Source organism: Nelusetta ayraudi, unplaced genomic scaffold, assembly GCF_046127955.1.
Source record: "Nelusetta ayraudi isolate G7.1 ecotype Tasmania unplaced genomic scaffold, CSIRO-AGI_Nayr_v1 ptg000217l, whole genome shotgun sequence".
Classification (NCBI taxonomy): Eukaryota; Metazoa; Chordata; class Actinopteri; order Tetraodontiformes; family Monacanthidae; genus Nelusetta; species Nelusetta ayraudi.
In genome coordinates this window covers 146,998-219,086 of record NW_027466266.1, presented here as the reverse complement: position 1 = coordinate 219,086, position 72,089 = coordinate 146,998, and the positions used below count along the sequence as shown (strand labels likewise).

The following is a 72,089-nucleotide window of genomic DNA, read 5'->3' as shown; positions in this document are numbered from 1 at the left end:
GATTGAGACACCCAGATAATGCGATTGGAATTCGAATTTCTCTGCCATGTATACACCTTAATCGGACTATTAACTGGACAATGCGAGTGCGCATGCGCCACGCCTCGCTCTCGCGACTCATGACCGCACAACTACGTCGTCTAACAAAACAGACGGCGCGAAACAACCTGGCAAACGCGAATAAGAATGTTGACATTTGGAGAGAGGATGAGACCGGGGCGATGCTTTCTCTTCTAAAAGAGATGGACATATTAAAATAACACACAACAGAGACCTTTTTTAAAAGGGTAGCGTAGCAAATGCAGGGCTCCGGCTTTGCGCAGCCCTGAACAAATACGTATTCCTTCGTATTTATATTTCTACCTTTTCGTTCACATTTTTTATAAGTTAGAAGAATTTTAACTTTGTAAATAAAAGCACAGCAAAGAGATGTTTTCCTGATTTGTTTTTATTTTGGTAATTTCGCTGTTATTCTGCTGGAAACGGCGTGCAGCGGCACCAGCTTCCTCCACGGTCCGCACTTTAATGAGCGTGTGTATAACTGAAGACACCGTTCCTTTGCAAAACCTGTACACAAACTCTCCCACCAGTCTGCTCCGAACCCGAATCCAACAAGAACGAGAGTTTGGGGTCCGTAGCAACGGCACAAAGCGTAGCATCGAAGTGTTGTTGTAGCCCTCCAACAGCAAACAACCTTCTTGTCTGCCTTTTAAAATAACCAGGAGCACAAGAAATAAGGTACACCTTATCTGCAAAGCAAGTAACACGTACATTATGAACTATCGTTCCATATCATAATAGATTTAATATGTCAACCGAAAGCAGCTGACCGGCTGAAAAGACTCACTCCACCCCCTAGTGTTGGGAGGAGGACATGTTCCCGTCAATAATTCAAATTTCTCATCTGCATGGATACGGGGACCAAGGTGAGAACTCCGATTGGACGAGAAAACAGAATTATTGCTTAGTCCGATTAAGCTCTGCATGTAAACGCACTGATTGATTAACATGGGCGCTGAATGGAAGCGCTCGGCGCTTCGCGGCGCTTCCACGTCCAGTGTGAACCGGGCGTAACTTTTCAACATTTTGACGTGGCAGACGCGGGACGATCGTTTTCTATCAGGAGTGTGCACTGTAGATAACTGGAAGCCTTTCTGGGGCAAGCCTGGTCTTGTTAGGAGGGATGGCATTCATCCCACCCGGGAAGGTGCAGCTCTCTTATCTAGCAATATAGTTAAAATTTTAGCTTCCACTCACTGACGCTCCAGGGTGGAGACCAGGCAACAGAGTTGTAGTCCTATACGCTACTCTGGGCTTCTCTCACTGCCGTCCCCTGCCGTTAGTAAGTCCCCGAAGCCCTGCCAGTCTTTTCCAATAGAAGTTGTGTCGGTCCCTCGCACCTCCAAACCTCTTATACTGTGCAAATCTCCAATAGATCATAGTAACCTAGTTCGAATAGATTGTAGAAATAAGGGGGCCCGGTCGGAGGTGGCTCCAGGGTCTCCCACAAACAAAATGGTGAAATGTGGCCTTCTTAACATTAGGTCTCTAAATTCCAAGGCAGTTTTAGTTAATAATTTGATTAGTGAACATAGTGTTGATATTTTCGGCCTCACAGAGACATGGCTACGTCAAGATGAATATTTTAGTCTTAATGAAGCCACTCCTCCTAGTGATATTAATACTCATAAGGCTCGTGATAGTGGTCGAGGAGGTGGCGTTGCAGCTATTTATAATTCCAATTTGTTAGTCAATCTCAAGGCTCAATCTATTTATAGTTCATTTGAGAGTTTAACGATGTCTATTTCGTTGTCACCTGATAGGCAGGCGGATTCCGTTGAATTCATTGTTGTCTACCGTCCCCCCGGTCCATATTCTTCTTTCTTAGATGAATTTTCAGAGTTTTTGTCTACTTTAGCATTGACTAAAGACAAGATCATAGTGATTGGAGATTTTAATATTCATGTCGACATTGTGAGTTCTCATTTCAAATCTATCCTCGACTCCTTAGGCTTCCTTCAAGTTGTGAATGTACCCACTCATAAGCATAGTCATACTTTGGATCTTGTGCTCACTTTTGGACTTGGTGTAGAGCAGCTGACAATCTTTCCCCGAAACGACATTTTGTCTGACCACTTTCTGATCACTTTCGGCTTTATTGTAGCGGATCACATTCCCCAAGCAAGGTCTATAATGAGTAGAAACATTTCGGACTCTGTTGTTGCTGAATTTAAGGAGAGGCTTCCTGATCTGCTTGATGCCCTTGTACCTCTTGACATGCTTCCGGCCTCTCCCCCCACCCACTTGACTGATCTTGATCTAGACTCCTTGACAGATTGCTTTTCTTGTATTCTGAAATCAACATTGGATGATCTTGCCCCTTATAAGGTAAGTATGAAAAGGCAGGATCGATCAGCCCCTTGGTTTACTTCCTCTACTCGCAAATTAAAACAAAATTTGCGAAGGCTTGAGAGAACTTGGCGTTCGTCAAAAACAGCTTCAGCTTCATCCTTCAAGACTTGGCAGGATTGCTTTAGGTCCTATAAAAAGGCCCTGCGTATCAGTAGAACTTCCTACTTTTCTGCTCTTATTGACTCTAACAAGAACAACCCAAAGTTTTTATTTAGTACAGTTGCTAAGCTGACGAGGAGCCATCATTGTGTTGAGCCATGCGTCCCTACTGGCCTGTCAAGCAATGATTTCCTGAACTTCTTCCAGCAAAAAGTAGAAGGTATCAGAACTGAGATTGGGAATTCCTCGTCTTCTTTGTCTTCTTTGTCTTCCACAGGTCACATGGCAGATCTTTCTCAACATGGCAACCCCAGTGTGTATTTCGGGAGTTTTCAGCAAGTTGGACTCTCGGAACTTGATTCTCTTGTCTCCTCTGCTAAGTCGACCACCAGTCTTCTGGACCCAATTCCAACCAGGCTTCTCAAGGAGGTTTCCCCATTGCTTCATTGTGTCATTCTTAGAATTATTAATCATTCTCTATCAACAGGTTTTGTCCCTCATGCTTTCAAGGTGGCTGTAATTAAGCCTCTGATCAAAAAACCCAATTTGGACTTGAGTGTGCTTTCAAATTATAGGCCAATCTCAAACCTTCCGTTTCTCTCCAAGATCTTAGAAAAAGTTGTTGCTAGGCAGCTTGTGGACTTCTTGAACGACAACAATCTACTTGAGGCTTTTCAGTCTGGCTTCAGAGTTGGTCACAGCACTGAAACTGCATTGCTTAAGGTAAGTAATGACCTCTTGTGTGCATCTGACAAAGGTCTTCTCTCTGTTCTGGTCCTCCTAGATCTCAGTGCAGCATTTGATACAGTTGACCACAGCATTCTTCTTAGGAGATTAGAAGATACTATCGGCATCAAGGATCGCGCCTTGGACTGGTTTGGATCTTACTTGTCTGACCGTTTTCAGTTTGTTCATGTTCATAATCATTCGTCAGAACGTAGGAGGGTTAGTCATGGTGTCCCGCAAGGATCTGTACTTGGGCCACTCCTCTTCAACATCTACATGTCACCTCTTGGTGACATCATCAGAAAGCATAGCATCAGTTTCCATTCTTACGCAGATGACACACAGTTGTACTTTTCTTTTAAGGCAAACAAGGCTCATCAGTTGGCCAAATTGGAATCTTGTCTTCGTGATGTCAGAACTTGGATGACACAGAATTTCCTGTTGCTTAATACCGACAAAACTGAGGTCATTATATTTGGATCGCGAGAGAGTAGGGACAGAGTCTTTGATGGACAAAGTGGTCTATTTGGTACGACACCCAGTTCTACTGTGCGGAACCTAGGAGTCACTTTTGATCAGGACCTGACCTTTAATTCTCATATACAGAATGTAGGGAGGTCAGCTTTCTTCCACTTAAGAAACATTGCCAAAATTCAAAGTTTTTTGTCCTTCAAAGATGCGGAAAAAATAATCCATGCTTTTGTTACGTTGTAGTATCTGAAACTGCTGCTGCCTTCCTATGCATATGACACCATTTGATATATGGCAGAATGTGAACTCAATCTGAACCCGCTGCTGCCTTCCTCCCAAAAAGGGGAATTATTGTCCATGTATGGTTTTGTTATTACCACTGTTATTTGATTGAAACCAGATGGTCATTAGGGGGTAACTATGAATGCATACATCCCCCCCATATCCTGGATCTTCCTCCTCTTCTTGTTGGGAGGCATAAAAGGTGATGCGAACAAAGCATCATTGGAGTTGCTCACATCTGGCCCAGAGACCTCCACAGGCTTTCCATGGTGCCTGTCTGACTCTTGACTTCTTTGAAATAAACCAGTTTTCATCCAACTAAGTCTGTGTCAGTGAAGACTCCTTCAACATCTACATCACCTGAATCCACCAGAAGAATTCACCACAAATTTGGCGTCACGAACAGGATCTGCTGTGGCTGCTGACGCTGTCGCCATCTGCTTCCTTGGCCTGGCTGCTTCTCCTTGTCGACAAAAGGTAATAATGCGCAATGTTCCTTTTATCTTAGGAGTGTTAGGCCTAACTGGTTCAGTTAGGCCTTTGGCTGGCTGTCGTCTGGTCACACTGTATAAAGATCATTTGGGTTGGTGTGGATTTGGGTGTTGATGTTGTAGGACCCTTTGTCAAAATTCTTTTTTTATTATTTTAAATGTTTTAGGATACCTTGGGAAGTTCGCTGATATGCGAAGATTTTTGTTTTAGTTCCCCTGGAAAGTCGCCGGCGTGCGAAGTGTAGGTTGGTTTGGTGGAGTTCCCCTGGAAAGTCGCTTTTCAGTGACGTGTAGGTTGGATTGGTGGCCAGGATGTTCGCTTTTTAGTGAAGTTTGTTGTTTTAAGTCTCCTCCAGGACGTTCGCTCTTTAGTGAAGTTTGTTATTTTACGGCTCCCCCAAGAAGTTCACTGTTTAGTGAAGTGTTTTATTTGTGCACGTGTTTTGAGCGTCTGGGACGTTCGCTCAAGCTGCCGCGGGATTTGACCTAAGCCCTCTGGGAGGCCGTCTAGCATACGTGGCCGTGAAATCCTGGATGTCCGTTAGGGATATTCTGGTCAGCAGCTTTCGGGCAGCTGGAACTGTGGGTTAAATATCAGGTTGTAAATGACCTCTCTGGCATATGCTGACGAGTGATGTTTGATGCCGTTTGATCTGATATCCACACTTCAAGGTAGCACAAATTTAGTTTGCATAATTTTTATGCTGTAGTCTTTTTCTTTGCGGCCGTAGTTGATATGCCGGTTAGGAGTGTGTGATTGTGTTATTTCTGTCGGGTACCGTTGTCTGTGTTTTTCTTTTGAGGGGATGTGCGTGTGTGTGTGTGTGTATGAGAGGAGGAGTGACTGGGATTTTTGTTCTCTGTGTGTCTGTCTTGATGTTCTTTGTGTGTGGAGAAGTTGGAAGTTTGAAGTTTTACATCACCTGTGTTAGAGCTGATATTAGAAATATAGTGGTGTATGTGGAGAGGTTGAGCTGATTCCCTCATTGTTAAGTTTATGAGCCTCCTGGGGACTTTTGCATAGACTGAAAATAAGGTGTTTAGAGGGACATATGTCTTTCAACACCTAGTTAACTTATGAGCCCCAGCTAGAACGTTTTATTGTTTATTAGAATATTTTGAAGTTAATTTCTATGAGCCCAAATGAGGACTTTTTAGAATATCTTGAAGTTAATTTCTATGAGCCCAAATGAGGACTTTTTGCTTAGGTAACATTTTTGGAGGTCTCTGTTGAGGTGGTGAAGAGAGGAGCCTCATCAGTGACTTTCTGTTGCACCAACACACATATGCGTTGAATGTGCTGGCTGTGAGTGCGTGCAAGGGGGGCTAGATAAAGAAACGTGTGGAAATAAAGAATTTTCTTTTTGTTTGTTTCAGGATTGGGTGATTTTGTGGGTTTTTTTCTTTTCTCATAAGGATTGTGTGCATTTTCTTTTAGTTCATTTTGGGTTATTTTGGCCTTGGAGGTTTTTTGGACTAGGGCGTGGTCTTTCTTTGTGTGGTCAGTCAGGGGTTGGTGTGCCTGGCTCCCAAGGAGCTGAGTGGGGTGTTTCACCTTCGGTGGTCAAGTGTGGACTGGAAGTTCTTCCCTGCCTCGAGGGGCGGGGCTTGTTCGCTCCTCCTACAAGTGGGGGTTATTCTTTTTCCTCACCCCCTCCTCACAGTTTTTCAGATAAAAAAAAAAAAAAAAAAAGGGGGGAGTAGGTCTGATATGATAGAGCGGTTTGGCTATAATAGAGCGGTTTATTAACTTTTGTTGATGGCTGTTTATAATTTGATAATAATTGTTTATAACTCTATAAACTAAAATAATGATTACTCAGTAATTAATAATAAAAAGTAAATAAGCTTTGTGTTTTCTTTAGAGAATTTCACCAGTTTATTTATTATCTAATTTTTTCTCTTTTCCTTTTCTGTATTTGTGATTCATCTGAACCTGGATCCTTTGGAGGCAGACAGGAGGACGAGTTGCCCTGTTGGTGACGGCATAGAGGTCTTGCATTTAAGACGAGTGAAATTTATATATACATGTATTTTTTATGGTTTGGAATTTACGCTTGTTCTCTTGTGGCCTTCTTTTGAACAGGTTCGGAAGGACATAAAATACGTTTATACACATTCCGAACTATTCTTGCATACACTGATTTTTTACAGGTCATTTTTGAATCTTTTGTCTTTTTCTAGCTCGGTGCATATCATCTTGCTTTACCTTTGTTATCTCTGTTTTTGAAAATTAAGGGTCAATTTTTTAGAATTCATAACTGAGTTTATTTTTTTAGATTGAGAGCCCATATCGGAAACCTTTCAGTTCCTTTTTTTTACAGTAGATAAACCCCGCGAAAGACGAAAATGACGGAGGTCGTTGCTAAACCCATAACACCACTTGAGGTGATGCAGAAAAATAATCCTCTTGTTAAAGGTTTACCAGAAGCCTCTAAGAAGTGGAACAAGCGTTGGCCAGATATTGAGAGACCCTGGCCAGTTGAAGGTACTTTCAATTCGGATGTGATCAAAACAATGAGCGTGCTCATTACCGCATACAAAGCTAAAGAGAAGAAAGGTAAAAAAGGTAGATCACGTGCTGAGAAGAGACAAATTGAACTCGCAATGTTGCAGCTTTTTGAGGATGAGGGACAAAAGTTGAGAGCTGCGGCTGAAGGGAAAGATAAAGTGGCTATGGAAGTAATCGCCAAAGCCACAGAGTCAACAGCGACACTACTGGAAAAAATCAATACTCCTTTCTCGCATACTGCTCCTGTGAAAAATCCGCCATCTTATCAGGAAGCGGAGTACGCTGACATTTATCCACAGCTTCCAGTAATCAAGCAAAAAGGTAATTACAGTATTAAAGATGACCGGGACGAAATACTCGAGACGGGGAAAGCAAAAACAACGGTGAAAATGTATCCTTCCACGAAAACTAAAAATACAGCAGTGGGGAAGCTAGAGGGTAAAATGAGAAAGTTGGAGCTGGATAATAGTGACAGTGACTCGGGAGAGGCCATTGGTGGCTACGATCCTGCCATTAAAAAGATGCTGGCCAGAGCGGAAAAACTAGGATCTAAACTCTGGAAAGCGAAGAAAATAAATCGAGATCCCTCTGATGAGAGTTCAGAATCTGACAGTGAAGATGATCCCGACTTTGATCACACACTCAGGACACTTGAAAAGAAAATAGTGCAATGTCGTTCAGACATCTGTGAGGCCAAAACTCCAGAGGTCTGTAGAAAACTGGAAAGGCAATTGAGAGACTTAGAGTCAATAGAAAAATCTTTCCATAGGGAACAATCAGGCTATGCCTTGCGTTCAAGAAAAATAGAAGCATCTGCTAAAATGTGCCCAGTGGTCGTTCGCGGACAAAACTTTGAATATAAACCTTGGCAAAATTCGGACATGTCAGACATATTGGAGAAGCTACCGATTCTCCAGGATGGGGCACATCCTTGGATTTCAAAATTAGAGGAGCTCATGGTAGGCACACAGTCTGCAGTGGGTGACATCAAGCTATCTAGCTAGTCTCATTGGTGTCCCTGCTATGGAGGAACTTTTGCAGAAGGCTAGGATGCTTCGCTTCATAGGTACAGTGGTAAATGATGCTGAATTATTTGCTGCATATAGAGGTCAATTTTGGAGTGCGTTGCGTGATGCATTCCCAACAAACGTACACCCTGATAACATTCTAATAGAGCCGTTGGGAGATCATGAGAATCCCAGAGCTTATGTGCCAAGAGCTCTCCAATCTTGGAGAAACGTTACCGGCAATGACCCCGACGCTAATCAAATGGAACAATCTATTGTGCGGACTAAAATCCAACAGGGACTGCCACTGGCAGTACGCAGTAAATTAGCAGAGGTGGTTGGTCTCGGCGGCATGGTCAAAAGTGTGTACATTGATCACATTGCCCATCAAGTTGAACTTTTTCGTAAGAAGGAGTCTGACCTGAAAACTCAAGAGCAGGAGACTCTCAGAAAACTCAATCAGTTGCTGCTAGGCGATAATAAACGCAAAGAGAAAACACAAGCAGTGGTCATGACAGGTCAACCTGGTCAGGTGTCATCGATGCAATCCAATCAAACCAATGTTCAACTTTACAGACCACAACTTCACTAATTACTACTCAGCAGACTATGACGCTGTTGACTACATCTTTAAGTACTCATGTCACGTTACAAGCTGTTACTATTCCGACGATGACAACGCGACGGGCGGAGACGACTCTGTCTCCAAAAGATGACAGTGTGGTTCAACCTACGACTGTGACAACTACAGTTGTTACGACCGAATCTATTCCGAAGCAAATTGACCTGGGAGTAGCCTTACGGGATTCAGAAGGGCGACACAAAACTTCGCGTGCCAAGGCGGGACGTGATCACAAACACAAAACTTCGCGTGCCAAGGCGAGACGTAATCACAGATGGACAGCGTTTGGATTCGATTCATCTGTCTTGGAGATTTCGGATCTATTCGCGGCGAAAAATTTGTGGTTTCAACAGCTGACTCATGCAGTAAGATCACAAGCATCCGTGAAAGGGCCCATGCATCGTAAGAGTGCCTTCACCAAGCACTTGGCCTTCCATTCTAGAGGCAATAGCAGAGCCGTTGCCTTACGAGTGTCAATTTTCTTTGTTGACCTGGCTTTTCCATCTCCAAAGGGGTATGGACCTGAGATCGAGAAATGTGTCGATGGATGAGAACACCGGTATTTGCGATCCTTACAGAGGGCTGCCATACATTAATCTATTGGATCAACAGGATGATCTTTTAGCAGCGGTACCTGATTCTATTGGGGTGAAAACTGGGAGAGTTCCTACATGTTTTTGTGCCAACGATACTTATGACTTTGTGTTTCTATTCTCTTCCTTGTGGGCGAGTGCCCAAGGGGGGAAATAGTATGTGTACTCATGTTTGATGTTTGATGTATCTCTTGTAATGGAAGTACATTTGTGATGTTCTGTATACAAAAGATACTGGCAGATATTTTCTCTGTTTCAGGACAATAGTTGGGGAGCCTACGTGGGGGTGTCAACTATGTTCAGAATGGACTCAGAAACTCAAATAAGCTGATGAACACTGGAGGACCCTGAATGAGGATGCAGAACATGTGAAGATCCTGCATCAGGGGACTGTGAACAACAGAACTCGACGAAACCACTGTGTATTAACCACTGTGTTTATTTGTATTAACCGAATTAATCTGAATTGCAACACAACATTTATTTTTTTGAGAATAAAGTTATTTGGGGGATTTTATCAGTAGGCAGATGCTTATGGGAACTCAATCTCTTTTTCTTTGTTTTGGTGAACAGGGACAGGGGTGTTAGGCAGGGAAAGGTCCACGGTGTAGGTCCGATGGGATGACCAGCCAAGCCCTGGATGTTTTTGATTTTGTTTTTGAGTTTCTCATGTGTGTGTTTGCCAAACTTTTCCCTGAATGCGGTTTTCTCTACAGAATTGATTTGGAGGGCCGTAAGGTGGTCGCCTAGGACAGAGGGGCCGTGAGAGAATTTTCCTATCTAGAAGGTTTTGATGGCTTTGATTGAAAGATAGCTGTCCGATAGGTTTTTCGCTCTCACACTCTACAAATTTACAGTGTTGCTCATAATCATTATGATATATGAGGTGACAATTACCTCATCAAGTTTGTACTTTGTATTTGTACTTACATCCTTTGCTATACATATATCATGTGTGGGTATCTTCTGTTTGTTTCCAGACTTTATGAAGTCTCGAAGGGGGGAAATATGTAGTATCTGAAACTGCTGCTGCCTTCCTATGCATATGACACCATTTGATATATGGCAGAATGTGAACTCAATCTGAACCCGCTGCTGCCTTCCTCCCAAAAAGGGGAATTATTGTCCATGTATGGTTTTTGTTATTACCACTGTTATTTGATTGAAACCAGATGGTCATTAGGGGTGTAACTATGAATGCATACATCCCCCCCATATCCTGGATCTTCCTCCTCTTCTTGTTGGGAGGCATAAAAGGTGATGCGAACAAAGCATCATTGGAGTTGCTCACATCTGGCCCAGAGACCTCCACAGGCTTTCCATGGTGCCTGTCTGACTCTTGACTTCTTTGAAATAAACCAGTTTTTATCCAACTAAGTCTGTGTCAGTGAAGACTCCTTCAACATCTACATCACCTGAATCCACCAGAAGAATTCACCACAACGTCTAGGCTAGATTACTGTAACTCGGTACTAGCAGGATGCCCAAATTCATCCCTTAGGACATTACAGTTAATCCAAAACTCTGCGGCACGATTGTTAACCGGAACTAGAAGGAGGCAGCATATTACTCCAATTTTAGCTTCCTTGCATTGGCTGCCTGTCAAATTTAGAATTGAATTTAAGATTCTAGTTTTAACTTACAAAGCTCTTCATTCTCAGGCTCCTTCTTATATTAGGGAACTCATTGAACTTTATCATCCTCCAAGAGCCCTTCGCTCTGAGGATTCAGGTCTTTTAGTTATCCCAAAAATTTCTAGAGTTAGATCAGGAGGTAGGTGTTTCAGTTTCCTGGCACCTCTATTTTGGAACCATCTTCCAGCCTCGGTGAGGGGGGCAGACACAGTTAGTTTATTTAGGAGTAGACTTAAGACTTTCCTTTTTCTTAAAGCTTATAGTTAGACTCCATCCACTGTCAGTTAAGCTGCTGTAGGCTTACGCCATGGAGGGAGATCTTTCGCTCCCGTTACAGGGATCGTTGCTCTGTGCAGGCGGAGCCTTTATCACTCTCCTCACCCAATCAATCTTATACTCTATCCACTCTGTCCAAGCTCTCATTATACTTTGTACAGTATGCTCGATATGCATGATACTGCCGCAGTCTCTGTGTCCCCGGCAGGTGATGACCACTGCGCCAGGAGCTGGATTGTGCTGTCCTGGGGGTCTTGCTGTCATCGCTTCATCCCACCACCACGCTTAAGACCTGGACTTGTCCTATCAGCAGATTGTCCATCGAGCTAGGCTCTTGCCTTCCAAAGCATGGACACTTACACTTCACATGGACAGCAGCCTTGAATTATTTCCTATTCTTTGTGTTTATATCCGTTTTGCCTGGTTGGTGTATCTGTTTTTCACTCTGTCCTGTCTGCCACCCTGGCTCACTCTGCTCCTTTCTCTCTTTCTCTGTCTCTCCTCTATCTTTCTACTTCACCCCAACTACTCATAGGCAGATGATGGCCCTCTGGAGTCTGGTTCTGCCCTAGGTTTCTTCCCACAGGGGAGTTTTTCCCAGCCACTGTCGCATCTTGCTTGCTCCGGGGGCCCGGTTGGTTCTCTCTGATTGTATAAAGAGCTTTGAGACGCCTATGGTTGTGATTTAGCGCTGTACAAATAAAAGTTTATTATTATTATTATAAGCAGAAAGCGAGTGTCTGCTCGCTCGAACGCTTTTGCCGAACTGTTGGCTGGCTTGACCGCAGTGCCAGATGGCAGTCTTGAGAGGACAAAAGTGATATGCATTTACTGTAACGAGCGCTTCCATTCGGCTACCATGTTAATCAATGTAGTTCAAACCAGGCGCGAACAGGCGTGTGGCTTCCCTCGCGGATCGTGCCATGCATTTAACGTCAGTTCACTGGACGTGGAAGCGAAGTGCCGAGGGCTTCCATTCAGCGCCCACGTTAATCAATGTGGTGGTTCACACTAGACGCGAACAGGCGTGCGGCTCGCGCCATGCAGTTGTCGTTTCGGCGCCTGCTCTATTTTGTGCGCGAGCCGCGAGCGATCCTCGTCAATTGTGGAGGAAGTCGCTCAAAAAAACAAAAAACAAACAAGAAAATCCGGTGAATTTTCAAAATAAACTAATTTCATATTTGTATGTTATATTTGTCAGTACATTGTATCAGAGTGCGAGAGAGATTAAACAAATACACACACACACACACACACAACTGAATGACACAAACCTGTGCATCTTTTGTTTTGTTAGTAGTACTTGTCATTGCTCCAACACGAATAAACATGCTGCATTTGCAGAAAGCAAGTATTTGCCTACTCCCATGTTGATATGATTATTTAAAAAAAAATGGGAAAAGAATTGCGATTAATCGTGAGTTAACTATGGAAAACCATGCGATTAATCGGATAAATTTTTTTTTAATCGACTGACAGCTCTAATATATATATATATATATATATATATATATATATATGTATATATATATATATATATACATATACGTATATATATATATATATATATATATATATATATATATATATATATATGTATATATATATATATATATATATATATATATATATATATATATATATATATATATACATATATATATATATATACATATATATATATACCAACAACTCTTCTTTCCTCTTTTGGCACCCCAACTTGTGTTTTTTGGGCAGCATGATGTCTCGCACTCAAGTAGTCATTCAATCTGGGCTCACTGATGCTGTCGACGGTCCCAGAATGTCCAAAATGGTTGGAGGACTGTTCATTCTCTCAGTTGATGTTATCAATACATTTGAAATAATTTATAACACCAATTAATTGAAGGGCCCAATTCATTTGAAACAAAAACCTCACACACACACACACAAAAAGAAATTCTGGATTTTCATGGGCCCCTCTCCCTGCTGGGGCCCTGGGTACTCAGGTCCATTTTCCCCCCCACTACCACGCCCATGAGTACAATGTTATCCAACGTTGATTAAAATTATTAGACTAAGACAGCAAGCCCTATCACTTATTATTAAGCTAATAAAGTATACATATATACACAAACACACGCGCACACACACTGAGTTTATTGAGTCAAGCATCAGTAAATGAGTTTTCAATCAGGGCAATTCATGTCTTTATTGTTGTTTGCCAGAAAAGTGTTTATTCAGAATGAATCATTTGGGCATGCGCGGAGTTGCTCATTTTCTGGAAAGAGTAGTGGAAGAAGAAGAAGCTGTACTTCTGCCTGTGTTGTAAACAAACGCTGCGTTGTCTGCACGTCCTCGGCTCGTTCACAAGCCTTCAAAGCATTTTTTTTATTTGTTCTATCGTTTCGTATTTATTTCGCGAAAAAAATGACCGGCTGCCGCTAAGGAAAAAACAAACAAACAAACAAAAAAAAACAATGCTGAAAGAGGCGTAGCGTACAGATTAAAATCACCCACAGAGCTGCAGATCTCACTCTGGGTTGCAGCATCTGCCAGCAAAGAGAATGCTCCTGGAGGGGTTGTGTTGAATGAACAACAGGAAGGGGTGGTCTGCAGTGAACTTTTTTGGAGGTATGTACATCTGTTGTTTGATGATCACACCAGTTGCAGCAGCAGCTTCTGTTCCCTTCTCATTGACCTCGACAATTGCCTTGTGGACCACATTTGAAATAAACAGGCCGTGGACTGGAGACATGCCTGTCAGAGAGGAGGCAAAAAGGGAGATATATTTGACAAATGTGTTGCATTATAATCTAAACCAGTGAGTCTCAACCACTGTGCTGCGACACACAACGATCCAAATTCACTTAAATGGTCTGACCAAAAAAACAACCATGTCATTATGGAGTGACTGTGCTTTGAGATAAAGTTAGTAGTAGGACTCCTGGTATTATTTGTTAAACGTTGTGTGGCATTATAGGGCCGGCAGGGGTGCTGCTTTGCGAGGCTGAAATCGCTCTGAAACCTCGCATACGGTCCAACTACATGGAAGGCTTTGTGGTGGACGCTGGGATCGGTGTGACTGTGCTGCCCCCTCCGCTTCCTCCTGCTGTGGCACGCTCGGGCGCTGCAGCCGCTGTCCACGTTGGGTCGTTTGGGCATAGCTACCTCTCAGAGGCACCCGTGTTAGCCAGGTTTAGTTTCTCTTTTATTCTGAACTGTGGGATTGAGGGATTTATTTTATTTCATTTTTTTTTTTTTTTTGCTTATGGTTGTCATGTTTATTGTTGCTGTTGTTATTGTCAAATTGATGTGATTGTCTGTTAATTGGTTTTATGTTGAATATTCTTCCCTTGTTCCCCTATGGTATATTTTATCGTGAAATGATTTGAGTGCTGTAATAAAGATTTTTTTTGTTGTTGCATGGAACCACGTCTCTAAGCTTCGTTGGTAAAAAAAAAAATAAACTTGTGTGCCTCCCTTTGTTTTGTAATTAATCTAGCAGAGGTCAACTTAATTCTCCAGGTGCAATTCCTGGGGTGGCCTTGTCGGACCTAGTTTTCTGGTTGCCACAGGTGCTTATTTTTTCATACAAGTTGTGGGTTCTTATTTCTCCTCACTTGGCCTTTTCCTCTTTATATATCTACAGTATATGTGTAGATACACACACATCTCTCTCTCTCTCTCTCGCACTCTCTCTCTCTCTCTCTACATGTGTATATATATATACATATATATATATATATATATATATATATATAGACATATATATATATATATACATATCGTATAAGTCATCAAATAAAAGCTGTATTTCATCTGTTTTTCAGTGTTTTCAGAGTCATTTCAATAAAGAGCTAAATACCGTGGGGCTTCAAAGACACTGATTTTGTTGTAACTTTGTTCTGGTTAATTTTCAATTGACATTGAAAATGTCAATTGAAATTGTCTCATTATTTATTTTTTTTTTAAATGTGTGTCGAAGCTTCTGTCCCACCTTTTATGTTTTCTACATATCTCATGATATATTTGAGGTGGGTCACCAAAACACTCCATCCATCTGCTCCTGCTCCAGCCCCCCTGTCACACCCATTGTGGGCCCACCAGTCAAACACCACTGATATAGAACAAAAATAAAAATCACATTCATACAAGTAAGAATAAGATTTGTTTCAAGTTTGGAACAAGTCAAGTGTCCTACCAGTGAAGTCGCTCAGTGAGGCACTGAAGGCATCGACCATCCCCATGCTGACCAGGACTTCTTTCAGTCCGTACTCCTCCTCCATCTTGAACCTTGGCATCTTCACCTGGACCTCGACAACGTCCATCCTGGTCGGTTGAGTCCACTCCACGAAGTTCTCATAGGTCAGCTCCTTCTCCAGCTGGTGGTTGATTTGAATATTTGAATGACTTTATCACTTTTCTGAATGTCTCATTATTTTTTTTGTTTTTTTCAAATGTATGTCGAAGCTTCTGTCCCACCTTCTCTAGGCCTGTAGTACCGTCCGCTACTTCTTGAGGTAAAAAGATGAACATGCTAAGATCTTTTCCTTTGTAAGGCAACTCCAGGATCTGTTCAAGGGAGCATTTCAAGCATGATTGTTGTAATTCCTTTTTTTTCTGATCAGAAATCGATATTTCTGGCGGCTCGTAAATAGCAAGAAATTGTTAGGACCTGGCAGTTGACTTGAGGAATGAAGGTGAAGGGAAATTTATCCTCCTGGAACATCATCTTCACCAGCTTCTTGTCATTCTCCAAGGAGGAAATACAAAAATATGTTAACATGAAGGAACTATGTGAAATCACCTTTTGCAGTGATGTTTATCGCAGGGTTTAAACTGCAGCGTTTGAAGGGTATCGGTTGGGATCTGCAGTTGTTTTTCCTATTTCCCCTCCACCCTTCATGTTGTCTTCTGTCTCCCCTGTCTGGCAGCTGGCCTGGGAGGGACTACCCCTGCTCCCTTGACACACCTGTCACTGGTCCATCTGATTGCCTTTAGCTCATCTGGGCCGATCACCTATCCGCTGCCAGTTCATCAAGAAATGAAAAAAAAGAACTATTTCTCTCTTCTCTCTCTTTCTACACACACACACACACACACACACATATATATATATATATATATATACATATTGTGAGCCGGGTTATGACAATATATCTACATATATACATATATATATATATATATATATATATATATATATATATATATATATATATATATATACATATATATATATATACATATATCTTTAAAGAAACATCTCATGGATGCACTGGGACCGTATCATCAGTGATGTGATTCCTGGGCTCATCGGGTATTTCGGGTCTTTGAACATCAGATACCCTCCCACCAGGCGACCCAGCCTGGGTGATCAAGTCCCGACTTGCGTCCCAGTAGCAACCCACGGATCTGCCCTTTTCAGCCACAACCACCTTGTGGCTTTCTCTGCAGCTTCACTTGCGGACTGGATGGCTCTCTTCTTGGCCGCCCCTGAAACACCCAAACGGCTGAGTGCTTTGCAGAGATAGCGTCCTGCAAAGCCTCTGCAGCCAACCTCTATGGGCTCATAGAATGTCCTCCAGCCCCTGCCCCGGCACTCCTCCACTAGTTCCTGGTACTTAGATTGTTTCCTATCGTTGGCTTCTTCGATCCTTTCTTCCCAGGGAACTGTAAGCTCCAGCATGATCAGGCGTTTCGAAGCCTCAGAGGTGATGATCATGTCTGGCCGGAGCGATGTTGCAGCTATGTGCTTGGGGAACCTCAGCTGTTTTCCCAGGTCGACGAGCAGGTGCCAATCAGAAGCTGTGTGGAGGAGGCCTGTTGTTTTCGGTGGACCTGCCCAGGGTCTCTCTCCTGCTTTGATGAAGGGGATTGCCTTCTTCGGAGCGCGATGTTGTTGCAGCTGCTGATGGCTGAGGCTATAGTCTCAGCCACTGCCTTGAGCACCTGATCATGACGCCAACGGTAGCGACCATCGGCCAGGGCCTTTGGGCAGCTGCTGAGGAGATGTTCTAAGGAGCCTCTTCCAGAGCAAAGGGGGCATGAAGGTGTCTCACTCTTTCCCCACACATGGAGGTTTGCTGGGCTAGGGAGGGCATCGTACACTGCCTGCACCAGGAACCGGACGCAGTGGAAGTCTGCGTGCATGATGTTAGACCAGGTGACTTTACGCTGCAACGTGCCCTCCCACCTAGTCCATTCTCCCTGCTGCCGGAGTCCCACTGCTCTGCCCACTCGCTCTTCTTCCAGGCCTGCTCGGACCTCTTCCTTGAGTAGCTGGTGTCTGTCTCTGCCCAGGGCCTGGCTGACTTGGGTCTTTGGAAAGTATCCCAAGCCTGCTCTTCCGATCGCCACGACCCCCACCAGTGCCTTTTGCCTTAGGCAGGACTCCACCTCCACTGCCTTGGCTGCCTTCTACTTCCTTCCTGTCCTCACTTCGATCCCAGCTGATGAGACCTTGCAGTCTTTGGAATCCCTGTACTGTAGGGCTTCTCTTGTAAGTGCCACCTTAAATTCTTCAGTAAGCCCACTGAATGGTAGCTGCAAGGTGTTGCTTGACCCATACAGGGCAGCGCTGTTGAGGCTGCGAGGGAGACCCAGCCATCTCCGCAGAAAGCTGCTGATCTTCCTTTCAAGCGATTCCACCGTTGTTATTGGGACTGGATACACAAGGAGAGGCCACAAGACTCTGGGCAAGATGGAATGCTGGTAGATCCAAGCTTTGAATCTGCCAGGCAGGCCGGACTTGTCCACCTTTGTGAGCCACCCTCCTAGCTCTTCGGTAGACTTCTGGATGGCAGCAGAGTCTTTCAAGGTAGCGTCAAAGAGCTTCCCCAAGCTCTTGACAGGTTGCTCCGTGATGGATGGGATAGCCATTCCTGAGATTGAAAACTGGAATTTGTCCACCACCTTTCCCTACATATATATATGCAGATGTCACTTCACTGATCGGTGTTACCTTGTTGATTCTGAACTTGGCCTCGCAAGTGTTGCTCTCCTTAAATATCTTCTCCCAGGTGCCTTTGAAGTAAATGGCATTAACCAGCACCAGCTTGGTCGTGCTATCCAACACACCATTAGCCAGCAAATCCTTTATTTTTCCTGAAAGATAGCATGGACATGGATGAGTTGTGATGTTTCACAAATTAAGGAAAACATTTGATACATTTCTAGAAAAAAAACACCTTGAGTTTGTTCCTCCACCCAGTTGTTGATGTTCAGTCTTGCTGCTTCAAATTCGCTCTTGAAATTCACAGACTCCAGCTCACCGTAGTACTTGCTGATGCTTTCCAGGTACTCCTGAAAAACCAATAAGTTACTTTCAAGGAGTGGATATTCCTGACTGACTTACTTAGGATGGGTGATTTAACCGTTAATTCAATGCAATCACCTTTGACTTGACATGTATATTCATATGTATATAAATATAAATGTATATATAATGTTTATTTATATACGTATATATGTGTTTGTGCATGTATATATACAGTATACATACTTTAATGTGTGTGTGTGTATGTGTGTATATATGTATATATATATATATATATATATATACATATACATATATATATATATATATATATATATATATATATACATTAGGGCTGGGCAACGATTAAAAATTTTAATCGTAATTAATTGCATGATTTCCCTGATTAATAATGATTAATCGCACTGTATACGCAAAATCCAATAATGAAGTTAAAAGAAGTGTATAGTGCACTTTTATTTTAACGAAGTCATTCCTTTTCTGGTTCTGCAGCAGCCAGCAACACACTTTTACAAAATAAAAGCACGTATTGCGGCTAACTGGCGATCAATAAATAAATAAGCCGCGGTGGGTTAACGAAGGATTAATTGTTGACGCGCATGCTAAAATAATTCCAGTCTTGCTTCGAGGTTCTTTTTTATTTTTTTTATTTATTTTATTCTTTATCACAATGACCTCCGACGCTCACCCCACCACACCAAGGCATCCGAGGCCCACAGGTGAATGTCATTAAATAGTGTTGTGGCTACAACCCACAGTGACACACACACCCTTCCCAGGTGTTAAAGAAGTGCACTCACAAATATGAACAGTAGAAGCTCACGGCTAGGGATGGGCGATATATAGCCCATCCCTACTGACAGCTCCTACAGCACGTGAGCAACATGCGTTAATGCGGGTTAAAGTAATTGTCCGCGTTTATAAATAAATGAGTTAAGATAATAACGCGTTAACTTGCCCAGCCCTAATGTAAATATATATTATACATGTATATATATATATACACACACACACACACACATATGTACATATATATGTATACATATGTATGAATATCTGAGTGTATGTATATATATATATATATATATATATATACATATATATATGTATATATACATATATATACATATACATATATATATATATATGTATATATATATATACATATATATATATATATATATATATATATACATATATACATGTATATATATACATACACTCAGATATACATACATATGTATACATATATATGTACATATGTGTGTGTGTGTGTGTGTATATACACACACACACACATATATATATATATATATATACATATATATATATATATGTATATATATATATATATATATATTCACACACTTGTATGCGTGCTTATACCACACACACCTTCAGGAAATGGAAAGACTGCTCCCCGTACAGTCGGTTGGCAACACTGAGAGCATACGGAGCCCCTGGCTTGTTCAGCTCACTCAGTAGTTTCTTAAAGCCAGCGCTAACATCATCTGGACTATCTTTAGCTTTTAACCCCTGTGAAGAGAGAAGGCAACTGTTACAGAAATGCATTAAAACTGTCAATTGACTGATCAAACTTTAGCTAGGTTGCTGTCTAAGCATGAGGACCTCGTTTCTCCATGAATTTTCCTTGAAAATTGTTGGTTTACAAGCAAGCTGTCATGCAACGTTCAAGACTTGCACACAAATTGCTATCATGTTACACCTGTGTCGACCCAAGCTCCAAGTAGCACTTGGCAGGATCAGTGTTTCCTGTACCAGCACATTGAACTGAGAACTGGCCAGGTGCACTTAACCTTTAGTTAACAGGACGTGAGAGTGTTGCATTTTTGTTTTATTCCATATTCAAATGAAACGCCAAGCCTCCTCCTCCATGGTCATGGTCCAGTTTATCGGAATAGCTTCCATCTTAAGTTCATCGCTTGTGCCCCAGGTTGGTTTTGTGTTACCTCTGGAAGTTTGGCATGGAGTTTGCAAAAATCTTAAATCAAGTCTTGCAAACCAAGACTTGAAAACTTGTGTTACCTCTGTACGAAGTTAGTGGAGGAAAAGTCCAGAAACAACACAGAATCAATGCATTTCAATGACATTGCTGATGCTTCCTACTTTTGCCACAACGTTGTCAAGGGAAACCCCTGAGTGCTCGATATACAGCAGATATACAGTGCATACACTATATATCAATCTATCTATCTCACCTTTTTTGGTGTGTGGTGCATAAAAACGGGTGATGTGCCGCATGGAGATTGTGCAGGCCAGTATATTGCTGAGGGCACATGTCCTTAACCAACTCACCAAGTCACTAACTTCACCCAAAGACAACTTGTCTTGAGCCCAAGTGTGTGCGACTGGGTTACCTCTGACATCTGTTGAGCCGTGTTGCCTCGGGCCCCCAGCAGCGCCATCGTCAGGGCCGACGAGATGCTGAAGGGGGAGAAGAAGACATTCTTGGTCTTGTCCTCGTCACTCAGCTTTGTCAACAAGTCCAGAGCGAAGGCTGTGTTGGCCTTGGAAAGAGGGGACAGTGTTGCCATTGTGTCTCTGAATAAAGAAATAAGGGCAGAGGATTGAAATGCACTCCACGGACAAAAGTAGAATAGAATAGAATAGAATAGAATAGAGCGCCTTTATTAATCCTACATCGGGGAAATTTGCATCATTACAGCAACAAAAAATAGTGCAAAGAGAAGTAAAAATATTGAATGAAAAGAAGTGCAAATAAAGATGGAATAAAACAGAGAAACAAGATATTAACATGTTATGAAAAAATGCCGATGATAAATAAGTGTTTTATAGCACATTTATGAAATGTAACCTGGTCAACAACATGATGAATTTGCACAACATATATGCTCACAACAAAAATAAAACAACTCTGTAAACCAAAAAAGGAAGTAGGTTGCCAGTAGCCGAGACTTATTTTTGCCCAATCTGTAGAGTCCATAATATTACCCAGAATATTAGTAATACAGAGACAACAAGAAAAAGACACAAAACAAAACAAAATATGCTTTGTATTATTCCTCTTCAATTATTCCCAAGTCAATTGCTTATCCTTATAATCATGAAATATTTTGACCTTTAATATTAAAAAAAAAAAAAAAAAATTCGACATTTTCAAATCATCACTGAGCCCATTCCAAAATGTAACTCCCATAAAAGAAACACATCTATGTTTAACATTGGTCATAGGCAGATGACGGCCCTCTGGAGTCTGGATCTGCTCTAAGTTTCTTCCCACAGGGGAGTTTTTCCTGGCCTCTGTCGCACTTTGCTTGCTCTGGGGGCCCAGTTGGTTCCCTTTTCTCTGATTGTACAAAGCACTTTGAGACGTCTTTGGATGTGATTTAGCGTTGAACAAGTACAAGTTGATTGGTTCTCACATGACACAATTCAAGACACTCAACCCTCTTAACATATATTTATTTTCTCTCAGTTTCTATGCAGCTGTTTAGACTGGCTTGTGTATTTGATCCCTGGGATATGGGGGCCTTTCTGCGTGAGGTTTGTGCAGTCTCCCCCTGGCTCTGTGGGCTCTTCACAACTACGAAAGACGTGCACGTGAGATGAATTTGTTCCTCAAAGTTGACTATATTTGTCAGTGTGAGTACCAATGGCTTGCTTGGTCCATCCACCATGGCTCATTGACAGCTGGGAATGGTTGCAATCACCTCAGTCAGACTGGATTGTCCTCACCGGGCTGCCTCACAAACATGGTGGTGCAAGATGAGGGAAGGGTGAGGGCAGGACCCTTGCTAAATGTATGTATGTATAAAAGAAGCGTTCTCTGGGTAGTTAAACCAAACTTTTATTTGACAGTGTGTTTTTCAGCCTTTTTTGAGCCATGGCACATTTTTTACATTGAACAAAAAAATCCTCTGGCACCACTAACCAAAAATATGATAAAATGACACTTTTTAGCCTGATAATGACAATATCAGGTAATACAGGCTCACGTTCATTTCAAAGCGCAGTCACTGAAAAATACAACGTTATTATTGCTTGTTTAGACCAATTAAGTGAAATTTGACATTACCTCGTGCTACACTAGTCTTTGAGAACCACTGCTATAACCTACACGTTTCTGAGGTCACACTCAAACACTCAAGTAGTGTCAAAGTATAGTTTTTATGTAATCTAATTCCTTTCTGATCGAGAAAGATAAATAATGCATGTGCCATGAATCATCTTCTGTGAGTTCTCGCGAAGAGAGGGTGACTGAGTGGGCGTTTACATTGAAAGGCAGGCTGCAGGAGAAGCGGTGATTGCCGCCACATGTGGCTCTTCTGCACCTCTGTAGTAGCTCCCCTTAGGGTGGGGGTGGGGGGCAACTAATAATGTGGAAATACATTTTAGAAATTTTATGGCCCCGTTTACAAGTTGAGGACTTAAAAAATAAACAAAATCCGAGCGTGTTAAGAAAAGCATTTGAAAAAAAAGAGAGATTACACAAAGCCATCTTCAAAAATATGTGCATTTACTCAGAAACGTAAACAAAAGGTTGCCGACCCCTGCTCTAGATTGTATTATTACAACCTTAGAATAAACTACAGAAATAAGTTATTAGAATAATAAATCAATCATGAAACCACAAATAAATTATGTATAGAGTTTAATATCTTAAAATCCATAGACATAGCATACTTAAAAACGTCAGAAATGTGTCACATGCAGATGAACGCAACACTTTTTAAAAAAGTAAGATAATAAACTAATGGAATGAAACTTACTTTCTCTCCGTCTTGCAGCCTTGCAATCTTGGAAAAGGTTGTGAGATTTCTGCGCACAACTTCCAAGTAAAGACACCCGCTTTTATTCTTTCAAAGTGACACACCCAAACTAACAGATATCTGTAAACAGAGCTTACTCAACTGGCACTACCAAAAGTATAAATCAAGAATTAATGAAACTTTACTTTGACTGACTGGTTTATCAGCCGCAGCCTGCATTTTCTAGGTGTGTGGGGTGATGACTTGTCCTAGACACGCTGGTTGACTGATTTGAGGGCATGATAGTCAGTTTCATTTGGCAGACTTTGGTTTTAAAAGTGTAACTTGAAACCATGAGAAAACAAAAGCCAAACAGAAGAGTGGAGATGCAGGTTGGAACACGATTTGTGTTTTGTCCACTTATTGAGAAGAGAGTTTGCGTTTTACTGAATGAATGAAACGCTCCCAAATGCCACCTTGATGTGAGGCTGTTGGTGTATTAAAACTCCATTTAATCCCATCTTGAATTAAAACACCTTGGATTTTTTCATTATTCAACTCCACAAGATTTTGTTTCAACTCTTTTTTGGCTCCAGCGAAATTGGTGCCATTATCGGACCTCAAAGTTGACACAGGAAATCTTCTGCAAATAAATCTGCGGATGGCATTAATGCAATGCAAGAGTTTGTATACAGAGTTTTGCCGTGTCTCAATTCAGGGTCTGCGCCCTCGAAGTGCGCATTTTGGAAGGAAGTTGCGTCATAGCACTGCGCCAAGGCTTGTCCCAATTCCCGAGGGTGCTTAGGACGCTGAAAATGCACCCTCGGAAATACGCACTAGTTTTGGCCGATTCCAAGGATACACCGCTACTATCCTTCGCGCACTTGGGTATCCCATGATGCTTTGCGTGCTGCTGCAAAGCATCGTGGGATCCTGGGAAGTCAGCTGAAATTAGCGGCATGTACTGGCAAAGACACGACATATAAATCTAAATATTGAAGTTTCACATAAAGTATCCAGTTTTTAACCTAGGATTTTATTTATTTGATCATCCAACGGCATCGTTAGATGGCGAACCAATGGTTAGCTTGATGCTATAAAAACGTCACTTCCGGGGTTGGCCAGCCGGAGGGAACGGCGGTGACGAAACAAGGAAATACGCCGAAGGCTAGACCGTCCCGTGTGGTTACCGAGGAGGCGGGGTTTGGTCCGTCCTTCTAGGCTGGGAAGTCTAAGAACGCTTCCTTCAGACGGAGGACACTCGGCCTCAAGGGTGCAGAACCTGAATTGAGACACAGCCTACGTGCCACCAGGTGCACAGCACGACTGGTCAGGCAGGTGAAAATCACTCCATACCTTTTGTGAAGGCTTCTTCCTCTTTTGACCTCCAGGGGGCCGAAATAATCCACTCCAACATCTGTAAAAGGAGCCTTGTCTGGCAACATCCTTTCCTCAGGGAGGTCTGCCATCTTCTGCTGTCCAAGTTTTCCTCTGTAACGTCTGCAGACTGTGAATTCTGTAACTGTCGTTCTTGCAGCAGTGGAGTTGGCATCAATTATCCAATATTTCTGTCGAAGCCTGTGCAACATGTGGTTTCTACCTGCGTGTCTTAGTTGTCGATGAACATGGTGTAAAATGAGCTGGGACACATGCACCTCTTTTGCCAGGATAACAGGCTGCTTGCTTTCTGATGGTAACGCTGACCGATGTAAACGACCTCCAACTCCAAGAAGGCCACCATCTAGTACAGGATCCAACTCCTAGAGTGCACTGTCCTTGGCAATGTTGTTTGAGCCACGTGTCAGTGAGGCAATTTAATTTTTAAATCTGTGTTTCTGAACGAAACAAACTATTGCCTTTTCTGCCTGATCATAACTTTCTGTAGTCAAGATCTTCCCTCCAAGTGTGGCTTTGAAACACCGAAGCTTCTGATTGAGATAATTTGTTGCTGCAGTTTCTTTGTAACTTTCAGTGGCTTTAAGTTCCTTTCTCTTTTGGCTAAAGGAGCAAAGGAACATTTTTAAGCTCAAGGAACCAGGCAACAGATGAATGAGGCGAGTTGTGGGATCTTCTGGTTGCTTGACAATTGCATACACTGCTGAACTTCTTTTCATTTCTGGGTCGTGTTGAGGGAAGATGCCTCCTTTCCCTGGTTCCCTCCCGCATTCGTTGATCGCAATAACGGAGACGAGGCCAACAGTCAAAGTTAACAATTTAATAAAAGTTCAGTATTAAGCCACAATTGAATAAATGATGCGCAGCGCTCCGAGCGTTCTCTTCTCCCTCCGGATCGAGAAGCGCGCCCCCTCCTTCAAAGGTGTCGTCCTTTATCCTCCTTCTGCCGGCGGGGGCGTGACCGGGGTCCTCCTAGCGCCGACTTCTATTCTCACACGTAAGGCTATGGCAGTGGCTCTCATAACATACTCAGCGGCTGCATGATAGTAAGCAGTAAGTTCAAGATATTAATGTCCCACAAAGTTTTCCCACTAGCACTAAGTTTCAGAAAATAAGTAAATTTCCCACACTGCAGAAGACAAGGACATTTGACAGTCTTTTGGCTTTCTCTGCACCTCTTGTTCCCCCTCATTTATACAACACGGAACTGTGCAATTTGTTGTTATATATTACAATATACAGCTGACTTGAAAACTGAGAGAAAAAGATTTAAAAAAAAAAAAAAAAAAAGCACTTCTATTTAACGCAATCTCCCAAACTGTTATGGACGGGTGAACAGTGACACCTACTGGACAAAGTGGCAATGAATATGTGGGGAAAAAACAAAACAAAACAGCAAAAACACCTTCACTCAACAAAGGAAACGTACCTGCAGAAGACAATAAAGGACATTTGACAGTCTTCTGGCTTTCTCTGCACCTCTTGTTCCCCTCAACGAGCAAAACAACAATATTGAAAAAAAAAGGTGGCAAGTCGGCCATGTTGTCTCTGCTGCGCTAGCCGCATAGCAGCCTGCCACAGCACAATCGGCGCAAAGGGAAAATTGTCAATAAAAACTAAAATTAATAATTAAAACTCACATAAAACAAACGTGCAACAGTAGCGGTATTTAGACGAGACTGGTGCACTCCAACTGGAGCATTAATAGATCGTTCCTGACGGAAAATAACTATAAATCGCAGCAGCATCCTTTAACATGACTTACCCTCATTTATACAACGTGGAACTGTGAGCATGAGACTGTATTTGTTTTATTGCTTTTATTGTTTTACTGTTGGTTTTTATGCTTTTATGTTTTTATGTACAGCACTTTGTGTCAGCTGTGGTTGTGTTTAAAGTGCATTATAAATAAAGTTTAGTTGAGTTGAGTCACCTGAACTTTCCATCACCTGTGGTGGGACCCGACTAACACCTGGAGGAAACAAACAGCTGCTGTGGAAACAGAGCTGCAGCAGGACTGGAGTCAGCTACCCCCTAGTGGAGCAGACTGTTACTGCAGCACTCATCTGCCGTTCTGTGTGTGTGTGTGTGTGTGTGTGTGTGTGTGTGTGTGTGTGTGTGTGTGTGTGTGGCATCCTCCTCCTTCATGCCAGAGAAATATCAGCTGTTTCCTACATTGACTGATGTGCTTTTGAAACTTTGATCTTGTCTTCATGGTGTGGACTTTCTAAATGTCTGTGGTGAATACATGGAGATCTTGACAGAAGAGAAATCTACTAACAAGCAGAGACTTTATCTGGATTTTCTTTTTGCTTTATTGCTTCAATTCAACAGTTGATCATTGACTTGACATTGTTGTGCAGTATAGACTGATGGCATATTTCATGACTTATTGATTGACTATTGTCACATTGAGCCAACAAGCAGAGACTTTATCTGGATTGTCTTGTTGCTTTATTGCTTCAATTCAACACTTGATCATTGACTTGACATTGTTGTGCAATATAGACTGATGGCATATTTCATGACTTATTGATTGACTATTGTCACATTGAGCCAACAAGCAGAATCAAAAGACAAAATTCTCTCACAATATTTACATGCATTCATCTGATTGTTGACAAACGGATCAACAGCCAGAAGGTTGATCAGATGGATGAGTTGTTGAAAGGTCAAAGGTCAGGGTGGAAAGGTCCAGAGTGGAAACAGACCTCAGCTGTGTTTCCACAGTAATAAAGTTGTCATGTGGACTAATGACACATTATTAATCTGTGGGATGAATGGGCTGCAGAGGAAGAGAAACAACGTGGCACAAACAGCCAGCAGCCGTGGAGACAAACATCAGGTGGACAACAGTCACCAGGAGCACCAACCGGAAGTGGCGTCCAGGCCCCGCCCACCGTGTGATTGACAGCCGGAGACGCTGGGCAACAAACGTGAAGACAGATGAAGAATCAAAGGTGAGAATTCAGCTTAGAGTCTCTCTGACGACTTCATTCACACTTTCATCAACTCAGCTGAAGAATTTAAACCAACAATACGAAGTCCAACATGTAGTGGCTGAGTGAAGGAGGTCTGGACTCTGTGGAGGAGCTCCATGGTTCCAGAGACGCTGTAGAAGGACAGAAGACCTGCTCTGTGGTCCAGGTACACTCCCACTCTGGAGGATTGAGGACCTGAGACGTCAGTCCTGATGTTGTTGTGACGAAACACATATCCACCTGGGTAACAATATAAACGCCAGGATTTGTCATTGGATCCAAATAAACTTCCATTTGACCCTCCTGCTCTGCTGATGTTCCTGTAGGCCACTGCTACACCAACCCCCCCTCTCCACTCCACCTCCCAGTAACATCGTCCAGTCAGACCTTCTCTACTCAGGACCTGCTCCCTGTCAGTGAATCTGTCTGGATGATCACAATAAGACTGAACTTCCTCCATGAATGTCACTTTTCTGTTCTCCTCAGATAATAACAGATGTTTGTTCACTGTGTTTGGATCCAGAGTGATTTGAGGTGAACATCTGAGGAAGTCCTCTCTGCTCCTGGGTTCTGGTACCTTCAGTAGAACATCAACGTTGCTCACTGTCCATGAGATGTTTGTCTGAGTCTCCATCAGAACTTGTTGTATTTCATCTCTCAGCTTGGTCACAGCTGCTGCCACGTCCTCAAAGTATCTCAGAGGACGGATCTCCAGGCTGGAGGAGTCTGGAGACGCACTGAGTGCTGGCAGTGAGGAGAAGCTGTGGAGAAACTGGCTATGGTCCAGTGTGTGTGAGATCTTCTCCAGCTCAGCGTCTCTCCTCTTCAGCTCCATCATCTCCTGCTCCAGCTTCTTCTCAAGCTCTTTGACTCCACTCACTGCTGCCCCCTGTGTGGATCTGACCTGCTGCTGCACCTCAGAGCGTCTTTTCTCCAGCAGACGGATCATCTGGGTGAGGATCTTCTCACTGTCCTTCACTGCTTTATCAGCAGAGCCGTTGATGGACTCCACCTCCTTCTGAAGCACCTTCAGGTCTTCCTCTGTGTGCTGGATCTTCTGCTGGATCTTCTGCCTGGTCTCCTCCAGCTCTCTCTGCCTCTCAGTCCTCTCCGTTGCTGCTGCCACTGTGTCGTGACCTTTATGATCATCCACACAGCATAAACCACAGATGATCTTCTGATCAGTGCGGCAGAATATCTTCATCACCTCATCGTGACGAGGGCAGATGTTCTCCTGGAGCTGCTGGCTGGGTTCCACCAGCTTGTGTCTCTGTAAGGGAGGAACATCACGATGACGCTGGAGGTGAGAGTCACAGTAGGAGGCCCGACAGACCAGACAGGACTTGAGGGCCTTCAGTTTCCTCCCAGTGCAGACATCACAGGCCACATCTCCTGCTCCAGCATAGCAGTGATCAGCAGGAGCATCTTGGAGTCCAGTCTTCTCCAGGGTCTCCACTAGAGCTGCTAACATGGTGTTCTTCTCCAGGACAGGCCTTGGTGTGAAGGTCCTCCTACACTGAGGGCAGCTGTAGACTCTCCTCTCCTCCTCTGCATCCCAGTGGTGTTGGAGACACTTCCTGCAGTAGCTGTGTCCACAGGAAGTGGTCACTGGATCCTTGAGAAGATCCAGACAGAGGGAACAGGAGAAGGTTTCTGGGTCCAGCTGAGCTGCTGCCTGAGCCATTTCACCTCTGAGAGACACTCACTGACTGACTGGCTGACTGACTGGCTGACTGACTGACTGACTGACTGACTGGCTTTCATTTCCTGAGAAACGAAACCAGTTTGACTTGAGGGGGAGGAAACAACCAGTCAGGGCTGTAATTGGCTGCAGGGAGCACAGGGGGCGGGGATTCCAACCTCCTGACTCATTCCGGGAAGAGGAGTGTCGGGGTGTGTGTGTGTGTGTGTGTGTGTGTGTGTGTGTGTGTGTTCAGAATGCTCTGATGGCGTTACTGATATGGAGGATCGCTACCAAATCCATGGTCTTGTACTCTACTCACTCTACAATATGTACTGACACCACCACACTGATGCCAGTTTATGGCTGTTCACGCTAAACTGACTGCAACACGCCAGCAGCAAGGAGTCAAGTCAGCCATGTGGAAACATTTTCATGTGGGCGACAACAACAAAGCCAGATGCCAACTATGTTGAACAATCACTGTGTAGTGCCACATCTGGACCTAATGTTTTTCACCAGGACAATTGGAATTTATTGCAGCATGGCCTTCCGGTGAACCACGTTTGGAGGAACTAAAGGTGGTACCTGATTGGCTGTGATGTATATATACATATATATATATATATATATATATATATATATATATATATACATATATATATATATATATATATATATATATGAACTTTTCTTTATTACAAAAGTGCAATGCAAAGTATCTGAACTTTAAATACAAAAAAAAATGTTAACCTGAGTAAATAGAATAGTTCAGGTCAAATCAAAAGAAAAAAATGCCACAATATATCATATGAAACATTTAAATGGTGGAAATAAAATAGTGGAAATAAATATTGTCAGATAGTCGGTGGTGCAGTGGTTAGCGCTGCCGCCTCACAGCAAGAAGGTCGTGGGTTTGATTCCGGGGCCTGGCCCTGGGACCTTTCTGTGTGGAGTTTGCATGTTCTCCCTGTGTCTGCATGGGTTCTCTCCGGGTTCTCCGGCTTCCTCCCACACTCCAAAAACATGCATGTGAGGTCAATTGAACGTTCTAAATTGTCCGTAGGTGTGCATGTGAGTGTGAATGGTTGTTTGTCTCTATGTGGCCCTGCGATGAACTGGCGACTTGTCCAGGGTGTCACCCTGCCTTCGCCCTAAGACAGCTGGGATAGGCTCCAGCAGACCCCCGTGACCCTGAATAGGAATAAGCGGGTATAGAAGATGAATGAATGAATGAAATATTGTCAGATGAAATAAAAAATGTATAGCTTTTCATACAAGCAATTTATTAGGATTATTATCATTAGGCTATTATTATTATTCTTTGACTGTCAGTCTGCCTGCCTTCATTGGATTCATCATGGCTTAATTGTTACCTTAGTTAGCTGTGTTAGCCCCTACAGCAGACCTGGGCAAAGTACGGCCCGCGGGCCACATCTGGCCCGCTTTGTGTCCCTTTCCAGCCCGCGTGAGGCAGTCATAAATTACGCGATCTGCCGGTCGATCGCGAAGGTAGTTTGCCTGCATCGCATGGAGAGACAGAGTCGCGAAGATACTTCCGCAGGTCCGCGGGACTTCGGCGCTATTTCCCACCATAACTCCTCTTCGTGTTGTCTGCACAAGCAAGTTTTTGGCAAGTTTGCAAACTGTAACCAAAAGTGTGACGTGACCAGTATCGCTTGTCGCGCGGTACGTGTTCAGGTGCAGGCTGAAGGCAGATGGGGCGGGGTCCTACAAGGGGGGTCTGCTGCTGCGGTGTCATGTCATTGCAAATTGCGCATTGTTGTCGTTGCTGTGGTGTACATTTTGGCAGCCCTAGGGGGCCCCCCTAGAGAAGGCTGCTGCTGTGCTTAGAGCATGAAATAAGAAAAGCACAGATTAATACAGAAAGTGTGAGAGTAGTTTTTTTTCATATTGAAAAAGCATATGACATGTTATGGAAAGAAGGGCTGCTAATGAAACTTTTTAAAATGGGGGTAAGAAGGAAGATGGAGCAATGGATAAAAAATGTTCTACAAGTTAGAAAGGTGAAAGATACATCTTGCGGATGCGCTGGGGCACATCATCAGTGATGTTGTATCCCGGGATCATCGGGGGTTTTGGGTATTTCAACATCAGACCCCCTCAGCCCAGGCGACCCGGCCAGGGTGATCAATCCCCGGCCTGCGTCCCAGCAGCGCTTGCCCACGTTTCTGCCCTCTTTATCCAAAGCCATCTTGTGGCTTTCTCTGCGGCTTCAGTTGCGGATCTGATTGCCTTCCGTTTCGCCTCCCTGACGAGTCCTAGCCGTGTGAACACTCTGCAGAGTGAACGCCCTGCGAAACCCCAGCAGCCCACCTTCAGAGGCTCACAGATTGTTTTCCAGCCTTTCCTCCTGCACTCTTCCACCAGCTCCTGGTACTTGGCACGCTTCCTCTCATTGGCCTCATCCATGCGTTCTTCCCATGGCACAGTGAGCTCCAGAATGATCAGCTGCTTGGTGATATCGGAGACAATGATCATATCTGGGCGAAGCCTGGTTGATGTTATCCTGGGAGGGAACTTCATCTGTCTGCCCAGGTCCACTTCCAGTTGCCAGTCGTTAGCGGAGGTGAGGAGGCCAGACTTTGTCTGTGGTGGTCTGTTGGGCTTCTCTCCAGCTCTGTGGAATGTTATGGCTTGTGGTCTGTGTTGGCCTTTGCTGGTGTTGATGGCGGAGGCGATGCTGTCAGCAACTGCCCGAAGCACCTGGTCGTGGCGCCAGCGATAGCGCCCGTCTCCAAGGGCTTTTGGGCAGCTGCTGAGTAGGTGTTCCAGGGAGCCCCGTCCTGAACAGCGGGGACAAGATGGTGTCTCCGTTTTGCCCCAGACGTGGAGGTTTGCTGGGCTTGGAAGGACATCATAAACAGCCTGGACTAAAAACCTGGTGCGATGGAAGTCTGCTTTCCAGATGTTGGACCAGGTGATTTTCCGTTGCAGAACATTCTCCCATTTAGTCCATGCTCCTTGTTGCACCATTCCCACCATCCTGCTGGCTTGTCCTTCCTCCACGCCTGCCCGCACTTCCTCCTGGATCAGATGTTGGCGCTCCTTGCCTTGGGCCTTATCAACCCTGGTCGACGGGAAGTAGCCAATGCCTGCATGCCCTGTCGCAATGGACCCCACCAGTTCTTTCTGCCTCAGTCGAGACTCAGCCACGACCAGGGCTTTGCCTGCACTCCATTTCCTGCCTGTTCGCAACTGGATACCAGCTGATGCCACCTTTGGATCTCTGGATTCTCTGTACTGCAATGCTTCCCGTGTTCTGGACACCATGAAAGATACAAGTTAGAGCAGGAAATGTGTACTCAGAAAGTGTTAGGCTGGAGAATGGAACGCCACAAGGGAGGATTGTGAGTCCATTATTATTCTCAGTCATGATTAATGAAGTATTTTCACAAGTGCAACAGGGGATGGGCTGTTCTTTGTTTGCAGATGATGGGCTACAAAAAATGCCAGAAGCTATTTTAAAAGTAGAGAAATGGGCCAATAGCTGGGCATTGAGATTTTCAGTTGATAAAAGCAAAGCAATGATTTTTACAAGGAAAAGAATTGGGAAGGAGGTTCAGTTCAAATGATATCATCAGGGTTTGGAGAAGGTGCAGCACTTTAAACTACTGGGGATATGGTTTGATGAAAGACACAGGTCACAGACAGGCCTTTTACACATTAGAGAACTATTTTATATGTGGAAAAGTGGCATAATATGGGACCTTTAAATATACGTTCTTTTCTGTCTGTTTTTCTTGCTGTTTCCAAGTGAACTGCATCACAATATATTGTAAACTGCATATTGTGATGTATATTCAGAGATAATCAACAGCGAGTCAATCCCTCACAATTCCGTGTTGTATGTACGAGGGGAACAAGAGGTGCAGGGAGACAGGCCAGAAGACTGTTAACATGTGTTTTATTGTCTTCTGCAGTAAATAAAAGATGGAAACATAGTCCCTGGGTCATCCCTGAGACCAGTCAACACACACAACCGTTAGATTGGGAAGGACTAGTTGAGGCATACCGACGAGTGTTCATTGCTAAAATGCGCAGAGACCTCCGCTCTGTCCAGGTTGAGCTCGATCAGCGACAGATTGTCCAGTGACTTGACGCCGCTGGTAAAATACATGGAGCTACTGACATCTGGTGGCAGGGAGAAAACATTACAATACAAAGTGCCATGATGTAAAATGTATTACAAAAATCTCCAACTTGCCGGTGAACTGGACAGAAATTAGGGGAAAGTCTCACTCAGCCTCTTTTGCATGTGTATATTAGAAATGTATAGGGTCTGGTGATTTTAATGTAACAGGTACAACCTGGCTATGAATGTGACAATGTTACTAGCAGGTGGATCCTATTTGTGGTGTGGTTAACAGTGTTTTCAGGGGCGTTGTAACAGAAACACTGCCTCTGTATCCTTAATCCAGCCCTGCCACGAGGCCACAGCCCACTTTTGGCTCGCAACCCTCCAGTTGAGAAACACTGAGATAAGCACTGATCAGTGTTGGACAACCTAAACAGGAATAATATTTTCATTTCCAATTAATCGCAGAAATATGCAGCATTTTTTCCACTGCATTAGACTGTGAAATAATTTAACAGTGCATTCACACTCACTTTTTCCTCTCCAGCTGAACTACCCATTATGTGCACGATACTGCTGCAGTCTTTGTGTGTCCCTGGCAGGTGATGACCACGACACTGGGAGCCGGAGGAGGTGCCATCGCTTCATCTTTGCTGCCAGCTTTAGCCACAGATCATGTGCAATTTTGGACTCTTGCCCTCTCAAACAGCAGCTATACCACCCCACCACTTAACATTCAAGCCTATTTCAATTTTAGAATAGTAGATGTATAAGACATATCTATTCATATCTACGTGTTTATATTGATATACCTCATATACTTATGTGTATGTCTGTATTTTTATATTTGAATTATATATATATATATCACATTGTACACACACATATATATATATACATGTATGTATATATATATGCATATATATATAAAATATATATATATACAGCGCCTTGCAAAAGTATTCACCCCCCTTTGCTTTTATCTATTTTGTTCGATTTAAGCCTGTAATTTAAATGTTTTTCATCTGAATATTTCGTGAGATGGATCTGCATAAAGTAATCTAAGTTGGTGAGGTGAAATGAGAAAAAAATATATAAAAGAATAATTTAAAGAAATAAAACTGTGGAAATTGGCATGTGCATATATTCACCCCCTTTGCTATGAAGCCCCTTAAAAAGTGCTCGTGCAATCCATTACCTTCACAAGTCACAGAATTAGTTCAATGAAGTCCACTAGTGTTCAATCTAAGGCCCTGTTTGCACTTGGTCATTTCATGCGTTTTTTGCTGATCAGATTACGAAAAACGCATGAAATGACCAAGTGCAAACAGTCCAAATCCGTTTTGTCATCCGATTCCCGAGGTGGTTTTGGTGATAAAAACGCATTCGTCATATAATATATATATATATAAAGTTACAAACCAGAAGCGAAAACAAATCATTTTTGTTAGACTCGTTTATTAGCATGCTCATAAATTTCATTCCGGATTAGCGTATTTTGTCAGCGGAGCAGCGGTCGCAGTTTCCCACATATGTGATTAAATGTGCGACGTTGCATCCGAAAATTTGCCAGCCACTGTTGATCCGAAAATAAAGTCGTCACCACTCTGTCCCACCAGTCGTTACTCCTCGTTCGGATCCATACGAGCCGCAGTAGAATTAAAACGAGTGACTTGATATAGTGCGCAAACAGGAAGTTGATTCTTATTCGCTGTCATGTAAAACTCGCCGTGGTTTTGCGCTTTACTGCCCCCAGTCGTTAAAAACGGAAATGACGCATGTTGCATTTGCATAGGTTCGGGGGGGGGGGGGGGGGGGGTGATGCGATCACAAATGGCACGCTCGAGACGCATGTTAATGGCTAAGTGCGAACAGATGCTGCGAGATCCGTTCTCGTGATCCAATCACGCAAAACAGTTACAAGTGACCAAGTGCAAACAGGGCCTAAGTGTCACATGATGTGTCAGTATAAACACACCTTCTCTGAGAGGCCCCAATGGGCTGCAACTCTACTTAGCAAGAAGAATCACATCATGAAGACCAAGGAGCTCTCCAAACAAGTCAGGGACAAAGTTATAGAGAGATACAAGTCAGGACTGGGTTTCAAAAAAATATCTACATCTTTGATGATCCCCCGGAGCACCATCAAATCTATAATCGCCAAATGGAAACAACACGGGACCACAACAAACCTGCCAAGACAGGGCCGACCACCAAAACTCACAGACAACAAAGAGGACATTGATCAGAGAGGCAACACAGAGATCAAAGGTAACCCTGAAGGAGCTGCAGAGTTCTACAGCAAACACTGGTGTGTCTGTCCATAGAACCACAATAAGCCGTACACTCCATAGAGCTGGGCTTTATGGAAGAGTGGCCAGTGAATACCTGTCAGTGTTAAAAATAATAAGAAGGCACGTTTTGAATTTGCTAAAAAGCATGTGGACAACCCCCTAAATGTATGGCGGAAGGTGATTTGGTCAGATGAGACTAAAATTGAACTTTTTGGCCACAAAGGTAAATGCTATGTCTGGCAGCAACCCAACACTTCCCATCACCCCAAGAACACTGTCCCCACAGTGAAACATGGCGGTGGCAGCATCATGCTATAAGGATGTTTTGCAGCAGCAGGGACGGGGAAATTGGTCCGCTTAGAGGGGAAGATGGATGGTGCTAAATACAGGGACATTCTGGAGAAAAAACTGTTTCAGTCCACCTGTGATTTGTGACTGGGACGGAGGTTCACTTTCCAGCAGGACAATGACCCGAAGCATACTGCTAAAGCTACGCATGAATGGTTTAAGGAGAAGAAGTTAAATGTGCTAGAATGGCCTAGTCAAAGCCCGGACCTCAATCCGATTGAAAATCTCTGGTTTGACTTGAAGACTGCCGTTCACAAGCGGAAACCATCCAACTTGGAGGAGCTGGAGAAGTTTTGCCATGAGGAATGGGCAAAAATCCCAGTTGAAAGATGTCGCAAGCTCATAGAGACCTATCAGAAGAGATTTACAGCAGTAATTGCTGCAAAAGGTGGCTCTAAAAAGTACTGACTTCAGGGGGGTGAATACATATGCACATGCCAATTTCCACTTTTTTATTTCTTTAAATTATTCTTTTTATATATTTTTTTCTCATTTCACTTCACCAACTTAGATTATTTTGTGCAGATCCATCTCACGAAATATTCAGATGAAAAACATTTAAATTACAGGCTGAAATCTAACAAAATAGATAAAAGCAAAGGGGGGGGGGTGAATACTTTTGCAAGGCGCTGTATATATATATATATATATATATATATATATATATATATATATATATATGTATATATATATATATATATATATATATATATATATATATACATATACATACATGTATATAGATAATAGTGACAGGCAGGTAGAATATATATAAAAGAACCTTCAATGATAATGACAGAGCTTTATTTATTGTTTTGTCATCATTAAGATAATACATATAATACATAAGCAGAATATGCACTGATGGAAGAAACAAGAGAATAAATCCCCACCTGTGGATTTCACACAGTAACAGCTGAGCACATGCAGTATTTTAACATGGCAAGTCAAAGTACTCAAAGTACTACGACCCTTCTGTCATTAATATCCAGCTGTTTTTCCCTCTGATGACGTCATACCTCACACCAAATGTCATTTTACATATCAGCTGATTAAAAACACTGATACACAAACGATGCAAAGCGCTGCACTGCTTCACTCAATGGACGCGTGAAGGCCAGGACAAAAGAGGGCGCCAGAGAGCAACAGTATGTGTCCGTGTAAAGTGAGAGTAGTGGAGCGTGTTTTCAGGAGCACAAGGAAGAAATGAAAGAAAGAAAGAAAGAAAGAAAGAAAGAAAGACAGAAGAGTGAAGGCAAAATGATTTGGTTTCCAGGAGAGGTAACTGTTTTTAAAAGTTTTTGAGCCCACACGAGCGTCTGAGGGGGATACTGTAGTGTCAGAGAATATTGCAGTATCATCCTGCCTTCTTAGTACTGAACCAAATGAATATGGTGGAAAATAGCAAGTGTCAAAAGAAGAGAAAGAATTGATGGGTGAGATTTCTGGGAGAGTTTTAGCTGTTAAAACCTGCTGGAAGATGATTGACGGGTGGTTTGTCTTTGCAAAATGTTCATGTCACTCTGATATGTTGGTGTAAAGTACTTTAGTAGACTGCAGAGTATATTCTACTTCAGATATCACAGTTGTATGTATTTATTTCATTTTTTTCATGGGTGGGGTCGGACAGGATGCGGTGGGCTCTGGATAGGCATCGGCTATCTGCAATGTGGCAGATGGCAGATAGCAGAGAGCCTTGATGTCTTTTTGATTCATATAGTTTGACTTCTCTTTGCTTTATATCGTTGCTGTTATGATTAAAATGTCCCCAATGTGGGATTAATAAAGGCTTCTATTGCGTTCTATTTTGTGTTCCTTGCTGTTCTATTCTATGGTTGGAGCGCCCTCTGCTGCATTGGAGGAAGAACTGCAGTAACAGCAGCGGTAAGAGAAACAGCAGCAGTATTAATATAATATTAATAATAATAAGTCAGAATTTAGAGGTCAAACAGCTCCACCTTGAGCGACAACAACAATAATAATAAATAATAATCAAAGTGATCAACTTTGATCACAGTTTGTCTCTTTTAAAAACTTTGAAACTTAGTGCACAAATGTAGCAAAAAGTTTTTAGAAAAAGAAATATTCCAGTAAAGTATGAATACCTGAAGAATCTAGTGAGGTCACTGAGTATTTGTACTTTGAGGTTGACCATCGTTCACTGGGAAACTCCATCAGCTTCAAAACATTTTGAAAAAAATGACAAAATCAAAACACAAACTGAGTTTCATCTGGATGCAGTGAGAGACTGTATGAGCGCCGCAAACACGGAGTTAATCCACATCATTAAATGAGTGGTGCAATAGTGACAGGCAGGTAGAATAACATGGTTGGAAGTGACAGGATGACTGTGGCCTCCTGATTGAACTGGACACAGGTGACTTCCTGTGGGGATCATCTCACTCATTGACCTTCATTGAAAAGTGAAAATGCTAATATGACAATAAGAAGTATCAACAATAACAATGTTATGATGCTGGGCGGGGGGTGGGAGTGGTCCCGAATCTGTTTCCAAAAAACAATAAAATCAACTTTGACTCATTAAAACATTATAAACACATTATCTGTGATTGCAAGTTTATTCTGAAAGTCTTTGTTAACTGATCTGAAGTCGATTTTCTTTTCAAGGTATCTGTTCTTTACTTGAGTATTTATTTTTTTGACGACTTTTTACTACGACTCCTTTCATTAACACTTTACTGCCACGCGAGGAAAAACAACAGGACTCAGTATGACGGAATTCCATGAAATGTTTCACGTCAAAACAAAACTTTCATGAAATAGCGTGAGTTTGATGTAAAAAGTGAAACTTTTACAAAATAACTTGATAGTTTTGTGTAAAATCGTGAACATTTTAATGTTAAAAGGTGAAACTTTCACTAAATAACATGATTATATTACAATGTATGTCAGACTATTCCCATAATATCAATGTGACCCAAGGGCAACGACCTTCTCATCAACCCTCAACCTTCCCCCAAAAACATCACTACACCTCCCATGATGCCTTGCACCAACGCTACACAACGCAGGCTGTTTGTATATTGAGACAGAACCTCTCAAAAACAGAGCAAATTTATTGACAAAACATTGTTTTTGAAGGTGAAACTTTGTCGACAGGTTTTCCTCCAGACACGGCTGCACAAGACGTATTAATGCAACACATTTTATATCAGCTGGTAATGACAGAACAACATCTGCAGCAAACATCTGATGTAGCATCTTCATCATGAGTCGGTTGAATCAGGAGGTCCCTGTCACATTTCTGACAGTCAAAGAAGCACAAAGATGAAAAAAATATCCAATAAGGATGAAGTTGATTTTTAAAACAATCTTCCCAACATGACCAATCGTGTGTTCTCACTAGTTTAAATAACAAAAATAGACAATTACAGTTTACAAATATCAATAACTAAGTTGATATCTGATTGTTTTTGAAGTCAATGATGAAGTTCAGAAAACCTCTGAGGGCTGAAAGATAAATGTTAAGTTTTGATGTGAGTTTGGTTTTTAATTTTTCTCAAAAAAATGGTTTATAAAAGCAAAAAACAAACAAAAAACAAACATTGTCATTTCTACATGATTGATTGAAGACATTTTTCCATCGTCCATAACTGGTTTCAAATCATTTTCAAACTCGATCAAAGAGTCAAATCCATCATGTTTATGCAATTCTTAATGTACTGGAGCTCGCGGGCCTAAATATTTTACATGTATGCACCTAAACAGTGGATCTAAGTGCCAATAAATCTTAATCTAAATCGAAATATACATCTGAATCTGAATCTGAATCTGATTCCAAAACAGAAAGAAATTCCTTCTCAAACATCACTGAAAAATCTCTCTCACACATCCTGATGTCAGCAGTTTTCTGATCTCCAGCCTGTCCAACACTGAAAAATGGGAAGAGTTTCTCAGTGAAAGTGTCTTCGTAAGTGCAGATGTGAGTCTGGTCCACAACGTCGTAGAAGGAAACCTTCCCCTGGCCAAAGTCCAGCTGGACTCTGAGTCTCTCCACACTCTTCTCCACCGTGACAGTGTCACCAAGACCATCAGTGTATTTTCCATTTCTATATGATAAACACCAGAGTCCATATTTTGGTGAGGCAGATCTCTCACCCTTCCTGTCAGCTGACTCTTTAGCGAGACCTATAGCCCACCGAGGATGATCTCCCACCTCCACCTCCCAGCTGTGTTCTCCTGAGCTGAAACCTTCAGAACCCACAACACTGGGATGTCTAGTGTGTCTCTCTGGATTATCAGGAAGCTGCTGAGGTGTTTCTTCACATCTCACACTGGTCAGGTCATCAGACAGGTGGAGCCAGAGGTTTGCAGTGTTTGGGTCCAGGATGACTGGACTGAAGTGGACCTGGTCCTTCATCTTCTGCCACACTGAAGGACAGGTTGCCCAGGTGTTTGGCCACGTTGATCAGTGCTCCTGGGAGCAGCTGTGGCAGCTGTGGCTCTGACTGGGAGCACTGGTCTCTGGCTCTGCTCTGAAGGCCTTTATAACTGTTGAGGAAGACCATGGTGTCCTTCTGCTGCAGCTCCTTCTCAACAGCAGTGATGGTGCTGGACAGAGAAGACATCTTCGATACTCAGTGTGCGGACCAAACCTACGCTATGTGTAAAGAAATATGCAAAGAGATGTCCGAATCAATCCTTCGCTGCATAAATGAACGATTTGATGCATTTGAAGCCAAGTTTCAAGCACTTGCAGCTTCACAGGCTGAACTTCAAACTCGTGTGACCAATCAAGAACAAGCGATGAGCGACCTTGACGTCTGCATGCTAAAATTGGAGGCTAAATGCACTGAGCTAACGAAACACAACGCTCAGCTCCAGACTAAAGTCCTTGACTTGGAAGCTCGCTCCCGGAGACACAATATTAAACTTGTGGGGATACCGGAGGATGAGGAGAAAGGTAGACCCACTGAATTTGTCTCCAAACTAATCCCTAAGTTGCTTGGTGATGAACATTTCCCGCATCCAGTTATGGTGGATCGGGCGCACCGATCCCTCCAGCCGAAGCCGGCTACCGGCACAAGACCGCGTACAATCCTGGCGCGCATCCATCACTTTCAGCAGAAGGAGTTAATTCTACGCCTTGGCAGACAACAGTCCATGGAATACAACGGAGGCAAAGTCCTTATCTTCCCGGACTATACCAGTGAGGTCATGGCTCAACGGCGAGCCTTCAAAAAAGTGCTACAGGCTCTACGCGACAAGGGATTAAAATACAGTTTACGGTACCCGGCCAAGCTTTACGTCTATCCGGGAGAAGATGAAGAGCCCAAGATTTTCGTGGACCCGGAGGAGGCGACTAAGTTCCTGAAGAAGGATAACGTACGGGAAGGAGATTGATCCGCACAGGCAAAACTTTTCTTTTTCTTTTATTATTATCATTATTATTTAACTCACGATTGTGCTAAGGGGATGTTACCATTTGTTCAAAACAGCTATGCTGCTTCCATTTTGAACTGCTGTCATACCCGCACATTTTGAGGTACTGTACTTTATTTATTTTTCTACGCGATGTCATTTGTTATTTTTGTTGACATTAGAATGTTGCAGAGAGGGGGCTAATGGTTTAGTCATTTGCCCAGTAGGTCCCGTTTTGATAATCATGCCTGCCATGCGCCAGGTTTGGGAAGGCGCAAGACGCGTGGGGAGAGGGGAGGGTGTGTGTAGTTATAGCATATTTTTCTTTTCTTTTCTTTTCTTTTCTTTCCTTTCTTTTCTCCTTGCACGGTCAGTGCTTTATTTTGAAATACTTGGTTATACGGGAAGCATGATATGGATGGGACAATATTTCTTAAGAAAGTTTATGGTTGATGAATAGAGTGGTGAAATTTGTAAGCTTTAATGTGAATGGGCTTAATGGACCAATAAAACGGAAGAGAGTTTTGATGTATTTGAAAAAACTCAAAATAGACATTGCTTTCGTACAGGAAACCCATTTAACACCCCTAGAACATAGAAAATTGAAGAGAGATTGGATAGGGCACGTAATATCATCATCTTTTAACTCTAAAGCCAGGGGAGTGGCCGTCCTAATAAATAAGAACACCCCTGTAACAATTGGAGAAACCATTGTTGATACATTAGGTAGATATGTTGTGGTGAATTGTCAGATTTATTCAGAACCCTGGACCCTCTTGAATTTTTATGCGCCTAATTATGATGATGAGTCATTTATTCAAAATATATTCTTGAAGGTCTCAGGTGGACATAAAAACATTCTAATAGGGGGAGACTTCAATTTCTGCCTGGATCCTCTTCTAGATAAGTCAGCTCTATCAGTAACCAAATCTAAAGCAGGTAAAACCACCATTAACTTCATGAAGGAATTAAACTTAACTGATATGTGGAGGCAGATGCATCCTCAGGCCCGAGACTACTCCTTCTACTCTGGTCGGCATAACTCTTACACTCGGATTGATCTTTTCTTGTTATCGACACACCTGACTCACAGAGCAATAGAATCTAAATATTTACCTAGAATATTGTCAGATCACTCTCCTTTGACACTGTCAATTTATATGCCTGAAAAAACTTCTAATGTCTATAGGTGGCGTCTCAACCCTACCCTCCTTCAAAAACCAGATTTTTGCAAATTCATAAGGGGACGGATTGAGTTATTTTGCGATACAAACTGTCCTTCTTCCCCCAACAGTTTCATATTATGGGACACACTTAAAGCATTTCTAAGGGGACAAATAATTTCCTATACCAAAGGTGTCAAAAAGAAATACATGGCAGAAATAGAGGAACTGGAAGCAGACATCTTAAAATTGGAAAAAGAGTTTCAACAATCAAAATCTAAAGCTTAGATATAATACACTGCATACTTTTAGAATTGAAAAAAATATCATGAGAAGCAAACAAAGATACTACGAACTGGGAGAAAAGGCACACAAAATTCTATCTTGGCAACTAAAAAAAGAGGAAAGCTCTAGGACAATTAATTCGATTCAGACTAAAACAGGTTTGCTATCATATAACCCTAAATAAATTAATGATACATTTAAACAGTACTATACGCAGTAATACACATCAGAACCTCCAGAAGATATGAATAGTGTTGATGAATTTTTGTCCATGATTCAGCTGCCCAAGCTCAGCAAGGAAGATCAAGATAGCCTTGATCGTCCTTTTATACAAACAGAAATTGAAAAAGCTCTTCGCTCATTACAAGCAAACAAATCACCAGGAGAAGATGGGTTCCCTCCAGAATTCTACAGGGAATTTAAGGATTTACTTCTCCCACTTCTTATTGATGTCATCAACTTAGCCTCAGAAACAGGAACACTTCCTGATTCTTTCTCTACAGCGATAATTACTGTCATTCATAAAAAAAAAATAAAGATCCATTGAATTGCTCCTCTTACCGGCCAATCTCATTGTTAAACACAGATTATAAATTGATTTCCAAAGCCCTGGCTAACAGGCTTAGTCAATACCTGCCTCAACTAATAAACCCGGACCAAAGTGGTTTTTATCTCAAAACGTTCCTCAGCTAATAATCTATGCAGCCTATTTAATATTATTAATTTAACAAAATCTGAAACAGAACCCAGTATAGCTGTGGCTTTAGATGCTGAGAAAGCCTTTGATAGGTTAGAATGGGCATATTTATTTAAAGTGCTTGCCAAATTTGAGTTTGGCCCACTATTTATTAAATGGATCCAAACTCTGTACCATAAACCCCAAGGTAAAATTAGCACCAATGGACAAATTTCGCCTGCATTCCCTCTAGGCAGATCAAGTAGACAGGGATGTCCTTTATCCCCAGCACTTTTTGTTTTAGCAATTGAACCCTTAGCTCAAACAATTACAAATGATCTTGATATAAAAGGTTTCCAGGTTGGTCAGATAACTCATAAAATTAATCTTTTGGCAGATGACATCATTTTGTACTTAAAAGATCCTGGTAACTCTCTCTCCAAACTGCAAACTGTTTTGAATATGTATGGTAATATTTCTGGTTACAAAGTCAATTTGGAAAAAAGTGAAATTATTCCTTTAACGAATTTTGACCACTCTGAACTTCAGCAAACAAGTCTATTTAAATGGCCTACAGATGGTATAAAATATCTTGGTATATTTGTAGACAGCAATCTCAAAAACCTGTATAAACTGAATTATCTCCCACTGCTCAGTAAGATTGAAGAAGACTTGCGTAGATGGACGTTCTTGCCTCTCACCTTGATTGGCAGAATGAATTGTGTTAAGATGAATGTACAACCAAGGTTACAATATTTGTTTCAATCTCTACCTATTCCATTCCCACAATCCTTTTTTCGAACCCTCAATGGATATGTCAGACAATTCTTATGGAACCAAAAAACACCTCGGGTATCCATTGAGAAACTAACGTGGGATCATCGTTCAGGGGGACTTCGATTGCCCAGTTTTAAGAAATACTACTTGGCAGCTCAAATGAGATTCATCTCATCTTTCTTCGAGGGCAGTGAGGCCCCCAACTGGATACAAATTGGTCTGCACCCCTTGAAAGAAAAAACTCCCAGTGACTTCATTTATAAACATAACTCTGCAACTATAAACAAAAAGACAGATAACCCTATATTTAGACATTTAATTAAAATTTGGCACGAGGTCCACAAAAGCCTTGGACTGAAGATGAAATTGTCCCCTAAAACTCCTTTAAAACAGAATTATCTTATACCCAAGACTCTTAACAATAAGATCCTAGACCAATGGCATCATAAAGGAATACAACATTTGGAGGACTGTTTCGATACTGGACTTTTCATGACATTTGAACATATGTAGGGGAAATATAACTTGTCCAAGCAAACTTTTTTCTGTTATCTCCAATTAAGATAATTCCTGAGATCTAATTTAGGTTCGGAAATGACTCAGCCTGTTATGAATAATGTGGAAAAGCTTCTTCATGGGAGGAACACACAAAGATTCATTTCTAAGATGTACCACCTGCTGTTGAATGAGAGCCCAAAGTCAGGCTTACATAAGTCCAAGATGAAATGGGAGTCAGATCTGAACATTACAATTAACGAACAACTCTGGGAAGATCTTTGCCAAAATAGTTTGTTAAATATCATCAATGCCCGATATAGATTGATTAACTATAACATTTTACATCAATTATACCTCACCCCAGAAAAATTACATTCATTTAAATCTGATGTGTCAGATAGGTGCTTTAGATGTGACATTGAAGTGGGTTGCTTTTTACATTGTACTTGGTTGTGTATTAAAGTGAAACCTTTCTGGCATGATGTCTGCTCTACTTTAACCAAAATCACTGGAGTTGAAGTTCCAGTCAATCCTGAACTGTGCCTATTGGGAAACTTGGCAAATATTTGTGGCTCACTCGACAAAACGCAGCTCAAATTTATGGGAATTTCTCTAAGTGTAGCAAAGAAATGTATCATGATGTCTTGGAAATCTGACTCCCCCCTTTTCATTGATAGATGGTTGCTTGAAATGAATAGTTGCATACCCCTGGAAAAAATCACTTACTGCCTCAGAAATCAGTACAACACTTTTTTGAAAATATGGCAACCGTATCTGCACTATAATCATCTATCTGTTATACCAAGTGTCTAAATCGGTAATAATGTCATACACTGACCTGTTTGTATTTTATTTTATTTTATTTTATTTTATTTTATTTCATTTATTTATTTATTTATGTATTTATTTTGGGGGGGGGGGGGGTGGAGTGACAGGTTTCTTGATTAGTTTGTGCCTATATACTGCTGGTATATTGACTTTTTTGTTTCTTTGTGTGATAAATGTAAAAACTGAAAATAAAATATTCCAAAAAAAAGAGAAGACATCTTCTCCTGAATCTCCTCCATCTCTCTGATCACAGTCTTCCTCTTCTGCTCCTCTTCCTCCCTCAGAGCCGCCAGTCTGGACTCCTCTTCCTCTCTCAGGAAGAGGCGGAGCTTGTCAAACTCTGCTCTGATCTGCTTCTATGTTGACGACGCATGCTTCTCCAAGTGTTGAATCACTTGTTTGAATTTTAACTCAACTTCTCCGTATTTCTTCTTCTTGTCCTTTAAAGCTGTGAAGTTAGACTTCAGCTGCTCCTTCAGTCCTGGGACTGCTTCTTCCACAGGAACCACCTTGTGACCCTGGTGAAGAGAAAACTCACACACAGAGCACACAGCTTTCTGCTAATCCTCACAGAACATTATGGACTCTGCTTTGTGTTTGCACAGCAGCTCCACCTTCACTGCTTCCACTGTCTCAGACGATCCAGACTGCTGGCTGTCAGCCAACGACTCAACCAGTTGCTTCAGGGCAAAGTCTGGATGCAGACTATCCTTTGAGGAGTTTCTTTTACATACGGGACAGTTTTTGCTTTCATTCTTCTCCCAGAAGGTCTCATCATTAAGATAATACATATATACAGATAATACATAAGCAGAATATGCACTGATGGAAGAAACAAGAGAATAAATCCCCACCTGTGGATTTCACACAGTAACAGCTGAGCACATGCAGTATTTTAACATGGCAAGTCAAAGTACTCAAAGTACTACGACCCTTCTGTCATTAATATCCAGCTGTTTTTCCCTCTGATGACGTCATACCTCACACCAAATGTCATTTTACATATCAGCTGATTAAAAACACTGATACACAAACTATGCAAAGCGCTGCACTGCTTCACTCAATGGACGCGTGAAGGCCAGAACAACAGAGGGCGCCAGAGAGCAACAGTATTTGTCCGTGTAAAGTGAGAGTAGTGGAGCGTGTTTTCAGGAGCACAAGGAAGAAATGAAAGAAAGAAAGAAAGAAAGACAGAAGAGTGAAGGCAAAATAATTTGGTTTCCAGGAGAGGTAACTGTTTTTAAAAGTTTTTGAGCCCACACGAGCGTCTGAGGGGGATACTGTAGTTTCAGAGAATATTGCAGTATCATCCTGCCTTCTTAGTACTGAACCAAATGAATATGGTGGAAAATAGCAAGTGTCAAAAGAAGAGAAAGAATTGATGGGTGAGATTTCTGGGAGAGTTTTAGCTGTTAAAACCTGCTGGAAGATGATTGACAGGTGGTTTGTCTTTGCAAAATGTTCATGTCACTCTGATTTGTTGGTGTAAAGTACTTTAGGAGAGTATATTCTACTTCAGATATCATAGTTGTATGTATTTATTTCATTTCTAGTAAACCTTAAACCAGATTAAACAGCAGTTGTGAGTCCCAGAGTTGAAAGTGGAACACAGACAATGAAACAACCTTGAATAATGATCATGATATTGACGATGATAATGATGATGATGAATGTCGTTCAGATATGAATTTTTTTGTTTGTTTGTTTGTTTGTTTGTTTTATGTCCCTTTGAGGACCTTCCTCTAGGTGGGTGGAGGTCCTTGGTAGCGCAGCATGATGTTGAAGGAGCGCGCAAAGTTGTTGTGGCAGGAGCAGCTGTGTGCTTGGTCTATGAAGGGCTGCAGCAGCAGCAGCAACGCCAGCAGGAGGAGCCAGAGAGGCAGCGCCAGCGGACGACTTGATAGTTTTGTGTAAAATTGTGAACATTTTAACATTGAAAGGTGAAACTCTCACTAAATAACATGATTATATTTTAAGTTTTACATCAAACTATTCCCATAAAACCTTCCTCATCAACCTTCCCCAAAACATCACTACACCTCCCATGATGCCTTGCACCAACACTGCACAATGCACAATGGATGCTGTTTGTGTATTGAGAAAGAAAATCACAAAAGCAGAGCAAACATTGTTTTGAAGGTGAAATGTCGTTAGGTTTTTCCTGCAGTCATTTTAAATCAGCTGGTAATGACAGAACAACATCTACAGCAAACATCTGATGCAGCATCTTCATCATGAGTCGGTTGAATCAGGAGGTTCCTGTCACATTTCTCACAGCCAAAGAAGCACAAAGATGACATCTGATTGTTTTTGAAGTCAATGATGAATTTCAGTAAACCTCAATTAGCTGAAAGATAAATGTTTTGAAGTGAGTGAGTTTGGTTTTTCTTTTCTCTCAAATAAATGGTTTATAAAAGCAAAAAACAAACAAAAATCAATCATTGTCATTTCTACATGATTGATTGAAGACATTTTTCCATCGTCTATAACTGGTTTCAAATCATTTTCAAACACGTGATTTTCAATCAAAGACTCAAAACAGCCTGAACCTCTACTTGGCAAAGAGCCCCCCTGTTAGCAACGAGCTAACGCATCGCTAACAACTCGACCTCCTTCTCAAACATCACTGAAAAATCTCTCACACACATCCTGATGTCAGCAGTTTCCTGATCTCCAGCCTTTCCAACACTGAAAAATGGGAAGAGTTTCTCAGTGAAAGTGTCTCTATGAGTGCAGATGTGAGTCTGGTCCACAGCGTCGTAGAAGGAAACCTTCCCCTGGCCAAAGTCCAGCTGGACTCTGAGTCTCTCCACACTCTTCTCCACCGTGACAGTGTCACCAAGACCATCAGTGTATTTTCCATTTCTATATGATAAACACCAGAGTCCATATTCTGGTGAGGCAGATCTCTCACCCTTCCTGTCAGCTGACTCTTTAGCGAGACCTATAGTCCAGTCTGGATGATCTCCCACCTCCACCTCCCAGCTGTGTTGTCCTGAGCTGAAACCTTCAGAACCCACAAGACTGGTATATCTAGTGTGTCTCTCTGGATTATCAGGAAGCTGCTGAGATGTTTCTCCTCTATTTCTCACACTGGTGAGGTCATCAGACAGGTGGAGCCAGAGGTTTGCAGTGTTTGGGTCCAGGATGACTGGACTGAAGTTGACCTGGTCCTTCATCTTCTGCCACACTGTGAAGGACAGGTTGCCCAGGTGTTTGGCCACGTTGATCAGTGCTCCTGGGAGCAGCTGTGGCTCTGAATGGGAGCACTGGTCTCTGGCTCTGCTCTGAAGGCCTTTATAACTGTTGAGGAAGACCATGGTGTCCTTCTGCTGCAGCTCCTCCTCAACAGCAGTGATGGTGCTGGACAGAGAAGACATCTTCTCCTGAATCTTCTCCATCTCTCTGATCACAGTCTTCCTCTTCTGCTCCTCTTCCTCCCTCAGAGCCGCCAGTCTGGACTCCTCTTCCTCTCTCAGGAAGAGGCGGAGCTTGTCAAACTCTGCTCTGATCGGCTTCTCTGTTGACGACGCCTGCTTCTCCAAGTGTTGAATCACTTGTTTGAATTTTAACTCAACTTCTCCGTATTTCTTCTTCTTGTCCTTTAAAGCTGTGAAGTTGGACTTCAGCTGCTCCTTCAGTCCTGGGACTGCTTCTTCCACAGGAACCACCTTGTGACCCTGGTGGAGAGAAAACACACACACAGAGCACAGCGCTTTCTGCTCATCCTCACAGAACATTATGGACTCTGCTTTGTGTTTGCACAGCAGCTCCACCTTCACTGCTTCCACTGTCTCAGACGATCCAGACTGCTGGCTGTCAGCCAACGACTCAACCAGTTGCTTCAGGGCAAAGTTCACCGGTGGAAAATCCATTGAGGATTTTCTTCTACATACAGGACAGTTTTTGCTGTCATTCTTCTCCCAGAAGGTCTGCAGACACTTGGAGCAGAAGCTGTAGGTGCAGCTCAGAGTCACTGGGTCTTTGAAAGTCTCTAAACCAGGGGTCTCAAATTTGTGGCCCGCGGGCCAATTGCGGCCCGCAAGATGATATTTTGTGGCTCGCACCTTAATATGAAAGTTTAATATTAGTGCGGCCCGCGAGTTTTATAAGAATGGCACTTCACAGTGTTGTGTGCGGAGCTTAACAAACCTACCAATCACAGTGGGGTATATGGCTCTCAGGGCGGGGCATCGACAGGGCTGTATGTGTACTGTACTAGATTGTGTACCAGATACTGTATTCAAATTTAGAAATGTTTTTTTGTTGCTACACTGTGATGTGTTTTTAGCCCCACTAAGCCCACTACTATCAACTGGAGAGTGTGAGGTCAGGACATCCCAGAAGCCACTGGTGGAGCTGAATCCTCAGTGGAAGAAGCAGGACTTGGAGCAGCTGCTCAGTGAAGGCAGCAGCAACACAACCACTGCTTCTGCTCTCATCATCCACGGCTGGAACATCTCAGCATGAAGGTTTCACACATCAACAACACACTGATCTGCTCTCACTTCAGAGTTCTCCATCCAACTCAACCTGGTTTCTCATGTGAAGCACAAAGATGAATTTGTCAAAGTCTGACAGCGTTGTGAAGGTTGTGTAGTTGATATCACACCTTTATTTTAGGGTGAAAATATTGTTTTTTATGAGACTTTATTTCTGGTTTATGATCATAAATCAATCAATCAGATAAAACATGCTTCATCTGGAACAGACAAAGTGACTCACAACACAAACTGCCGCTTCCAGATAAATTGTTTTTCATTCATAAAATTAATATTGATCCCTTATAGCTACATTCAATTTATTGGGTTTTGTGAAAATGCAAAAGGCAAAAAAACCAAACCAAACCAGGAATGTTTTCCTGTATCTATGTGAATTTATTTCCATCACATCAGTCTGGACTCTGGCTCTTTGACGGACAGAAGTCAATGGTGTATCGTGTTTATATATTTGTGTATATAATTATAATGTCAGCTCTGTTTTCTGTTCAGTTTTTCTTCCCGTCTGCAATGTGTCCTGTTGGCCACTGAGTGGCGCTGTCGGCCCTGTGTGGATCTTCTTGGTGTTCCAGGTGCTGGAGAGTGATTGGCTGGTGCCACTATTGAAGGAGGACGACCACAGCACCTCCTTCTCTCTTTTTTCTTCTTCTCGCTCTCAACCGGAGGCCATGTATAGCAGCAACAGCAGAACTTGTGTTGGTTCTAGTCTCCGTGTTCAGTCTGTCTCTTCTTTGTTCTCATGGTAGTTTCCCGACTTCTTCTTTGAGATCGTCCACTAGCCTGGAGGGGAGGGAAGCCATTTCTGTTGAAACCTTCATCTCCAGTGTTTAGCCAAGGAGTTCAGTTTGGGTGTCATTGTTATTTTGTTCTTGTTCTTTCAATAGGGAGGGAAGGTCTTTAAAAGAGCCATTCTGTTCATTATTTTGGCCACGCCCTCCCCGATGCCTATGCAAAGATGGAGACTGGGAATAAAATCCATCTTGTGGACTAACTTCCTTGAGAGCTGGGAGAAGGGGGAGAGATTCTATGTTGTGTTCTAGCGCCCCCTAGGCTGGGGCAGAACACATGGACAAAAGGCCAATAAAACCACCAGGTGCCCAGTTCAGAAAGAGAAGAAGATTTTTTGATTTTGATTTAAAAAAATAAAATTTAATTGCCGCTCTTATTTACATAATAAATCATAAATCAAACTAAATAAATGAATAAAACTTTTAAATAAACACGTCACTAAAAAAAAGAATTCCCCCTTTGTCACCGCACACAACGCACCGTTAAAAGTCCACATTTCATTAAAAAAAAAAAAATCCAAGTCCCCTGCCCTCCTGTAAAACATGAAATCAACACGTAGTCTGGACTGGATCAATTTCTTGCATATGACAGAGGGATCGACCTCTGCCCCATCATTTATCTTCCTCTTACAGCTCAACCACACCCCCAGCTTAGCCTGGCTGAAAACAAAGTTTAAAACCTGGCCTTTCCTCTTGCTCTGGCGACTGTATTTTAATATATAACAATAAATTACACAGTTCTGCGTTGCGTTAATGAGGCACATAAAAGACGAAAAACACAGCCCTCAAGTCATCTCTGAGACCAACTATCCTGCACACCCGTTACACAGAGAAGGAAGATTCTGTACTACCAATTGTCAAAGAGGCTCCAGATGTCAATCTGGTTTTTGAGCCCATCCAGCAAGAGGAAGGCAGACCATCAAGAGAAGCTCCAGTCGATGAAACTGAGAAGTGGAGAGGCCTCGGCATTCCACCCAAGAAGAGGAAAAGGTCTTCCTACCTCTGTCCTTGTCCTGAGTGGTTCCATGTCGATCCATCTGTGACAACCAAGAAAATAAATGGGGGGTTGTTAAGGAATGGTGTAAAATATTTGCTTTGTAGATGTAAGGCTAGTTAACAGTCTGGTTCCAGGGGGTGATCAACTCAATGGGTCTGTCTATTAAAACAGTCAGATGGAGGCAGATGAGGTGATGATCCAATAGTTTATTGTAAAGGGTATTGTTTGTACTGGTTTTTCTGATGGAAGGAAATAAAATAAAGGGTAAATATTGAGCCAATCAACACAGGGCCTCTATTCTAAACAAACATTCTTGAAATAAGGAATAACGCTCTGAACATAAACAGGCCGCACATAATCAGTTTCTAAATACAGAAATATAACATAAACTCACATTTCACGGACTCAGTACAGACATCTAGGCTGTGGCTCCTGACATGCGGCCAGCCAGCTCCTTTGTTCTCAGGGAAAAGGGGTGTGACATTGTAGAGCTGGCTTCCTATATAACTTAAGCTCCGCCCTCCTTGGCCATGATGGATGCAGGTAGAGGAGGGGGAAGTATGAAGGTGCAATGAGGAGGTCGGGGATTTTCCACAGCCGCCCCTCAAATATGTCAGTGTACATATTTGACGTGAAGGAAAATCCTTAGGTCAGGGGAAGAGGTTCCAGGTCATCATCTTTGATTTCGGTGAGAACAACCAGCCGACTGACAGGACGCACATAGGTTTTTTCCTTTATCCGCACTTCAGCGACTCTGACTCTGCCATCTGAGCTTGAGAGGAGTTTTTGGATCTTCCCTATCGGCCATGACGCACGGGGCAGATTGGGATCCACAACCATAACAACAGTATCCAGGGGGAGATTTGGTTTGTCGATTGTCCATTTTGGTCGTGATTGAAGTGTCGGTAGGTAGTGTTTGACAAAGCTTGGCCAGAATTGGTCGGCCAGGACTTGACTGTGGTGCCATCTCCTCGTTCCTAAGAGTTCCGGACGGGCATATACGACTTGAGGTAGGGCGGCCTCCAGCCGCCCCATGAGGAGAAGGTTTGGAGTAACTGGGTCAGGATCGGAAGCGTCGGATGATAGGTATCCGAGGGGCCTGGAGTTAAGGATCTCTTCCACTTCTGTCAGGATAGTTCTGAGCACTTCCTCTGTGACAGTTTGATTTCCCAGGGTCACACGCAATGCAGCCTTAATAGCTCTCACCTCTCTTTCCCAAACTCCCCCGAAGTGGGGAGCACATGGGGGATTCCTCAAGAATCGGACTTTGGATCGCTCAAGTGCCTCCTGGAGGGCAGGGGTCAACTGGTCGAAGGCCTTTTGGAGCTCCCTCTCCCCTCCGACAAAGTTAGTGCCATGATCAGAAATTACCTCATATGGGGTTCCACGGCGAGCTACAAAGCGGCGAAAGGATAAAAGGAAGCTATCGGTGTCTAAGCTGGTGAGCAGATCTCCGTGGATGCAGCGTGTGGTGAGGCATTTGAAGAGTATTCCCCATCTCTTCTCCTGTCTGCGGCCAATTTTTATTAAAAAGGGGCCGAAACAATCCATGCCTGTGGACCAGAAAGGAGGTTTGAACAGCCGCAGGCGAGAGGGAGGTAGGTCAGCCATCCTCGGAACCAGGGGGTTTGCTTTCCACCTTTTGCAGCCTGTGCATGTGTATTGGTGTTTCCTGATTGCCTGTCTCCCGCGCAAAATCCAATAATTCCTCCTGAGACAGGCGAAGACTCTCTCCGCACCAGGATGATGTAGTTTGTGGTCGTATTCCTTAATAAGCAGTCGTGTGATGTGGGACTTTGGATCCAGGACTACAGGGTGAATACAGTTATAATCCAGGTCCTCACTCTTGCGCAGTCGACCACCCACTCGGATCAGATTCGAAGTGTGATTGAACTCTGGAGCTAAGTTGTTCAGCCGACTTTGAGTGGAGATGGCTGTACCCGTCTGTAGTGAGGCATATTCCTCTGGAAAACTCTCCTGCTGCCCATGCTGCAGAAGAAGGCTCTCCACTTGTGATCTCTCAGGAGGTTGGGAGCTTGCATCCAAGGATGAGATGTGTTGAGAGGTTGCAACCACTAAGTCTTCCCAGCTCTGGAAGTGGAGGATGTCAGAGGGAACGTTAGCTGGTATGACATGAGTGGTACCGCAGAACATAGATTTTCTCAACTCGTCTGCTGCATTAGTGGAAGGGGCAGATGGATTCACAGGCCACTGATTGGGAGACATATGTAAGAAAGGGGGGCCCTGATTCCATCGGTGTGGTACCGCGAGGTCGGCAAGGGTCTTTCCTCTGGTAATATCATCTGCTGGGTTATTCAATGAGTCAACATACCTCCAGTCTGAGGCATTAGTGTACTCCAGGATTTCTGTGAGCCGATGGGCAATGAAGATCTTGTATCGGCAGGACTCTGATTGCAGCCAGGTGAGAACCGTAGTGGAGTCGGTCCACATCACCAACCGGTGGAGAGGGAGAGTGAGTTCGGTTTGCAGCATCCTGGCTAGCTGGGCTCCGGTGAGAGCAGCGCACAGCTCCAGGCGGGGGATGGTGATCTGCTGTCTCGGTGCCACCCTTGAACGAGCCATGACGAAGGAGATGTGAACCTGGCCCATTGAGTTCATTACTCTGAGGTAGGCAACAGAACCATAAGCTGCTTCAGAGGCATCACAGAACACATGTAATTCTCTGGTTATTGCTGAGTCTTGTTCTTTGGTGGGTCCATAACACCTTGGGAGTTTAATTTCAGCCAGATGTGGAAGCTCCCTTTCCCATGACATCCAAGCTCTGACAAAGGTTTCAGGGAGGCACGGGTCATCCCACTCACGTTCCTTGGACCACAGTTGCTGAAGCAGGACTTTGGCACGGGTAGTGAAGGGGATGATGAGCCCGAGGGGATCATACTGGCTGGCTAATATCCTGTACACATTGCGGAGGGTGAGAGCCTGGTACTCAACTGGTCGGTGTTTGTACCCTAACATATCTGAGGAGCAGTGCCACACTAAGCCCAGTGTTCCTTCACAGGGGTCAGCCCAATCTTTACTAAGCCACAGTTCAGTGCTCTCCGAGCGGGCCTCTTTAGGCAGATGGTGGACAACTGAGGGGGAGTTGCTGATCCACTGCCGGATCTCAAAGCCACCAGAGGCAAGCAAGGCACGCAGCCAGTCCAACAGACTTCTGGCCTGTTCTTTGGTGGGGAAACTCTGCAGACAGTTGTCTACATAAAAGGAAGATAGGACTGATGTTAAGATGTCTTCCTGACCAACATGGTTGTCTTTCATATGTCGCTGCAGGGCATCGGTGGCGCAGCAAGGGCTGCATGTGGTACCAAAGGGCAGAACTTGCCACTCATAGACTTCCACTGGTTCTTCCCGTTGCATGTTTCGCCAGAGGAAACAAAGGAGTGGCCGGTCCTCAGCCAGCAATCTGACCTGGTGGAACATGGCTTTGATATCACCAGAAATGGCAATGGAATGCTGACGGAAGCGCAGCAAGACACCCATCAAGGAAGGGCCTAAAACTGGGCCAGGAAGAAGATATTCGTTCAGTACTTGCCCTTGGTAATGAAACGAACAGTTGAACACCAGACGATGCTTGCCATTGTGTTCCACAAGATGGTGAGGTATGTACCAGGCTGATTCCTGGGTTTGGCCCACGTCCCCAGGGCTAAGCTTCTTCACATATCCAGCTTCAAGCAACTTGTCAATCTCATGATTGTAGATGGCTGCCTTTTCAGAGTTCTTTAGCAGTTTCCGTTCAGTGCGCCTGAGAGCTGGTAGAACCGCTTCCTTTGGAGACTGCAGTTCCGGGGCATTCGTCTTGCAAAGCAGTGGGGTGGCGTAGTGTCCGACACTGTTAACCTCCACTCTTGTCGTCTTGCTGTCAAGGCAAGCCAGTGCCTTCTTGTCTTGTTTGGAACGTGTGCTGACTTTCTCACTTTGATAAGGAAAGACATCTATTTTCCACAGCCTTTCAACTGCACGATAAAGGTCTACATCTGGGGCTGTGCAGGAGAGAAACAAGGACTGAACCTCCGATTTGGGTTCTGGAGAAGGGTAACCTGAGGCGACAAGGTGGTCCTCAGGTAAAGTCGTTGGTCCTTGCAAGGCCCAACCAAGACGTGTATGGACAGCTGCTGGGCCTCCCCCTGGACCCAAACAAACTCGTTCCACAGGACAGACCAGATGAGGGTGATCAGAACCGATAAGAAGTAATGGCTCAACTTTCTGGAAAGCCTGGATTGGTAGGCCACGCAAGTGTTTGAACCTCTTAAGAACCTGGGCAGGATAAGTTTGTGAGGCAAGGGCTAGTCTCTCAGAAGTGAAGACATCCTTCACAACAAATTTCTTGTCTGCATCTGATGTTGAAGAGATGTTGAAGGTGACTCTGGAACCAGGTAGAGTCTCTGTCCCCTGACGGACAGTTTTCAGCATGAGAGACTCAGCTGCCCCATCAAGACCAAGAAAACGGGCTGCAGTTGCTAACAGCATAGTTCGCTCAGAACCATCATCCAATATTGCATAAGTTTCAAGGTTCTACCCCCTGTAACTTAGAAGAACCTTGACAACTTTCAAGAGGACTCGGGTACTGCAGCTAGAACGAATGAGGCAGGAGGTGCTTGAATCTCTTTGTGGCTGGTTCACTTCATGAAGGACTCCTAGGTGCTTTCCTTTGCATTTCGGGCAAAGCTTCTTGAGGTCACAGTTTGAGGCTCTGTGCTCACGTGCGCATCTCCAGCATCGTCCTTTCTGCTGGATCCACTTCCTGATTGTATCATCTGATAGTTGACGGAAATCTGGACAGACACTCAGGTGATGGTCAGGGACCCCACAGAAGGGGCATGTCTGACCACGACGTGTGGTAAACTCAACCGCAGGTTGCTGAGCATATTTCTGAGGGTAACTAGTTCCATGGAGTATGGTGGCCACTTGGTTGCTGGACTTTGAGTAACTGGGCTTTGCCGGTTTCCTTTCCTCTCTTTGTACTTTTTGATTTTCACGTGTTTGTGTAGCCATAGCCTGACACCCCGCTTCCTCCTCCAACCAGTTGGAGAAGTCGATCAGGTTATGAGGGTCGCCTGGTTTTAAAGCACGAGTAAATCTGGCATAATTAGCAAAATGCTCAGAGGGGAGTTTTCCCAGTAGCTGATGTACATGGGATGCACAAGCCAACTCTGCATCTCCCTCACCATATTCCAGGGACTGCAGCATGCCTACGAGAGCTCGGACCCGAATAGCAAAGTCGCTGAAGCTTCTAGAATCACCAGGACGAACAGAGGGAAGATTCTGGATGGCGGCGATTTCCCTCAGCACTAGTTGCTGTGGCTGGCCATACCTCTGCTGTAGGGCTGACATCGCTCTGGTGTAAGGAAATGGATGATGTGCATAGGCTAAAGCGAGGTGACAAGCAGTGTCCAACTTCAAGTGGTCCAGTAAGACATGATATTTAAAGTGCTCACTTTCATCATCGGACATAAGGTTTGTCAGAGCCATCTTAAGCAGGGCAAACTGTCTTGGGTCATCTCGAGTAAAGTATGGAAAGGAGGGGGCTGCAACATGAGAGACTCTGCTTGACCTTAGTGATGGCTGCGGTGGGTTTGGAAAAACCGACCGAGGTCGGTTGGGGTAATCTGAGCCCTGAACATTCAGAGAGGGGGCTGCGCAAGGATACAATTGATGATCAGCTGCAGTGGCCTGGAGTGGTAAGGGAGGTTGATGTGAAAAGGCTGGAGGCAGCTGATAATCATTCGAAGGAGCATGAGGCCGCTGGTAGGGAGGTTCAACAGGGTTGACAGCAATCGGGGGATGCATGCAAGCGACCTGCACATTGTGCGGATTAACAAATTCAAATGCTGATGCTGGGAGGTTCATTGAAGGGGGGGGGGCATTGCCAGCTGAGGAGGCTGGGAGGCAGGAGCCATTGCCAGCATAGTTTCTTTTCTCACAGGGTGATGCATGGCAGAAAATGCTATCGGCTCACCACCAGACACACCAGGAAGCACAGCAGGGTTGAGGGAAGCTTGAGATAAATTTGGAGCGGGTCTCAGGACATGAGAAGTTAAAGGAGCATTCCGCCGGGGAGGGCCGTACCTCTGCAGAGCTGGTGTGACAGCAGGGTGGAAGTCCTGCTGCCCAGGAAAAGGCTGTAGTGGTTGGCTTATTATTCTTGCAGTGGTGCGATGATGGTGAGAATGCTCATGGTTTGTAGTTGTTAAATCCAAAGGTGGCCCGTCATGACAGGATGTTGTAGAGGCTCTGGAACATAGCTGCTGTGTGTCAGGATGCTCACTTGAAGCTTCAAGGTAGGGTTGTTGTATCGAAGAACGCTCAGAGGACAGACTGGTCTGTGTGGCCTGGCTGGATTTGGGCCTTACAGGCCGTGGTGTAGGCAGTAAACAACCAGGAGATGGCGACAGAGAGCGAAGGCCACTGGGTGCAGGTCACGAGGGAGGATTATTAGGCTGATTTAATGGGATGTTATGCTCACATAACATGTCTTACAATTCTGCAATTCTGCAACCACAGCAGGAGGATTTGGACGTATACAAGGTGGTGGGGGCTCATCGGCTGAGTCAGGGTCCAGAGAAACTGATGAACAGGAGGAAGGAGAATATGACTGTCTCTCAACCTTCTCCCCCAGGGCCTTAACCGCTTTTCCCAAATCCAAAATGAGACCTTTAATCTGCTCAATTTCTGCTCTCATAACTGCCATATCCATGTTTCCAGCTTCTTCCCTTCTTTCTCTTTCATTAGCAGCACTGGAGAGTTTGAGAGGTAATCCAACTTGTTCATCCGTAGTCAAATTTCTCTCAGCTGAAGGTGTGTGTATCTGGCTGGCTTCATCAGAAGGCTGAGACGGTTGGGGAGTAGCTTGGGGGTGTGGAGGTGGAGGAATAGCAGCAATGGCTCCTGAAGGCAAGCTAGGGAATGAGGTCTGGTAATCTGACAGATATCCTGGTGGTTTCAGGGAACGTGCTGGCCGTCTATAGGGTTGGGCGCGTGCTCTATCCATTGAATTGATCCAATCCGGCTCGAAGGACCATGTAAAATATTTGCTTTGTAGATGTAAGGCTAGTTAACAGTCTGGTTCCAGGGGGTGATCAACTCAATGGGTCTGTCTATTAAAACAGTCAGATGGAGGCAGATGAGGTGATGATCCAATAGTTTTTTGTAAAGGGTATTGTTTGTACTGGTTTTTCTGATGGAAGGAAATAAAATAAAGGGTAAATATTGAGCCAATCAACACAGGGCCTCTATTCTAAACAAACATTCTTGAAATAAGGAATAATGCTCTGAACATAAACAGGCCGCACATAATCAGTTTCTAAATACAGAAATATAACATAAACTCACATTTCACGGACTCAGTACAGACATCTAGGCTGTGGCTCCTGACATGCGGCCAGCCAGCTCCTTTGTTCTCAGGGAAAAGGGGTGTGACATTGTAGAGCTGGCTTCCTATATAACTTAAGCTCCGCCCTCCTTGGCCATGACGGATGCAGGTAGAGGAGGGGGAAGTATGAAGGTGCAAGGAGGAGGTTGGGGATTTTCCACAAATGGAAATTATCAGCAGCCTGTTTGCCTCAACAACACAAGAATCTGTGTACTAAACAGATGTGTGTTTGATGCCTTCTGTCAGTGCTTGTGTCGTACTTACTCTGACAGTGTTAATTTCCAAAGCTTGGTTAATGGTGAGGAAACTGACAACCAACTACTTAATATGAATGATGGCAATAATATTGCCATCATTCAGAGGACAATGAGGAATATCGCAAGTGTTTACATCAGAAAACAATGTTCCTCAGAGCATTATCGACTTCACACACCAACAACAAGGGAAGTTCCACTTGTGTGTCCATCCATTGCTGTCCTACAGGAATCTGGAAAACAGCCATAGAACAAGGACTGAGCCTTCCAGAGTCTCCCTGCCTCAGGCAAAATCCTGCTCCATCTCAGGTCCAATCTGCTAACAGAGGCACAACTGTGAGAGAGGAACGATGTCCTGGGATAGTTACTCACCGCTATAGTGTTGGAGACATGATATTGGTTAGACACAGACCTTGAAAGGTGCCCCTCCAATTCCCCCCAAAACAATACTTGCCAGAGAGAATTTTTGTTGAATGAATTTCCCCTTAATTTGATTCTCCAAGGCAAGAAATTCATCCTAAGGGCAATAATTGCTTTTCGAAGAGGACTGACACCAGACACCATGGGACATTATGTGTCTTATTGCCTGAGGGCTCATTGTGTCTGGGAGCTCAGGAACGTAAAATAAAGATAGCGGTGAGTATTCCCCCCAAACGTACCGTAACTGCATACAGAAAGTTGGTTTTCCTTAAAAGGACTAATTAATCAGATGTTTTATTTCGGCGTCGATGCTTTGAAATATGTACATCTATCTTAAGTCCGGTGTTTGTTCTGTTGTTTTTCTCGGGAATAGCTACAACTAAATTGCGAGGTGACTAGCTCATGCTCAAGCATCCGCACGACAGGCACAAGATGCGGGCAGTGATGACGTCAGTCCAGTTTCATTCCATATAGTCAGGCTTCGTTTCAGATATAATCAAACATTAATTTCCTGAACGGCATGCCATAATACACACACACACACACACACACACACACACACACACACACACACACACACACACACACACACACACACACATATATACATTAAGGGTGTCAAAGTTAACTCAACGCCGCTTTATAGCCGACAATTTCTTTATCGCGCGATTAACGCACACAGTGCTTTTTGAACCTTTGGCCACTCCGTAGATTGTGGAAACGGGAAATGAATTGACCAGCATCTGCCACCAGTCGACGGATTGATCTGTTGCTTCGCATCCTTCGTCGGATGGACTGGTGGCCGACGCCGAACGGAAGCAATGATCCGTTGCATCGCATCCTGCGACGGATGGACTGGTGGCCGACGCCGAACAGCTGTTACTCCACCCATGTAACAAATAGCTTTAGCTTTGATGTTGTGCTGGTGCATCAAGGTGTTCCATAACTGACAACAGGTTGGCTAGGGCAACCTTGTTTGCGTCCGTATCTGGGACGGTAGAATACCTGCTCAACTCGGTCCCGAGCATCACATTCAGATACACTATTCAATTCCACCTGGGAAGCTAAATCCAGCAGGGTTTGAACAATTGTGTCAATGTGCACCATGCTCAAATCTGTCCGACCAACGAGATCCGTCAGTGGTCCACGTTTTTCGGCGATTTAAATCTCGTTTACCGGCAACTTCAATGACGTGAAAAGTAACGATGGCAAAGTGGTGTCATACTGCTATACCTTTTTTTTGTTTTGTTTTGTTTTTTTTAAATATACAGTATATATATACATTTATTAAATTCACAAACATTAGAATTTACACATAACAGGAGGCAAATGACACTTGGCGTCATACCGCCATACCCACAGCGGAGGTGGAGAGCTGCTGACGTCACTTTCCTGCGCCGCGCGCTTACTTTGAGATTGCGATTTCATTTTCGAGTTGTGGTAACTCTTGTGCAGGGCAGGACCACGAAAATTAAAAAGCAATGCTCTCAGTTTTCTTTTTGATTGTGTCATAAAAGGTGCGACACGAATAAGAAAATGAAAATGCATATAGCAATATTTATTAATGATTTTAATTATGAGTCAAATAATGCAGCTTTGTTCTTAAAATGAAAAAGCATTTCTGTTATTATATTCTTATTTTAATTTGGATTATGGTAACTGCTTCCATATAAAACAAATACATCCATAAATATATACAATGTGAGAATTGTTTCTTGCAAGAGCTGTACTTCAACCCATGACCATCGATAAAAGTGTACACATCTAATCGTAAACAATCTGCTGCAACCTGAATTTCCACTTCTGTGTCTATAAACCAGTCACAGCTTGACTGATGGCTCTGAAGAAGCAGTTTCCATCAGCCTCTACATTCTCATTTGTACACGGCGAACCTAATGGGCCTTTGCAATCAGAAATTGGAAAACTCGCACGGTCAAAATGAATCTTCAAGTTTTTGCAAAGATCTAAACAAACATCAACATCAAGGGGAGAGAAGTTACACTCTTCATTGGTCACAGCACTGACAAACTCTACGTCAGAATTATCCATGTCAAAGTGAGGAGTTTTGCTCTTCTGAAGTGACTCACTGTTGCCAGCTGGTGCTGGAATTTTAAACCGTGACCGGTTTCGCCTTGATAAAAAGAACCATGCAGAACCTTGGCTAATCTAATACCAGTGCCATGATCTGCCACTGCATCTTCACTAGTACTAACTGATGATGGATCACAAATCACATGTGCGAGGCGTAGAACGAGCGGAGCAGTCAGAGGCAACAGAAGAAGAAAGAAAAGCCTCCTTAGCTTAGTTGATCTTCTGTGTTGCCTCCTGGACGGTGCTGGCCTCCTCTGGCTTGGTGCTGGCAACCACGAGAGCCACAGGAACCACGGGCACAGCTCTGGTCATCTGTGGCGTCGCCTCCACCTGATTAAAATAAGAAAGATGTGATTTTATGCCAATAAACATAGAAAGGAAAACACTAGGCTTTACACGATCACGATTTTTGTGCCGATCACCGATCAGTGAGTTTAAATAAACCGATCACCGATCACCGATCCGATCACGTTAGGGGCAATAAATACTTGTTTCTGTACACCCCTTGCCTTCTCACGAGCACCGTCTAAAGTTGTTTGCTTTAGCATCCGTTTCAGAGTTTGCTTTTCTTTTTCTTTCTCCGCGCTGCGTTTCTTAAACTCGACATGCTCCTCCGTGTGTTCTTTTCCAAGTGCCTGATTAAATTTGTGGTGTTGAAATTTTTTGCCAAAGTTCCCCCGCGAGGTACTGTAGCGTTGCATATATTGCAGATAGCTTGTGCTATGTCTGTTCCTCTCACTTTGAAAAACTTCCACACCCCCGACACGTTTGTTTGTGTCGCCCATGGATGTTGCTGTCGTGAAGATTCAAAGAAACTTTATTGTCCGTCACATAGCGACAGTACTCAAAACAGGAAGAGCCACGAAGACGAAAATGAAGGTTTTTGAATCATGAATCATTAGCTCTCGGTGTTATGCCCCGGCCTAGGGGGAACCAGGACACAACATAAAGGCTCCCCCCCTTCTCCCAGCTCTCAAATTAGACAAAGGTGCTTCGTCCACAGGATGGTTTTTATTAAACGTCACCATCATTGCACTGGCGTCAGGGAGGGCATGGCCAAAACAACAAACAAAATGGCTCTCTTATGGATCTTACCTATGAAGAAAACAATCAAATAAATGACAGTCAAACTAAGCTCCTTAACTAAAACACAGGAGAAAAGGGTCACAACACAAATGGCTTCCCTCCCCTACGGGCTACGTGGACACAAAGGGAACTGAAATAGATTACAAAACAGAATTGATGGCTGAACACAGAATGCTGCTGCTGCTGCGGCACATGGCCTCTGGTTGGGAGCTGGGAGAAGGACAAAGAGACCGAGGTGTTGAAGTCCTCCTCCTTAAATATTGGCACCAGCCAATCACCTTTCCGCACCTGGAAAAAGCAAAAAAAAGGGAACACAGGATCTACTGCGCCATCTAGTGCCCAAACGGACACACAGCAGACAAAAGGAACCGACAACAATGTAAACCCAAATCTATACATTTACATAACACTCGGATACAAACAAATAAAAATGTCGATGCTGTGAAACTACTTTGGAGGAAATGAGAAAGATTAAAAAAGTTTCAACACGACCATGACGTCATTGATCGGATCGGTGATTCATGACATGACGCCCGATCATGAACGTTTCTAAAAATGCCAAATATCGGCCGATCCGATACAGCCGATAAGATCGGTGTAAAGCCTAGAAAACACACACAGGTGATGAAGTGGAAATGAATAAGTACAAACCTGCTGCACTGCTGTGACATTGCTGGAGGCAGACTCAGTCATGTGGACAGTTGAACGTGTTGCCCACACCTGCAAATACAAGGACACAAAGTAACGTTTAAAGAACTGCATTTATTGTCCTATCACAAAGATGCACACAATGAAATACACATATCCCAAATACCAACATGTCACTTGTTTGTTTTGGTTTTTGAGGCAACGCGTGCTGATCGACGTCTCAGGCTGGACATCTGGAAGAACATAAAGAAATTAATTCATAAACAAAGTAACACACTAATTAAACTGTACATGTACTGTACATATGTGATCTTGTGTTGATAATAGGGGTGGGGCGATACGGCTAACCCACGATTCGATACTGTGACGATATTTGGCCCACGATAATGACATCACGACACACGATATCTTCGATATCTTCGAAATTTTGCAGACGATATTGTCATAACCCGGCTCAAGAGTTATGACAATAACGGAAGGGACACTGCGGATTGCAATTAATCAAAAGGTTTATTATAACAAAATAGATAATTGTAAGCAAAATAATGAAATATATGGTGTGTGTTTGTCAGTATTCATCAGTAATGTAAGTGTGGATGAGTGAATAATAGGATGTGGGGTGTTGTCAGGTGCAAAACAGAACAAAAGAAGCTGAGAGTCGGCCAGACGCCCATGGCTGCTGGATGGAGAATGGGGAAGAGACCGAGCGGCACACGCAGTCGGCCTTTTATCCTGCGGGGGGCATCGGCACAGGTGTCCTAATCGGAAGATGCCACTCCCACATCCACCGCTACCTAGAAATGGGAAAACAGCTGGGAGCCACAACAAGTTATATAGAGACAGGGTCGTCACAATATGTGACTGAAAAAGAAAAGAATACCCATAAAAAGGAAAATGCCTGTGATCTTGCATTTATTCCAAAACTTTGTATAATGTACAAACAAACGTGCACTGCACAAGCAAACATATTAAAGTGCATGAACATTAATAACTTTCATGTAAACAAGGACAGTGCTTTCTGGTAATGTAAAGTCAGTAGCAACTTGTCTTATCTCAACTTGGGGACTTGGGATATACAAACCGACGGGAAGATGAAAGAGGGAAAAAAATCCTTTCACTGCCCCGATTCTGAAAATCAATAAAAAATGATGCAGACAAGATAAATAAATAAATAACCGCGTCCCCAAAATATACGGGACAAAGTGAAGTGCGTCCCCCATCAGTTCATTACGGGACAGGCTTTTTAGTTGCCAAATATGGGACAATCGTGTATTTTACGGGAGGGTTGGCAACCCTATCTAGACCACAGACGGAAATTAAATGAGGTTTTGTCATTTTCCATAAAAAATGGGACAAATTGTGTCCCGGGAGAGATTTTATCTTTCCCGGGATAGGTGGACAGGTGGTGTTTGGAAAAAAATATTGATATTTGCCGTCAGTGTATCGATTATTTATTGCGACAGAAAGCACAACAATATATTGCAATATTGATTTTTTTTTTCACCCACCCCTAGTTGATAAGTGTATGAATAATTGTGTGAATGTTACCGTGGCAGCTGGGGAAACCCTGCCAGATGACTCCACGACGGTCTCCATGTGGTCCAGCAGCACAGCCTCACTGAACCACACGGGATTGGACGGGATGTCTGTGTGAAATGCAGTCTCAACAACTGTTGGTACCGTCTATAAAAAAAAAGAGGAGAGGAAATCAGAGTCAACTTAGGATAAGTGTTCATTTTTAAAATAAAAAGTTACACAGTTTGACAAATACACGATTGGGGGAAGAAAAAAAAAGAGGGATGAACAGGTTACCTCAACCTCCTGTCCAACAAGAGTCCATTCAGGAGCGGGTCCATACACTGGCATGTGGACAGGACCTGTCACAACCACTCTGGGAGACACTCTGGGAGACACCCTGGGCGATGATTGGTTGTGGCACAACACCCCTGGCCTAGGTGAAGGGGGTGCGAGCTGATGGAGCATGCAGCATGCAGACGCTCCACCAAAATCAGTCCAGAGGTGCACCTAAACAGAAAACAACATGTTAACACATATTTGTCATATCAAATGAAGAGCAAGTAAGGCTGAAGAAGGCAAAACTTACACCATCATAACACCACCATGTACAGCTGACGAAGGGGGAGGTGATCGGCCATATACACAAATGTTAAACCTGGAAGAAGTGTCACATAATCAATTATGTAATCACACAATTCTAAGAAATATCTGTTAGCACAGTGTCACTGAAGAGAAAAAAAATACAACAAAAATATGTATTTTACACACCCATGCGTGCAAGCAACACGATGATATACTTGACGTAGCGCTGTTTGTAGTTCTGGCTTGACAGTCAGGCGAGATGGAAAGTCAAGCACAAACACCTACAAAATAGTTGTATAAAAAAGAAAAACCCAAACAAACCTAAAAATGCAAAATAAATTCATGAATATTCTTGTTATTGAACTATGGATCATGGAATTACTTGATATTGATAAAACAAAGTGGTGATGACATTCATGTGTTCAAATTTGTTTGTCACAGCAGATAAACAAACCTTGGGCCAGCGGTCCAACACAGTTGCCAGTAGCGCAGCAAAATCCTGGGCGGAGTCTGTTACAAGCCCGTGTTCAAGGTTGTTGCCCGGGGCGAGAACACAAAACCATCCACAAGTGGACAGAGATGTGAGTCTCCCACCACCAGAACAAAAACATAAAGAAACTCGTTGCTTGACAAAATCACGACCCATACCTTCTTGTCTGGTTGCTGGGCCTTAAGAACGAACTTGCACTGTTTTGTCAGTCAGGAGCAAAACGGGCCATCTTCGCACCCAGGTCGCTGACCAGTACCGCGCCCTGTGTAAATTGACAAAAAAGAAAAATCTAAATATGTTTTTGTAAGATTTATTTGGAATACAACATAACATCACAGGCAGAACATGAAATCATGAACGTGGAAGTACTCACAACGTTCAAAGTCCTTCCGAGGTGGAAAAGGTGTCCAATCCCGTTTTTGCTCCAGGCGTCGTTTCATGGACAGAGAGCGACGGAATGCCTTGGTGTTCGGCATCTGAACAATGAAATGAAAGATTGTGTCATTTTCAATGAAGGACAATGATAACACAAGTTTACAGAAAAAAGTGATGTTTTCTCACACACGACATCAAAACACAGAAAGGTTTCTGTACCTTTGCAGCTGGAGATGATGAGCTTAAATCAATAAAGCAAAAGAAAATGTGTATGTGTACTCTTGGACCCTAACCCTAATGCCATACAAGTCTATGGGGTGAAATTTCAACTTTGTCCTACAGATATGGGGCCACTTGCTTTTTCATCAGGAGCCCCCAAGAAGCACCCACGCCAAATTTGGGGCTTCTAGTACTTGAGGAACCTCGAAACCCTAACCCTAATTTCAGCTAACCCTAACCCTAGTTTCAGCCTTATTGTTAACCCTAATTCAATACAAGTCTATGGGGTGAATTTTCAACTTTGTCCTAGAGACATGGGGGCACTTGCTTTTTCATCAGGAGCCCCCAAGAAGCGCCCACGCCAAATCTGGGGCTTCTAGTACTTGAGGAACCCCGAAACCCTAACCCTAATTTCAGCTAACCCTAACCCTAACCCTAGTTTCAGCCTTATTGTTAACCCTAATTCAATGCAAGTCTATGGGGTGAATTTTCAACTTTGTCCTAGAGAAATGGGGCCACTTGCTTTTTCATCAGGAGCCCCCAAGAAGCGCCCACGCTAGATTTGGGGCTTCTAGCCAATGAGGAAAAATTTGGAGCAGACACAACAGGGTTACAGCTGAGAAGGCACTTAAGATCCTCAAAGGACTGTTGCCACTCACTAGACCAAACAAATGGTTTCAATGGACTGGTTAATTCTTCTCTCGTGGCCGGCAGCTCCACTGCCTTGGTGCTGGAGATGCCCGCTCAGGGGCGCCGGCAGGAATTTTGGGCCCCCTTCAAAAAACAAAAACAAATGGGCCTCCTTTGCGCAGCGCTTGTCAAAAGCTTCACATCACTCAAAAAATACAGTATAGTTCAATAATAGTGCTTGAGTCCATCTTGACAGTGTCAATGTATTTTTATTGTGAATTCTTCACAAAGCAAACTCTTAACATTTATGAATGATTCATGAAAAAACACTTGATGTCTCTCGGACAAAGTTGAGCTTTGACCTTCATAGACTTGCACTGCATTAGGGTTTAGCGATAAGGCTGGAATTAGAGTGAGGGTTTTGGGGTTCCTCATGGGCTAGAAGCCCCAAATTTGGCGTGGGTGTGTCCAGGAGGATCTTGATGAACCTGAAAGTGGCCCAATGTCCCTAGGACAAAGTTGACCTTTGACCCTCATAGACTTGTATGGCATTAGGGTTATCGATAAGCGATACAAACCTGGTGAGTTTAAGACTTAGTGACTCTACGTACATGAATGTATGGGGTACCCCGTCCTTACCTTGTTCCAACCTTCCCTCCACAAATCTGGCTGTCCAGTGCCGAAGTCAAAGTGAGAGAGAGAACAAAGAAGGAGGAGGGCCTGTGACGCCGCTGCTGATTGGCTTGTTGGTCGGTTGAATGAGCCAATTCTAGAGCTCCCCTCGGTGTCCAAACACTGCAAAATATATCTAAGAAATAAACACTTAAATTGAGAAAGAACAGGCTAGAAACAAGTCAAATTATCTGCCAATGCAGTAAGATATTTAGACTTGGTAAGATTTCTTAAAATAAGACGATATATCTAGGCATTTGAAGAATGGAAAAACTCTTGAAATAAACAGTAAAGCACTCATTCCAAGGACTGTACTAAGTCAAATAAACTTGATACTAGCTTCTCAATTCTTTTTTCACGCTTCTTTCTTAATTTGAATGAAAAGATCTTAAAACCAGACCTACTGACAGTACAATTCTTCTTAATTTAAGTGTTCACAATATTAGCTTTTTTTTTCTCAAAATGAGACAAAGCATCCACCCCCCCTACGCCCATTCCCCCCCAAAAAAAATAATTCAGCAAACAGAATTAATATTGTCAACAACTATTTATTCACTTAAATTGCTGACAGTGCCTTCAGTGCCTTGTAATAAAAACGTCACTAAGGCATTGCATCTTAAAACAACCTCAAGCAATCATTTCTAGAACGCAAGTAACAATTGTTACAATATTCACCGTCATCATTATTGAATATTGATTCAGATTCTCTGACACTCAGTTACACACAAAAAAAAAAAAAACAGTACGGGGACAGCATATAGTGTTGTGTTCCTATCACCACTGATAACATGTTTGTTCCAACAGACTCCCACCCACCCTCAAGTTACAACTACCAGGGGAGTGTATCACTACCTATGCCTAGTACACAGCTCTACTCCCCAATAAAATCTTTCCATTCTGCCATGGTCTTTTTTGTATGAGGCTGTGGTGTCTCACTCGTGGATAGTGTCCTGTAGCACTTCTGTCTGAATGACATAGAGAAGGGTTGCCACACACTTTTGGATATGTGAGGTGCAGGGCATAGTAGTAACCCATCAGATGAATACATTTTTTAACTGATGAATTTAATTCAACTTGACAAGTCAAACCAAGTTTGTTTTGTGCCAATTTCTGTTATCAGAAATAATTGTAAATGCAATTCAGTTTAGACATTTTGTCTCAAATTTGTAAAATACTTCTTTTTAAAATCAGTGTCAGCATACAGTTATTTTAATAACTTAGCGGACAAATCACAGTCATGGAAATTTTTTCATACCTACACATGACATACCATTTAAAATTGATACTGTGACATCATCCAGCTCATCCATTATTGGCCCCTGTTTGGATGTCCATTTAATTTCTCCTCAATCTGGCAGGGAAAAAAAAATCATCATATTAAGGTCACAATTAGGACAAGCTAGCCTTCCGACTCAAGATCCGTTTTTTTTACAATGCCCATCTGCCATGGATCCCAAAGTTCATATCATGTCTGTACATATCATATCTACAGGAAGGAGCTGGTACATTAAGTGAGAATAGTCAAGAATATTAAGAGAAGATATATTCAAGGTTGTCCTGAGGTCAACTGTACCAACCATTGCCAGAGCTTATGGAGCAATTTGATGTGATTGTACAGTAAAAATGGAATATTGGAGCTGTCGCAAAAAAAAGAAAAAAAGAAAGCCAACTTTAAGGCTTAATATCTCCAAAATGATACTGTACATATGCTTGATAATGACTGAGGATATAGTCAGGGTGTTCCTCAGGTCAACTGTACCAACCACTGACAGAAAGTATGGAGCAAAGCAATGTTACTGTACAGTAAAAAATTGAGTACTGGGCCCTTTTTGCCTGTTTGAAAAGCTAAAAAAAAAAAAGGAAAACAACAACTTTGAAGCTTAATATCTCCAAAATGGTACATTAAATATGCCTTATAATGATTGAAGATATATTCAAGGTTGTCCTGAGGTCAACTGTACCAACCATTGACAGAGCTTATGGAGCAATTTGATGTTATTGTACAGTAAAAATGGAATATTGGAGCTGTCGCAAAACAAAACAAAAAGCCAACTTTAAGGCTTATTATCTACAAAATGATACAGTAATCAATCACATTTAGAAATCAAATGTTTCTAAATGTCAAGTCAGTAATGTCAAGTCAGTGCTTGATGTGTCATCAGCAGGCGTCGGCGTCAGTAATGGGGCATCGGCGGGTTTCGGGCGGAATCGCCAGGCGTTGGGAAGCGTTGGCGGGTGTCAGGGGCTCGTGGCCAGGTGGCGGACGTCACAGCAGGCAGCGGCCAAGTGGCCTCAGTCCCACAAACGCTGCTTACAGCTTTAATTTTGTATTGCTTTGATAACATTGTTTAAGTTGAGTTTAAATTTACACTATTTTTTTTTTCTTAGCTGCTAATTGTTCAAAAATGCTGGTGTTAAAAGTGTGTTTGCACAGTAAATGTTATGGCACTTTAATTCATATGGCAGTACATTTAAAATAACTGGCCATCAAGTTCCAGGAACTGACAAACTGCACTGAGTTGAGTGAGATTCTCCAAAGGAACTCCAGTATAAATGTGGACTTTACATTCTAGTCCCATGTGAAGAAAAACCCAAAAGTGAACGTTTTTGTGCCTCACCCTTTCTAACTGGGACATTTGCAAGGGAACGCAGACTGGTTATGCTGCTCCCTGATAAAAGAAAAATGTTTCTGCTGTTACCTCAGAAATTGCCTGTTATTACTGTGGCTCAGGATTTTGTAGGTAGATTTTTTTTTATTTTTCATAAGGAACAGGATAACAGTAATGCCCTGGCATTGGCAATAAGCTTTAATTTTGTATTTGCATTTTTTTAAACTTTAGATTTACATTAAAAATGTTTCTGTGTAAAGTGCTGATGTTAAGTGTTTGCACGATAAATGTTATGGTGCTTTCGTTTATATGGCAGAACATTTAAATTAAAGTGTATGAAAGACTTCTTTTAAATTCATTATTGGCTTTTGCGTATACGACGTGATTAATCATGATTGATCAGGTAAATCATGCGATTAATTGCGATTAAAATTTTTAATCGTTGCCCAGCCCCAGTAAAAACATTTTTCTGGTGCCAACATTTCGTGAGGCAGAAGTTGATTCATACGTCAGTGCCTTGGAGCGAATAGCTTCGCCACTCAACTGGCCAAGAGACATGTGGCCTGTCCTTCTCCAATGCAAGCGGGTGGGAAAAGCACAGGAGTTGGTGTCTGCTCTTTTCTTAGAAGACAGCCTGCAATATGATGTTGTAACGGAAGCAATTTTTCCTGCTTATGAGCTTGTTCCTGAGTCCTACCGGCAATAATTTAGGAACCATAGAAAATCTAGTGGTCAAACCTTTGTCGAGTTTGCATGGGAGAAAAGCAACCTCTTTGATAAATGGTGTGCAGCTAATGATGTCAAAAATGACTTTGAGTCACTCCGTGAGCTCGTTCTTTTAGAAGATTTTAAAGACTCTTTGCCAGAGAAGGTGGTAATGTTCTTGAATGAACAGAAAGTGTCGTCATTGTCCAAGGCTGCTGTCCTCGCAGATGAGTTTGTGTTGACCCACAAAAATGTCATCTCATCTTCCCCCCCGATCGGACACGCCTTCTGCTTCTCGTCCCACAAGAGCCGAGTCTAGCCACCTCCCCCTTGAAAAGGCTAGAGGGAAGGGACTTCTGGTTTGGCCATAAAGCGGTAGACTGCGCGACACCAGGGCTCTCGACCGTCCAGGGTAAAAACTCCCCGAAAACTTGAATAACTATTGGCAGATATCATATTAACTACAAAGTGATCAGGGGAACGTTGGAATGGGAAGGAAAACTTGATTCAACCAAAACAGAAACACGGTAATAGACAATATGGCGGAACTACCAGCTTGCTCTGAAACAGAGGGAGATGGCGAAACGAACTCCTCG

At 43.1% G+C, this 72,089-nt stretch overlaps 1 protein-coding gene, 2 long non-coding RNA genes and 3 pseudogenes across 3 annotated transcripts; 2 read left to right on the top strand and 4 right to left on the bottom strand.

The window, feature by feature from the left end:
• Positions 1-13,290: 13,290 nt before the first annotated feature.
• LOC142881787 (leukocyte elastase inhibitor-like) lies at positions 13,291-23,518 on the bottom strand. The gene is made up of 10 exons (XM_076016109.1): positions 23,134-23,518; positions 22,642-22,710; positions 20,765-20,946; positions 19,782-19,922; positions 18,298-18,412; positions 18,072-18,214; positions 15,783-15,860; positions 15,590-15,679; positions 15,309-15,489; positions 13,291-13,864 (listed from the first exon to the last, which is right to left on the bottom strand). Exons 2-10 carry the CDS (start codon positions 22,682-22,684, stop codon positions 13,638-13,640), a joined length of 1,200 nt encoding a protein of 399 aa, XP_075872224.1. The 5' UTR covers positions 22,685-22,710; positions 23,134-23,518; the 3' UTR covers positions 13,291-13,637.
• LOC142881792 (uncharacterized) lies at positions 16,471-18,028 on the bottom strand (annotated as a pseudogene).
• Positions 23,519-29,961: 6,443 nt separating the features above from the next.
• On the top strand, positions 29,962-30,663 carry LOC142881784 (uncharacterized). Its single transcript, XR_012925702.1, has 2 exons — positions 29,962-30,037; positions 30,422-30,663. It is a non-coding gene; the product is annotated as an uncharacterized LOC142881784 (long non-coding RNA).
• Positions 30,664-31,287: 624 nt separating this feature from the next.
• Positions 31,288-32,467, bottom strand: LOC142881794 (uncharacterized; annotated as a pseudogene).
• A 7,132-nt stretch (positions 32,468-39,599) lies between these two features.
• Positions 39,600-49,717, bottom strand: LOC142881793 (E3 ubiquitin-protein ligase TRIM35-like; annotated as a pseudogene).
• A 143-nt stretch (positions 49,718-49,860) lies between these two features.
• On the top strand, positions 49,861-51,139 carry LOC142881786 (uncharacterized). The gene is made up of 2 exons (XR_012925704.1): positions 49,861-50,733; positions 51,036-51,139. It is a non-coding gene; the product is annotated as an uncharacterized LOC142881786 (long non-coding RNA).
• Positions 51,140-72,089: the final 20,950 nt, after the last annotated feature.

Excerpts from the sequence above, each read along its gene's own strand:
- LOC142881787 (XM_076016109.1), bottom strand. The coding sequence starts at position 22,684 with ATGTGGCGGCAATCACCGCTTCTCCTGCAGCCTGCCTTTCAAT. Across the intron at positions 18,215-18,297 it reads GGTGGAGGAACAAACTCAAG|GAAAAATAAAGGATTTGCTG; the intron begins GTGTTTTTTTTC and ends GCTATCTTTCAG. Across the intron at positions 15,861-18,071 it reads CCAAGTTCAGAATCAACAAG|AATGACAAGAAGCTGGTGAA; the intron begins GTAACACCGATC and ends TCCTCCTTGGAG.